General features: G+C 41.6%; 4 protein-coding genes across 5 annotated transcripts; 2 read left to right on the top strand and 2 right to left on the bottom strand.

The window, feature by feature from the left end:
- The first annotated feature begins 1,694 nt into the window (after positions 1-1,694).
- Positions 1,695-4,885, top strand: apof (apolipoprotein F). The gene is made up of 2 exons (XM_062400317.1): positions 1,695-1,804; positions 2,428-4,885. Exon 2 carries the CDS (start codon positions 2,462-2,464, stop codon positions 3,773-3,775), a length of 1,314 nt encoding a protein of 437 aa, XP_062256301.1. The 5' UTR covers positions 1,695-1,804; positions 2,428-2,461; the 3' UTR covers positions 3,776-4,885.
- An 8,342-nt stretch (positions 4,886-13,227) lies between these two features.
- stat2 (signal transducer and activator of transcription 2) lies at positions 13,228-24,190 on the top strand. The gene is made up of 24 exons (XM_062400316.1): positions 13,228-13,398; positions 13,747-13,878; positions 13,990-14,134; positions 14,918-15,013; positions 15,596-15,688; positions 15,789-15,867; positions 16,023-16,102; positions 16,193-16,344; positions 16,536-16,694; positions 16,778-16,867; positions 17,206-17,265; positions 17,374-17,394; positions 17,513-17,606; positions 18,745-18,792; positions 18,886-18,969; positions 19,079-19,177; positions 19,300-19,435; positions 20,193-20,245; positions 20,721-20,806; positions 20,913-21,049; positions 21,181-21,369; positions 21,575-21,629; positions 22,013-22,104; positions 23,449-24,190. Exons 2-24 carry the CDS (start codon positions 13,748-13,750, stop codon positions 23,646-23,648), a joined length of 2,379 nt encoding a protein of 792 aa, XP_062256300.1. The 5' UTR covers positions 13,228-13,398; position 13,747; the 3' UTR covers positions 23,649-24,190.
- On the bottom strand, positions 24,186-26,860 carry gpr84 (G protein-coupled receptor 84). Its single transcript, XM_062400318.1, has 2 exons — positions 26,800-26,860; positions 24,186-26,371 (listed from the first exon to the last, which is right to left on the bottom strand). The coding sequence occupies exon 2, from the start codon at positions 26,361-26,363 to the stop codon at positions 25,134-25,136; it is 1,230 nt and encodes a 409-aa protein (XP_062256302.1). The 5' UTR covers positions 26,364-26,371; positions 26,800-26,860; the 3' UTR covers positions 24,186-25,133.
- Positions 26,861-30,836: 3,976 nt separating this feature from the next.
- Positions 30,837-58,612, bottom strand: LOC133965655 (zinc finger protein 385A-like). 2 transcript variants are annotated; one of them, XM_062400313.1, is made up of 8 exons: positions 58,205-58,612; positions 42,949-43,094; positions 39,800-39,910; positions 34,566-34,740; positions 33,807-34,127; positions 33,022-33,209; positions 32,838-32,924; positions 30,837-31,761 (listed from the first exon to the last, which is right to left on the bottom strand). In XM_062400313.1, the coding sequence occupies exons 1-8, from the start codon at positions 58,215-58,217 to the stop codon at positions 31,540-31,542; spliced, it is 1,263 nt and encodes a 420-aa protein (XP_062256297.1). In that variant the 5' UTR covers positions 58,218-58,612; the 3' UTR covers positions 30,837-31,539. The 2 variants fall into 2 exon arrangements, with proteins under 2 accessions (XP_062256297.1, XP_062256299.1); XM_062400315.1 differs by lacking the exon at positions 58,205-58,612 and adding an exon at positions 53,329-53,758.
- Positions 58,613-60,994: the final 2,382 nt, after the last annotated feature.

Here is a 60,994-nt window from a genome sequence, read left to right as displayed (position 1 = left end):
TTGTAGCTGAGGCCCTCTAGCTATCAGTCAGACCTCCTTTCCTCAATGATCTGACTGCTCCGTCTCCAGCAGGGGACAGTGAAAGAGCAGCTTCTCCTTCTGAAGAGCAAGGTCAGGGTTTGTGCCTCCTTAAAAAAATGTTTCTGTCCCTCCCTTATCAACTTGAAGGAAGCAATGATAGAAGAGAGGACAGTGGATGAGAGCAGGCAGAGATGAACAAACAGTTGTTGACTAAATGATGAATCAAAAACCCTCTCTTGTCTCTTATCTTAAAAGAATGGATTTATTTATGGATTCGAGATTCCACACGAGAGTGGCATCATATAGTATGTGCTCAACTAGGGCTGGAAATTAAAAAACGACACCAATCACTATCGCAATATAATTGTCATCAATAGAAATATAACTAAAAGTTCAATACATATTGATATATTGCTTATGCATATTACAGTGAGGAGGTATGCAACATAATTGCTTTAACTCAGATTCAAAAAATGTTTTATGAAGTGTTTGTCATTCTTTGCTAAAGGAAGAAAATCTGTATTTAAACTTAACAGAAATAATAATGTGACATTTACCCTGATAATTATCAATATCTACTGATTTGAAATGACATTTTTGGCCATATTGTCCAATCCAACAATAGTTCAACTATTCTTTCCTCCTCCAGCCTCTTAATCAATGACGTTACTTTCTGTTGTCAAAGGTTAAAGTGACCCTTTAAAAAATATTAACAAAAGATTGATCAAGATGTAATCAAAAAAATATCCAGCATTCTGCCCCCCACTGTAACAATATTGATTATTGTCATTTAAGAATAATGAATAAGAACAAATAAGTTGCTTGATCTAAACTTGAGAGAATCGTATGTTAAATCCTTAGAAGGGGAAAAAAACTCAAAGGCCTGCAAGACTTTGATTCTAATCATGTTTTTGTGCCACTATCATGAATCTTCAATGCCTTCTTTGCCTCTGTGGGGCTTTTGTTCATTAATGAGCCTTGTCCTTCCAGTTTAAAGAGAGGGGGAGTAAAGAAACTCTGGAGTACTCTCCTGGAATAAAACGTTTTTTGTGTCAGGGTTTGTGTAAAACAGACTGTGAGTGGAAGGAAATGAAAGGGAGGGTGCTGTAGTAGAAGTGGGAGGACGCTGAACTGCCTTATCTTCATGTTATCTATCTGAATACAATTTAAAAACTACAAATTTAGTAGCACTTAAATGGCACTTACTGATAGCACTTTGTAGTTTTGCTTTTTTGAAGAAATTGTACTTTCTAGTTATTGAAAAAGTATTCCCTATCTGCTCATTTAACTCAGATAGCCCCCTTGTGTCTTTCCCTTCACTTCTTAGCTATACGAGAGAAAGATTTGCTCGCGGCATGAGGGGAGATTTATTTCAAGTATTTGGGTCAAAGACAAAACCTACCGACTGCAGAGAGAGTGAGTGTATTAGTGTGTGTGTGTGTGTGTGTGTGTGTGATGGGGGGGGGAGGGTTGGATAGCAGGACAGGACAAACAAATGGGCCTTAGAACGCATGGACTTTCCCCACGTGAATCAATATTCAGGCCCTGATCTCTGTGTTGAGCAACGAGGCCAAAGAGAGGACGCTGCTGAGAGGGGGGGATAATCATGTGTAGAGAAGGAGACTCTCATTGGAGGCGAAGAGAAAGAAGATCGTTATGCATGTTTTTTGGGTAAAGGGGGGGGGGGGGGGGGGGCTAGGAGAAGAAACCAAAAGCATCCTACACACCGAAGCCATCTTGGTTGCACCGCTGCTCTCTGGACTGCAGGACTCGTTTCATTAAGGTGGGTGCAGGACAAAGATTCAGTTAAATTATGAAGTTGTGGGCGGGAGAACATTTCTATTTGTTTTACTTGTAGTCTTTGAGGGAAATGAGGACATGCACAAATTTTTTCTTTGGAATACAAGTTTTATTTGTTTGTTTGCTGCTTCTCCGCTTCTATCATCAAACTACTCGAGTGCTTTTTCACTCAATAGGGACGGACGATTCATTTTTTAATGCTCTTGATTAAGATTTTATGATATGGAAATCTGGTACAAAGATATTTTTATTATAAGCTTGTAGATTTGAAGCAGATAATTTCCAAATTCTTCAGTTAAAAATCAGCCTATAGACGAATAAGGTATTGTGATACTGCAGAGTAATGGCACATAAAAACATAAAAGCTCCTGACTCCAAAGTCACTGTTTATTCAATACATAGGTATTTTGCCGTCTAAATTCATTTTGCACACTATTATTATTGTTTTTGTTGTTATTATTGTTATTACCACTTTTGATTAAATGTTTCTTTTTGTTTATTATTGAAACCTCGTCTCCTACATAAGCTGCTTTCGGACATGCACTGCACTCCTACAGTGGCTCATTTTGTAATGCCGTTGGTGCGTTGATTTTCTTTATATTTCAGTGACTGGTGACGTGGCTCCAAGAACAGTGGAATTATGTTCTCCAAGTCGAAGTGGCTGATCGTGATCCAGCTCCTGCTAAATGAACACGCTCTCTGTAGAGTCCCACCGCCTCTGACTCAGAGGAACACACTGCTCTCAGAAAGTGACCCCCGTGAAGCGGTGGAGGAAACCGGCAAACAGGAGCATCCGTATCACCTGGGATCCCATCGCCAGCTTAGTCTCTCATCCGCTGAAAAGACTGATCCTGTACCAGTGGTTGTGCATGAAGAGGAGCGAGTCCAGTCTGCCAAACATATGATATCAGGTCTCAGGGCGAAGCTTCAGGCACAGGTTCAAGATCATCTGCAGGCTCAAGGGAACATCAGCTGTGATGAGCTTATGTCTGCCAGCACCGTGAACGACCCTCTGTCCTCCATGTTCCCCCAGGAGCTTCTGGGTCTCTCTCTGGTTCCTGTGCTGGTGGTGTCAGGATGCCCCAAGGAGGCACAGGCCCTGGTGCTGAAGCTGTATGACTTGCTGGGTGTGGCAGATACAGAGGAGCTCCTGACTGAGGTGCAAGATCTGATAGAGAGGAGGTTGAGCAAGTCAGCATCGACACCAGCTGCTGCATCTGCAAAGTCGTTTTCAGAGAAAGATCAAGCAGGGCGCCGCATAGACGCTGTGATGTTCAACATCGGGCAGCTGGCGATGGCGGGAGCGGAAACCACTGAGCAGGAGGGAAATTGTGAAGACTGGACCAGGGTGAACGGAACAAAGCTGGTGGGGACAGCTGTGGAGGGAGCCACAGGCGGACTGGAGGAGGCTGTGAACAGCTGTGAGCGACTGGGCGCCCTGTGTGCAGGCGTGACCAGTAGTGGAATGCTTGCACCAGGCACCTACAAGGCCGTGCTGAAGAAAAGCAGTCGTATCCTGCCATCGGACTCTGCAGGGTCTGAGTGTTGGATCCGTCGGTGCAGTGAAGAGGAGCGTGCTTCTAACCCTGGGCCGCGGATGAGACGCAGCCCCCAGAGAAGCTGCACCAACAAACGTGAGGAGCGTGTGTACAACGTGGTGGAGTGGATCCCTGCAGTCAGCACCCTCTACAACCTGGGCACCGCGGTGTATTATGCCTCAGTGAACTGCTCCGAGACAGCGAAGGAGAGAGCCATCCTGAGTGCTGTCGACCTGGGCACAGACGCTCTCATGGTCGCCACAGGGGGCACTGCTGGGGTTGCAGGTTACGCTCTGGGTGCAGGGGTGAAGACCGGAGTGAAAGCTGGAGTCAGGTACCTGCTCAACTCCATGAGGCAGGAGGACGACTTGCTGGTTAACCAGTTCAGCTGGGAGGAGGGCGTCACATTCCAGTAGAGTGAGGGATCGGTGACTCAGCCTGTTAAGCAGGTATTAGTTTATAAGGATACGTGTTTGTTAGTTGACTTGATGAAGAGTAACTCAATCAGTTTTCCCAGATCCAATATAATCTAGATTATATGTGAAACAAGATCACACTATATTGTATAACTCAGTGGATTATCAGCATCACATATTCAAAGGGGAAAAAAGCTTTTTTTTGTATGTGTGAGTGTGTGCATAAACCTCACTCTGACACAAGAACTCTTTATTGAAGTTAATGACAGCAACTTTCACTAAGTCTGTGTTTTAATTAAATTACTAGTTTTAAGACTATCTAACCTACAAAATGAAATTGGGTAAAAAGTGGACTACCTTTTGCATTACAGCAGTTGTAATGAATCTTAGTTATCTAACCCCTGAAAGTGTTAACTTTAAACTGTTGGCAATATATCTCCCTACAGTAACAATTTATCACATTAAGCAGAAGCATTTAAAGAACAGGAACATTTAAAGAGCTGGAAGCTAAACCCTTAAACATTTTGACTCTGGCCTATGAAATATAGTGTATCCTTCCAGTATCTAGTCCGTAACAGTGTATTGGTGCAATTGCAGGTAAAATAAATAAATACAATATAGAGCTGGGTGGCTTGGCTAATAATATTATCAAATTTTAAAAATCACATTAATAGATTAATATTTATTTTAAATTTAAAAACGTGGTGATTTTTCACCACGTTTGTGCAATGCATAAGAATTATATCAATATCTATATCATAATTTGTGTATAGGCTACTGCTACTGATGGCATTTATATTATGAGTGTTCCATTTTGGTGTTATCACCCAGCCCCAGGTCGGAATGATAAAAATGTAATTATGATTCTTTTCTCCGGATATTATCAGTTTCATTTTCAGGTTATTTTATTAATGGCCCCATTACAAAGTCACACTAACTGGCCATCACACTGGACTCTGTTATCTGGCCTTCCTCATTGCCGCTGTGGTCTTCCTCCCATCAAAACCAGGCAATAGTCACATTCTGGTTTAATTGCAAGGACAGAAGTCTGGTTACTAAACTTTATTACTTTATATGTTTTCTTTAAATGACAATAAATTGGATATTCAATGTTTGTGTATCTTTAGTTTGGAAGAAAACTCTGAATAGACTTGTTAATGTTCAATCAATCAAATTGTATTTGTAAAGCCCATATTGACAAATCAAAGTTTGACTCACAGGGCGTGTTCTAACAATGATGTTGCAAATGGGTCTATTATTTTAATTGCAGGATGCCTCTCAGTTGAAGGCAATTCCTGAAGGTGAGATATTCCATTCACAAGGCAAAAAAATTGTTTTTTGAGAGGTGACAGCGGCCTTGATCTTCGACCACTAAAATCGAATCATATTGTTCATAACTGAACTTGGATATAATTTCAAAGAAATTCCTTCAAGGTGTTCTTGAGATATCTTGGTCGAAAGAAGAGAGTAAATGGGAAAGATGGAAAACTAGAAACCATAATGTCTCCGGCCACCGCCTGCACAGATGCATAATGAAATTCAATAATCTACAGAATTTGATGTGCTAAACAAGGTGATGTAGGAATGGGAGTAAGATTTTGATCAAATAAATTATAAATTATAGGGGATCTTAACACAAAAAATTGTGTCGTATTGTGTCATAATATTGGACAGTATCATTATTTTCCTGAGAGGCATCAATACTGACATTATTTTACCGTTTTAATAAAAAAATGGTACATTACTGTACAAAATTGGCTGTACTTTAACAGCGATTTGGTAGCCTGGATGCCAGACGAACTTAGCCCCGCCCACAACATTTTTGGTCGGGCAGTTCGGTCTGGAGTCGCTCCATTGGGAAAAATTATGCCCCGACCGGGCCAATCAGATTGTCAGGGCGGGCTTTATACGATGATTGACAGATGATCAACGGTAACGTAATCAACCACGTCATCAAAGTGCCCTTGGGTTGAATTCGTTAAACATGCCTGCCGCTGGCGAGCTGAGATGTGTAGATGCTGCCATTGTTTTAGAAGACATCGACAGCGCATTCATTTTGAAAGAGGAACAGAGAACGTGGAGGCGACGCCAAAGCACAGCGCTAATCCCTATCGCCCCGGCGCTTGGCTGTTCACAACGGACACAGAAGCGACGCTGAACCGCCGGGCAGCGCTAATAATATCACCCGTTGATCCAGTAGATCGCTGCACGGCTTTGTGCCGGTCACACCGGAGGCTGAAGCACCGCGCTGCGCCAAGGCTGCCTCGCGGTGCTTCAGCCTCCGGTGTGACCGGCACAAAGTTTTAACATGGGAGTGGATGGGAGCCAGCTGTTATTTAAGGCTTGGCGCTGCGCTGAAGGGTCCGGTGTGAACCCGGCGTTAGTAAATAACTCACAATGCGTTGCTAAGCATACGTCACATACTACGTTGCTCTGATTGGTTGTAGGTCTATCCAATTGAGCGAAGAGGAATTTTACTTCCTGGTCAGTTGACACACGCCCCATAATCACAGCCCAATGGAGCGGTCTCAGACTCACATTCTGACTAGAGTGAGTCTATTGTGAGTCTGACAACGTCAGGCTAGCGATTTGTAACAATATGGCTGGAAATCAGTTTGGTAATATATTGTATTAAAAACAAATGGGTGTGGTTATTTACTGTAATAGGTATGGAATAATGCTTTACAAAGCTAGAGTGGAAAAGGTTTGTTTGTATATATTTATTTTGACCACCACACTATACAACTGATAAGTTACTCGCCAGCGATAACTTTGGGCTAATCTTTTGGATGAGCAATAGTTGAGAATTTCTTGTCTTCACTTTGTTTTATTGGGGGGCGGCAACCAAAGTAAAGGTGCATAACGGCCCTGTACTTGGTCTGCTTGCTTTCCTTCTTCCCCTCTAGCTGAGAAATGAACACAAAATCAAACTTCTTCTTCTTTGATCGGTTTTACTGGCGTGGGTGGATGGAGCAAGCCCCTATACATTCTCACTGTTCCCCAAAACAGTTTTATTTTGTCTAAATAATAAAACAACCAACATCATTGTGCAAATGTTTGTTTTAAAATGCACTTGTTGGTCACTATTTTTTGCCATTATACCATTACATTATTTAGAGACAAGGGCAAATTCCTTTGATGATGCCAAAGACCATACAGGTGCTGCAGGGTTAGATTTCAAAGGAGAAAAAAATGCTTGTTCTTTTTTCGGTAGGTTGCCATCCGCCATAGACCAAAGACGAAGGAAAATCAATCAAGGTAATTGTATAAAGGAAATAACAGATACAGAAGACTCTATCTGTCAAAAAACTGAAACAAGAAGAAGAAGAAGTAAAGAGGTTACAGTAAACAGAAAAGACTTTGAAATCCCAAAACTAATTTATAAGATGTTAATTTGAAAAGAATAAGACAGAGAAAAAGAAAATGACAGATGAGGATACATTTTTGGCCCAGCCAGAAGATGAAAATTTCAAACTGTCAGACGATGTGGCTGAATATCTCACAGAAGAAGATGGTAAGGGAAGAGTAATACCTCAGCTTCATTATACGTTCGATGATGAAAACCATATCAGAAACGAAATACATAAGATTAAGAAAACCTTACATCAAACAGTGGACATTGCTCAAACCTGGAAGACAGTGCAGGGAAATGTTTATAATTTTGACCTCGAACTGATCGAGATGTGTAGAAGAGGCTCGCTGAAAGAGCCATCTCACAGAGCCAAGTGCTCACAGTTGAAAGAGAAGAGCAAGGAACTGGAAGTGTCGCTGGTAGAGCAGTTTGCTATCCTGCGGGAAAGAATCGATGTCATCGCGTCAGAGGTGAATAAACTCCACACGGAGAGAAGAGCTTTGCTCACACAAAAGAGAATTTGTGAGACCGAACATCTGAAAATGCTAAACACAAAGGAAAGCTACCATCTTCCAAGGACAACAAAGACACAGAATAGGCAAGCTCTGCACGTTGACTGCATACCATACCCAGAGAACCGGTTCCGTACGTTGTTCAGTCAACAACTGCAAATGAAAAACCAACAATTGAGGGACAGCCTCAGGCGCTTGGAGAGGAAGGATGAGTTAATAGATGAAAAGGAGAGGCAGTATGCGGAGCTGAAGCACAGTATGTCACAGCTGGTTCCTGCAGAGCGCATAGCAGAGCTTCCAGAGAGCAAGTTGATAATCAGGGAGCAAAGCAAAAAAATCCAGGAATTAACAGCGCGTGTTGCTTTGTACCGACAAAAAGCTGAAGACCACAAGAACGAGAACCAGAAGTTGATTCGACAGTTTGAAGCCACCAAGGAGTTGTACCTGAAAGAAAAAAAGAAGAGCTTTCACGCGTCATATAGTGCGTTTGTCCCACCTATCGCCTGTAAATGTAAACCTTTGGCTGAAGCTATTCCCAAACCGATTGTGCCTTCACCATTACCACCGGTATTGTGCTTCAATCTAAAAGATAGATCAGCACTATATCAAAGTTGAATTACTAAAGGCAATTCAACGCATTTTTTCTCCCAACCATCTCCTGTATACTGCACAGAAGGTGGGCTGGAGCTAAACCCATGATCCCCATGGCTCTACCTGTCACCAGAAGGATTCTGCCTTAGTCTAGAGATCAATCAGCCCCAACAATTCCAAACAAAAAGACCCTCACTCAAATGTTTTGGCCAGACAATGATGCATTTGTGGCTTGTGTGTACAACTAATCCCATGTTATCCAGGGTATTAGAATCAATCCAGATTAATCAGAAAGATCCGGTTCTCTCAATCATCTCTAGTAAATAGATGACCGCAGAAAATAGGGGCAACATGATTTCTGACAGAGAGACTTCTGCCCATATGGCCTCTCAGCAACAACACACCAACACAGCAGACATTGGGTTTTCACCAGGTCCTCTGGCTTCCCCACCTTAAATTCTGATTTATGCTATGCTTCTTATTTAGTTAGTCATAAAAAATACAATTTAATAAAAATACAAATAAATACAATAAATTAAAATGTCAAAGTTGTATCCTGTGTATTGTCAAATGTATGTCAAATATATTATAGAGGAAAGTAACAGTAGAGGAGTTTAAATGCGCCAAAACAAGGCTGGAGATGAGCGTCTCAGAGCCCAGAGACTCAGAGATGCAAAAAATTTGATATTTTTTAAAGATAATTAAGTTTCCATTGATTTACTCCCACTCAGTACAAATTGGGTTTGGCTTAAAAGCTAAACAATGGTTTATGTCCAAAATATGAAAAAACGATTTGATATAATCAATAGGGGGTCCAGATTTGTTATACAGCAGGTAAAATATGTATATTGAACACGTCAGAATTTTCTCAGTAAATATATTTCCAAATGTGCTATTGATAATCTATTTTATACTATTTCTCTTATTTTATTGTATAGTGTGTAATTACTTGAGCATTGTTAGAAGAGAGCCTGAGACTCAAGCATTTCACTGCCAGCGACTGCTTAATGTTATTGTTGTGCATTTGACAAATAAAAATCTTGATCTGGACATTCAAAGAAAACCACACAAATAAGATCAGAAATAAAGTTACGTGTAATAAAATGGAATGACAAAGGGAAAAGTATTAACACGCTTACGGACATTATTTAATACTTTGTACAAAAGCCTTTGTTGGTAATGACAGCTTCAAGACGGCTCCTGTATGGAGAACCCAGTCGCATGCATTGCTCAGGTCTTATTTTGACCCATTCTTCCACACAAACAGCCTTTAAATCTTGAAGGTTTGGTGGGCCTCTTCTGTGAACTTTGATTTTGAGTCCTTTCCATAGATTTTCTATTGGATTCAAGTCAGGTGATTGGATGGGCCATTCTAGCAGCTTTATTTTCTTTCTCTGACACCAATTGAGAGTTTCACCAAGATGTTCCCACCTCCAAACTTCACTGTTGGTATGGTGTTTTGGGGGGGATCTGCAGTGCCATTTTTTACCTCCAAACATTGTGTGTATTGTGGCATCCAAAGAGTTCAATTTTGGTCTCAGCTTAACAGACTATATTCTCCCAGTATTTCACAGGCTTTTTTAGATGTTGTGCAGCATCAACATGCTTTTTCTGCAGCAATGGAGTCTTGCATGGTGAGCGTTTATACAGGCCACAGCGGTTGAGTGCATTACTTATTGATTTCTTTGAAACAATTGTACCTGCTAATTCCAGGTCTTTCTGAAGCTCTCCACAAGTGGTCCTTGGCTCTTGGACAACTCTTCTGATAATTATTTTCACTTCTCTGTCAGAAATTGTGCGAGGAACACCCGGTGAAATTATGTTCTGTCCACTTCTGGATTATGGCCCCAACAGTGCTCACTGGAACATTTAGAATTTTAGAAATCCTTCTGTGACCAATGCCATCAGTATGTTTTGCAGCAATACGGTTGCGAAGGTCTTGAGAGAGCTCTTTGCTGTTATCCATCGTTTCTTGTGTGACACCTTGGTAATGAGACACCTTTTTAGACGCCATTTATAGGCAAACCAGCTGATATCAATTTGCACTGACAAGGTGCTTCATGTGTTCAATACTTTTCCCCTGTGACATTCCTTTTTATTACACATAAGTTGATTTCTGAACTTATTTGTTTGGTTTTCTTTGTATGTATGGATTACTTGGGTTGTTACCGGCATCTGGTGAAAATTTCATATCAATAGCACATTTAGAAATATATTTACTAAGACATATATATACAGTATATATATGTACATAATATATGTATATATGTACATAATTGTTTTGATGCTAGACATTTGTTTACCAAAAGTCTTTGGTGGAATACATGTAAAGATGCAACTATCTCTATATGATCTTATGTGAATCTTCTGGAACTGGTTCATATGATTGAAAAGTTTTTTGAGGGGCTTGTTTCTAATGGTAAGGTCGTTTCAGTGACTCAGTATGTTAGAACCTGAATCCCTGCAGAACACTCAGTGTGGGGTGCTTAGTTCCATAATGAGTCACTGTATGATATCACAAACCCACAGAGAGAGAAATAATAAGAGATTATCAAATTTCACCATTTGACCCACATCCTCCAAGTCACCACCAGGGAACTTTTCAGTTTCTAAGTCTAACAAATTACTTTCTTAAGTAATTTTTACTGCCATACAATCATTCTAGGAAGCCTTAAAAATTTGAAAAATATTAAATAAAGCAAGTTAATTTATATTGCTATCTGCCGCCATCTATTGGAAAAAAAGTGAATATGTGAATGCCAAAGATGGTTCTTCCTCTTGCTCTATGTACTATAGTCTATATACCAGAGGTGGGACCAAGTCATTTTTTTGCAAGTCCCAAGTAAGTCTCAAGTCTTTGCCCTCAAGTCCCGAGTCAAGTCCCAAGTCAAGACAGGCAAGTCCCGAGTCAAGTCCAAAGTCAAGACTGACAAGTCTCAAGTCAAGTCCAAGTCCTGCAGTTTGAGTTTCGAGTCTTTTCAGGTCCTTTTGATCACTGAGTAATAATATATTTACACAGATCATGTGTGCTTTTAAAATCTGTATTTATTTATTAAAACAAGTGCAATTGAAATTACAGAAAAAAATTTTTGGTTAATATTGCACTATTAACCAGTCATTTTTAACATTTAAATCATATTTTGCAAGAATATTCTTCATTTTAAACCACTCCTACAGAATTAACACATTTGAAAAAACAAGTGCGACTGTAATTATTTGTACAAAAGTGCTAACAACATTGTCCTGTCCTGTGTTTATCTCACGTCATATTGTCTGTGTGTGTGTGTGTGTACATGTGAGAAACATAACAAATACTTGAACATAACAATGAACAGGGTTGTGCTTTTTATATGTCAGGGCCCTATGCTGCATTGCATTTGCAAAAGACCACATTGGCCAAAAGTCTGTCAGTCATTTGTGCACGATGGGGACGTAGTATGATTCCACCAAGTGGCGCTGCGAGCCATTTTGGTGCCCTAAGCATAACTCCTCTATGATTACATTAAATAATCAACAATAAGCACAAACAAGAATAGTCAATCTTCTTTAACTTTTTTTGAGCAATTTAATATATCTCTTGTTCTGCCTTTTTTGTGATATACATGTCTAAAAGGTACCTAATATTTCTATACTGAAATAATATCGGCATTATAATTGTAAGCTAATTTATTTAATGACGTTATTGTTGTTGTTGGTAGTGACTCTTATTTTGAAAGGGGGTTTTGAAGGAAGTGGGTGCTGTGATGAGTGAAGTTGTAAAATGAACGGAGAATAAACGGGTGTGCTGTCCCGAGCGCATGACCTGCTCTCGTGTCCTTTGTCGGCTGAAGCCGGACTTACGATACAACCAAACGCTCGGCTTCATAATTATTATAACTCTGATGATTTTTCAGTTGCTTTTTTTTTGGTGCCCCCTCAGGACTTGGTGCCCAACGCACAGCGCGTAGTGCGCGTTTTGGGAGCGGCGGCGCTGCACACACACGATAAAAGATACAGAGCGCTCCTTAATAACATACTTTTTAATCTTTGTGTTTTGGGGAAAGGAGCAAGTCTTATCAAGTCAAACGGCTCAAGTCCAAGTGAAGTCACGAGTCATTGATGTTGAAGTCCAAGTCGAGTTCCAAGTCTCTTTGCAGTTTTTCAAGTCGACTCTAAAGTCATCAAATTCATGACTCGAGTCTGACTCGAACTTTTTTTTCGAAGTTCAAACTTTTCAATGTTGTTCCAAATACACATTATTTTAATTGATCCAAAGTAGGTACAAAGTTGGCTTCCACAGACATAAGAAATGTATAAAACTTCTATGACGATTACCAACTTTGGAACATAAAGTCACCTCTCCTACAACTCTTTCATTGCCCTCTTGATTGAGTGCCAGACAAGAACGTCTGATGTGTTCAACCATGGAGAGGAGAGAGTTTCTTTGAAGAACAAAGATAAATTATCATATCAAAAGAGAAAGAGAGTTGATGATCACAGTATTATTATTAATAATAATAATCGTAATCATAATCATCATAATAATCAAAAGAAACAAAAGAACCAAAAGATTCAAATTGATAACAGAAATACAGCTAATCAAGCCATTAGACTGTCTGTCTGTCTGTCTGTCTTTCGTTGTGGTTTATTGTTTTGTTCCGGTGTCCATACAGACACACACACACACACAAACACACAACATATCAAAGGCTAGCCTAACCACTTTCCCTACGTCATTTCTGGGAAATGTTCACAGCGACTCTTCAGTAAGTTTCTATTCTCCTACCACGCCCCTTATCTGTTGATTGACGTGGGGGCTAAGCAATAACGCGTGTCAGCTTGGGTCCGGTTCGACCAATCAGCTATTGGCCCCGAGCGCGTATAGAAACTGTATACACATAAGTGGCCATTACGGCTCGTTGAGCGTCTGTACCTCTTCACATCAGAGCCGAAATGGCTTCACGTGTTCGCGTGTGAAAGGCGACCGGGGCGGGATAAGAAGATAACCAATGAAACAGATCAAACAGAGGAAATAACACTCACACGGGTGCTTGTTGTTTTGCTTCAGCTTCATTCTTCAGCGGCTACAGACAGGAGCACGGTCAGAAACTTCAAGTAGCCATGCTTCTGTTTTAAATGAGCGGTTAGCTGCTGAGGCACTTCTGACTGGACCAACATCGTAAAGCAAGGTGAGCAAATATAAGTGTTAATATGAGTAAATGTTGGTAAATGACTGTCATCATATACACTGGGCCTCAACTTTCAGGAGTGTGTCACATACATAACGGCAGCATATGCAGCTATTACATATTATACAGTAAGTAATAGTGAGCAGCCAGTGGTCATAACCATAGACTGTGTGGTCATGACTTGTCTAGTAGTCTGCACCTTGCTCCCTCAGCTGTTGATTACAGACGTTGTTGAATCAGTAGGTGTGCCTGTGATATTCTTAGATGACACTCGCACAACACACAGTGTGATTTACCTTTGTTGTTGCAGTGTTGTTATTTGTGTGTTGTGTCCCTGATTGACCTCAGGATGGCTCAGTGGGACAGACTGACGCAGCTGCCTGCTGCTCTCCAACAGCAGCTACTGGAGCTCTATGACAAGGAGGCCTTACCTATGGATGTCCGGCACTACCTGGCTGCTTGGATAGAGAATCAGGAGTGGTGAGGCAGCTCTGTGTCTTTATGTTGCAGCTCGATGTGATCTGCACACATCATTTGTTTACAATCAAGAGTCGTGAAAGGAGAATATTCATGTTGTTATTTTTTCTACAGGCAGCGAGCCGCGACGGACTACAACTTGGCGGTGGTGCTGTTACAGGTTCTGCTGGATAATCTGGATATCCAACACAGCCGCTTTGTCCAGGAGGAGTCATTCTTACTGCAGCACAACATCAGACGCTACAAACAGAACTTTCAGGTTTGTATGAATGAGACATATTGGGTCAGTTTGCAATACAAGAAATCCTGAATAAGTTACATCTTTGTTTTGAAATGTGAGAACATCCGATGTAGCAGCAGAACATGAGGACATTTTAATCATTCTTGTCATATTTTACATTGGTCTAATGACTATTTAAATGTTTTGTGATTCAAGGTAAATGTTCTTGGAGAGAGAAATGAAATAAGAATTATCTGATCCAACTGTATTTTGTGAATTTATTGAAGTAGGAAATACAACAGAGAATATAATAAAAAATAACAAAAGAGTATAATTGAGAATCTATCAGAATACATCAGAGTCTACATTCAGCTGAATAGGACAGAGCCCTTAACATTACAGTGTGATGCAGGAATCTGACGAGGTTCACTCCTTTGTATATTTATGATGTGCTAGTCATACCACTATCGCCAGAAAAGGAAAATACACCTTTCAACCATGGTCCCTCCACCAGCTCCCACACTACACAATCAGCACTGAATCAGCGCCAGTATTTATGGGCGCAGATATCTTTCTTCTTACAAGGTTAAGGGGAGGTTCATGCACAAAAGGCTAAATACAGTTCATGCAGTAGAAAAACATTACATACAAAGTATTGCAGACAATTCAAATTTCCAATACAGTTAAAAAATTATATAATGTCAGTGTCTGTTTCTGTCTTTTAGGTCGTTCAATTAATAAAACTGGACCATGTATTACATTTAGTTTGTCTAAATCACAGATTTTAACTCTGATATCTATGTTACGTCCCTCCCCTGACAGAAGTATCTCAAAGACCCGTGTGACTTGGCGAGCACCATCCTGTGGTTTTTGCAAAAAGAGAAGGAAATCCTGCAGAGTGCTGATCTGATCAAACAGGTAGCGTACAGATGAGACACACCCTGCTACACATGAGCAATAACACATGTATTATTGCATGTGTTATTGTGATTTTAACATGCAAACATTTTATCAATTGGCCATTTAGTACAGGAGTGGTGGAGGCAAATTGTTTCCATATAATGAGTGGTCAGTTCTCTGGTGTGTGTGGACAGATACCTTACCGAATGAGGACATTTTAGATAAGTGAGGACATTTTGGCTGCGTCTCAGGCCCTGACCGACTTTCAATGGGCTGTTAGGTTCAGTGTAAGGGTTGGGCATGTATCTAATGGTTAACGCTGAGGTAAAGGGGTAGGGAATGCATTATGCCAATAATTGTCCTCACTAAGATAGAAGTGCAGGGTTGCATTTGGGTGTTTGTGGTCATATGAAACACTGATTCTCAGTTATTAAGAAAGGACCACATGCAGTGAAAAACAATCTAAAGGAATCAGTGTGTGGGCTAAATAGTGAACATTTTCCACCAGGCAGTGACATTGCTTTTAACTCCCACTTTGAATCAAAGTCATTCTTTGCTCTGTAACATTTTTAAACACCCTTGTCATTTCCTCTGTTTCAGGTCCAGCTTTTGCAAGTGGAGCCAGAAATCATGGAGATTAGCAGCCAACAGGACCTTGAACGTAAAATGGCAGGCCTAAGGAATGAACTGCAGGTCCAGATCATGTTGTTTATGTTATTATCCTGTCCTTTAATTAAAGTTATTAAAGTTAATATCTTTTTTTCTTTCCGTTCTCTGTTCTTTTTGGATATAGTGCATGGAACATACAATAGTATGTCTGGAGGAGCAGCAGGATGAGTTTGATTTTAAATATCAAACCCACAAAATGGAAGGTAAGTGGATAAAAAAGTTCAGATTCTATCTGTGTGCTCTCATGATGTGAAGTAATACAATGGCCTGAATCACAGTTTCACAGTTTCACATCCTCTTTTGTGTTCGTTGCTCTTATATGGAAACTCTGAACTCCCCTGTGGAAACTATTAAACAGCTGTCGCAAATGAAGCCGTGAAGAATGCTCAAATCAAAAATCTTCAGTCGCTTGTCAATAAACTAGACGAGTGTAGAAAGGTAACAAGTTCTTAAGTACCACTTTTATTTCTTTGCTCCAATTATTTCTCTACTTTTTAAAAACATTTTTTCATGCAATTTCCTCATTAGAGCACACTGTCCGACCTAAATAAGATCCTGGACAGAGCTGAAGACCTGATCGACATACTGGTGAAAAAGGAGCTGGTGGAGTGGCAGAGGAGGCAGCAGAAAGCCTGCATTGGTGCACCAGACGATGTTTGCCTGGATCAGCTGGAGAAGTGGTAGGTTCACCCCAACCTGCTCCACATCAGTTTTAATCGTTGATGTTTACTGTAAATGAATTGCTAGGATGGAGACAAACCTGCATTAAATAAAACAAATTAAGTCACGTTCTCCATTTGTTGTTGTTTCAACAATAATTTTTGCCACGACGCTTGTGAACATTGTCCATTTTGCTCTCTTGGGTTTGCAGGTTCACCTGTGTGGCAGTGTGTTTGTTCCAGGTGCGGGAGTTTCTTAGTAAGCTGGAGGAGCTCGTGGGCAAAGTGTCCTACGAAAATGACCCTGTGAAGGCCCAGAAACCTGCACTGCAGTTGAGAGCAGATACTCTCCTAAACAACTTACTCAAAAGGTCTCTCTTCAGTTCGTCACTCTCTCTTGTTCTTCAGTGTTTTCATGTACCATTTGCTGATTTTAGTTTTGTGTTTCTGATAGTTCCTTTGTGGTTGAGACGCAGCCATCCATGCCTCAGGGTAAAGGACCTCTGGTTCTTCGCACAAATGTCCAGTTCTCTGCCAAGACCAGGTCAGGGTGCCGCTCCGGTCAATCTGTATGTTTAATCTTAGACAGTATAAGTATCAACCCACCAAAATTATATTCATTTGGCTGTAGTGTATTGTGACATTAACATTAGAGTAGTCACATTAGGTCTATAAGGGTGCTGTTGCCATGTCACTGCAGTGCTTTGAATTAATTCAAATTTGTCCTGCCACAGTTTCATATTATGACATTAACCTCTCAAAGTAATTTTGGTTCAAGCTCTAACCTTTTTTTATACATATTCATTTTTTAATTGTAAAGTTTTCCAGTTGTTTTTTTTCTCCAGTTTTTCCAGTCCTAAAACCTCAAACATGACTTTTCAGACTTCTGGTTAAGTTTCCCGAGCTGAACCACTCCATGAAAGTAAATGTTTCCAAGGAGAGGTGAGATGCCTCTATTAACTTCACTTCACACAAGCAATGCATTTGAATTAATGGCGTGAGATGGTTTGTTGCTCTCCTTTGCTCACTGCTTTTTTTTCTCCCTCTTAGGGAATCTCCCCAAATCAAAGGGTGAGTGTTTCAATATATAACTTAACTACAAGATCAAACCGTGTTTACAGATTAACTGTAATGAACTTTCACATTTGATGTGAATCTGTTCTCATGAAACCTAAACCTAATGTCATAGATACCGTCGTTTCAATGTCCTGGGGACCAAAACCAAGGCGTTGAACATGATAGAGAGCCAGAGTGGAGGCATGGTGGCTGACTTCAGACATCTGGTGAGTAATGACTAGATAACAAAAATTAAAGGACAACTGAGAAATAATTGTACAAAGTACAAATCCTGTACAGAATTTTTCCCCACTTCATTTGCTTTTAGTTCTTTTCTTTAGTCTTTATTGCTTTTATACAGATGAAACTATAATATATAAAGGCTTGTTTACATTGTGTTACTGTTTGAAGTGTAACTCATCTTCATCAGGATTTTTATCCAATAGTGTTTTTTGTCAACAGTTCTGAGATGTCTTTATCTCTGACCCTAAACAGTTTTCTCATCTCCCATTAAACTCACAAAAATGTCCCCACAAATGTCAGTTTCAAGTCACCTTCGTGTGATGGCCTCATCTGGCTGTGAGTATAATTTCGACCAGATACTTATCTTCCTCCAGTACCACATGAGATAAATTGCCAAAGTATGAATTTAAATAAATTCTATATCACTTATAATAATTACAAATAACAGCACAAAACAGTGTTAGCAACATAGTAGAAACAGTGCTTGGAAGATACATTCAGAGCATTCTTACAGCCTTATTTTGTCTTTGATGTTGCCAATTTATTGTCTCGTACACTAATATCCTCTTTTCCCCCCTTCTGTCTAATTGTGGTCTTTGTAGTCTGAATATATGAGTCATTTTTCCATTTAGATTTCTTCATTGATTCTCAGTCATTAGTAATGTGTTGGTGTCTCTGCTCTTTCACAGTTTCTTGTAATAGATATTTTATAAGCTAACAATAGTATTTTAATTAAATATCTGTCAAATTCTGCTAAACTCCAGTTAAGTTAAATTACACAGATAAAGTACTGTGCATCTCCAGGGATGAGAAAATCTGTTGTAACACTACACAAACTATTTCCCAATTCAGACAAGTCACCTACATTGAATGAGCAAGGCTCTCGTCTCGCCAACAGTTGTGTTGTGGATCAGGCTGGTTGAGGGAAAGGGCTCGATTAAAAATTGGCATATTGAGCTGGTGATAAGCAGCATCCTTCATTGATCTTTACAGCCAAATTGTATTACTCTGGCTCAGGGGTCTTTATATAAGCTATTAAATGTACTATAGTCACTCCTTAGTCTCACGGGGCATTATTGTTATTTTAGACTAATTCTGTGTGTTGTTATTATTTGTCTGTAGACTTTGAAGGAGCAGAAGTCTGGGGGCAGCGGCAAAGGAGTCAGTGATGTGAGTGGCCTCCCTGATGATACCGTCTGTGTTTAATTCATAATTCATGAATATGTGAACAACTGAATCACTTGTGTGTGTATTTTGGTGCAGATTCCTCTCTCTGTCACAGAAGAGCTGCACGTCATCTACTTTGACACTGTCTTCGAGCTGAAAGGCTTGTCAGTTCCGTTGCAGGTGAATTTTCTTGTTTCTTCTCTTGTGATGTGGCTTGTTTCATAAAAGAAAATCGTTAACCGACATGTTTACAGTAGAAACACTGTTTTTATCTATATACACAACGTAGGCCTCCTCCCTCCCGGTTGTCATCATCTCCAACTCCAGCCAGCAGCAGAGTGCCTGGGCTTCTGTCCTCTGGTTCAACATGCTCAGTCAGGACCCCAAGGTGAGAGATTGTCAACATTAACACACACAAAAGTAGTATCTTACAGTCCAATTCTCCTTTATTACTGTGAGATGGCAATCAGAAGTACAGTATACATTTTTAATGTGCTCTTGTTTATCCAGGACATCAAGTTCTTTGCCAACTGTCCTGCAGCCACATGGCCACAGTTTGGAGAGATGCTGAGCTGGCAGTTTCTCTCTGCTACTAAACTTGGTCTGAATGATACTCAGCTGGAAATGATTGCTTACAAAATCTTTGGTAAATCCTGTCTAGTCTTTGGTTTGTTGTTTTGATTATTTTTGTGGTTGAGCTGAATTCACTCGACTGTATGTGAAATATGAAATCAGAAAACATTGAGTGCAGATTTGTGTCATATGTTGTTAAAATGCATTTTGAATGTTAGGAATTATTTGCGTTATAATTTTAAGATAAAAAAAGACTTCAGCAATCAGCCTCAGCAGCACTTTCAATATCTAACATGGTGAGAAATGTTATCTCTGTCATGCATCTTGGACCTTTTGATACTTGAAAAGAATATATTCTGTCACTGATTACGCTTAAGAACAGAGAATCGAAATTGTGCCCCAATTATTTTGGAAGGTGGTAAATTGATATTCTTTTACCATTTTCTACCCCCATTTTTTGCCTGACCACAATAGCAAGGCTTCCCTTAGAACCGTCAGAGTCTGGGACCTTGTCCTGAAGTTCCACCACAGACTGGCCGGACAAGTTTTTCTGTTTTACAATAGTGTGTAAATACAGTGTTGTATCATAGTGACCACCGAATAGGGTCAGGGTTTGGCAGCATTCAGGTTTCGTATGACTGTTTGTCATTGACATGAGGAACCTGAAGCGTCTGCCAGAGAACAGCAGGACACCCGGCATGAGGTGTTACCAGATCACATTGATATTCAGATTAGGATTTGGATTGTACGATGTAATTCAGCTTCCTTTTTATTTGATTGTAGATTTGATCCAAAATTGAAATGTACAATAATTGTTTTTGTCAATGCAGGAAAGCAGCTGAATTATGACAACTGCAAAGTTGGTTGGTCAAAATTCAGCAAGGTAAGAATATTGAACTTTTGAAAATATTTTTTAAGTATGCCTCAAGTGATTAACCACGGAACTCAAAACATCCCCTGAATTTCCCCCTTAAACTACACCATAAAGCTGACAAGTTGAATTGTTACCTTGCCTAACACACTTACCAAATTACAGATCTAATGATATGACCGTCATACTAATGTTCAGCCACTTAAATATGGCAAACAATACCTGCTAAACACCAGCATGTTAATGTGGACATTGTGACCATGGTAGCTCAGAGACACCTCCATGAGCCACAGCCATTTTGCACTATGAATGAACAGGATGAGAATTCCACCATCAATCCTACGGTTCGGTTTTCTGTTTAATGACCATTAGACCCAGAGCCTCTTAGCATCACTGGAAGAACTCTAGATTCTTAGTTGCTATGTATTGTTAATGAATACATTTTCATGGTGTGTATCAATGATCCTTTCTTCCCTCTTTGAAACAGGAGAATGCTCCAGACACTTTCTGGATATGGTATGATGGCATCTTGGTGATGGTGAAAACATTCCTCGAGGACCTGTGGAGGGATGGGTATGTAAATTCTGGGATCATAACTGCCTTTTAGCGCGTGCACATAATTCCGTGGCAATGGGAGATGTTTGTAGTTTGAACAAGATTTTACTTAATTGTGCTGTAGACTCATCATGGGTTTTGTGAGCAAGGGCAAAGAGAATTCGCTCCTGAAGAAAAAACAGAGAGGCACGTTCTTGTTGCGCTTTAGTGACAGTGTCATTGGAGGAATCACTTTCTCCTGGGTGGAAATCACTGGAACTGGTGAGATAGCTTTCTTTGTTCCAAATTATTCCCCAAAATGTGTTTTTAAGAAAATACGACAAACAACCCAGCTTTCTGCTAAGTCAAACCCTCTTTATATTTTACTTTATATGATCCTGTGTCTATTCTAGGTGAGCCTTACGTGAAGACAGTCCAACCCTTCACCAAAGATGACCTCAAACAGATCCCCTTCCAAGAGATCATCAGGAATTTTCAGATCTTAGAGGCTGATAACATCCCAGAAAATCCTCTTCTCTATCTGTATCCAAACATCCCTAAAGAAAAGGCCTTTGGAAAATACTACTCTGAGAAGAGTGGAGGTAAGGGCACCACATTTGTTTGGAGATTCTTTTTTCAAGCTACTATTTTCATTAAATAAAACTGCCAAAAAAGCACAATTTACAATTTGTGGCTCATCTGCATTGAATGGCCTGTTTGTTCGCAGTAGTAATGGGTAAATGTATTTCTTCAGCGCTGGGGATGAAGATGACACATTACATCACATACAATCTCATTCTCTTACAGATAATAGTCCTTACATCAAGTACATCAAAACCAAGCTGATGTTTGTGTCAAAGGAGTAAGTATAGGGTTCATTTAAAGTGTCTTGTTTGTTTGAAACTAAACTGTTCTGTTTGTGTTTTTTTCATCTTCCTCCAATTTTGGTTATTGTGAGTCAGTTTGTAATGAGAGATAAACAATGCAGCACCAGACAGTGTCTGCACATATGCTCGACTCCAGCATGAGACCCCTGCAGTGTGCTGTATACATGTTCTAGGACCCGGCTAAATGGACACTCACAAATAAAGTTAGTTAGTCTACCCCAACTCCCCTTTCCATCAGAAGATTTTTCTTTAATTTATACCCTGCAAGGTGTCAACAAACAACAGATGCACTCATTTCATCCAAGAAGCAGCATACCCAGCCACTGGTTGTAATGACTGTTTGTGATTGGTCACGTAGGAACACACTGGAGACTAGGCCACCCATGTCCTCTGACATGGCACAGGGTGAAGGCTTGGAGGCAATGAATGGCATGTCTGGAGAGGCAGCTGGTGAGTCATGGCTCTGCTGTCCCACCCAGCTAAAAACCACGTCAAACAGACAAAGCTCTCTTTCACCACAGAGCTTTGTTACTATTACTGTCTCAGCCAATGACTGTATATGAAAATGGACGATGCGACAGTTTCGTAGAAGTGAATCTCGTTTGCCAGCTAGCAGCTGGCTGGCTGGAATATATAACAAGTGCCCTCTCCATGTTAGTGGATGGGACATGGGTCAAAATCCCAGTACAGTTAAAATATTTAATATGATGCATGTTGAAGTGTTTTCAGGAATGTTCTGAGCGGCTGAGATTGACTTTTGTTTGGTCAGACAACAGCTGCATCTGAAGTACAGTGGGAGGAGGTGGAAACATGTCATCCATCTTAATATACGGTCATTGGTTTTTGGTCAGTGGGAAACATGCTGTCACCATAGAAGTCAGCAGACAGCTATGCAATTGTTGAACTAATTAACCCACTGTGGGACTAATAATGCATTATCCTAATCTCATGTTCTGGGTTTGTTGAATGATTCTGCTGCATGCACTACATGTACTTTAGACTGTTTTCCTGAACTGAAAATCTAACGGGTGTGGAAGTGATGCGTTCTGCATACTCTTCTTCTTCTACTTTGTTTTACCCTCTGTTGCTTGGTGCATCCACTGCATATCACTATAAAACTGTGTAAACCTAACCACTACTAAATGCTCAATCATAGATAAAGATATTTTGATCTAATATTTACAAATTTTGTGGTAATAAAATGACAACCTCTTTATTTCTCATGACTTGAAAAGCAAATATATGGAAATAGTTTAATTTATTATTTTAATTATAACTTTTTTGTATTTTGTTAAATACATATAAAAATGAAAGATTGTTCCCATGGTTCTGTGCTGTATTATTTCTGGTCACGACCAGTGAGTTCTGAAGTCTACTGTCTCCTCACAACTGCTCAGAACCAAAAAACCTCAAAACATGTTTGTTAAAGAGTTTTAGACGAATTGGTCAGCAGATTTTCCTTTCAACAGAGCCCGGCTGCATGTTTACACTGTTTGTGATATGCTAAACTAACCAGTGTCTCACTGCAACCCGTGAAAGTAATCTGCATGTATTTCTCTTGTTTTAAAATTGAAATTAAAATGAATGTATTAATGACCTTCATTTAATCTAACACTGCATGCAATTCAAAATCAAGTCCTGGTGTTCTGTACACTCATACAGAAGCAGACTGTGTATTTTTAGCTGCTGAGCCTGACAGATTTTTGTCACTCTCATTTCCTCAGTAAAAACACGAGCAGAAATAATGTATCTTCTTCTTCTTGTCCCCTTTTGTCCCCTGTCTTTTTCTCTCAGAACAAGACGTGAATCTTCATCCTCTTGATTCGACCATGGAAACCCAACAGTCTGATCCCATGATGTCTGACTTGGTCCCGCAGGAGGATTTGCTGCAGTATCTCAACAACCCCAACCTCTTCCCTGAATCAAGCATCTTTGAATACGAGCCGGGGATGCCAGATTTCACACTTCAAGAATTGAATTGCCTGTCCCCATAATCAGGCAATTGGTATCATTTTCCAAAACGCACCTGTTATCTGTATTTAACCAAACCATCACTCATCGTCTGATTTACTCTCAACTACTTTCGTCACAACATCCATGTCACAGAAATGCAGTCGACATAACAAATCCACAGTTAAAAACTAGTTCACTTTAGATGCTGTTTTTATTTGAAATACAACTTTTCATAATCCTGACAGTCAATGTTTAGAGTAGCTTTTTTAGAATCAAATATTTATAATTTATTTTATCATGTTTATTGTTGTTGGAAGCTATTGTAAGGCCACAGAGGATATCATTTAGTTAACTCACTGCATTAGTCTATCAGGCACTTGCACTAGACCCTCCAACTTACGGAAAAATGTTGGATTCAGGGTCCCTCTTTATTTTAAGACAGCTGAAGAATGCTAGAAAAGTGAAGGTTTGATTGTTTTAAGTCCCTCTGTGTTTTTTAATGTTGCAGAATCGTTATAAAACTGCTTTTATGTCAACCTGCTCATTTAAGTCAAAATAAAGGTTACTGGCCATACTACATAAATGGATGTTTGTATATTCTGTCATTAATTGTTTATGAACACACGTGCCAAGTTGCAAAAAATATGCACTGATTATTTTTCATCATGTGACCAGAAACACAACTTTGAATGTTGCTCTGTTCTGCAAGTTGGCAACTCGACATCCGTCGCATTCACTTTTTATCAGTATATATTACATAACCCAAGACTGATTATTAGACTGATTTGGTTTATGGTTGGTATGTCGAACTCCATTTGCTTCCCGTGTGAGATATTTTAAATTGACCATAATGTGGGGGACAGCATACCCCTTCCCCTGCTGCCCCCCTCAGGCCAGACCTCACACTTTTGAACAAATATGCAGCCTGATGAGGTAGAGCAGGTCTACGTCACCAACATGAAGTAGGAGGCACTTGCCTACCAACGTCCTATTCACAAATTTACCTAATTTTAAGGTGCAATACTGAACTCAGAAAATATCACTTTGGAAATAGCACTTATTTTTTTCTATTTGCATGTGTTTCCTTAACATGCCGTGCGTTGAGCTCTCTTGGCCACCATGAGTCATACACTGGGAGCATGTTAACACTCATTGAGAGATGAGTCACTGGTAAGAGTCATAAGTTCCTGTGTTATCGAAATGAGGCATGTTGTGTTAGACGGGGATATCCAGTGCTGATTTTGTAACAGCAGTCATTTTTTTTTTTTTGTAACAGACACCATGGAAACTAAATCATGTCCAGGCTCGTTGCACCAATTTCTGACAGCGACATTGCAACTTGACAACTAAATTCAAACTTTTGTTCATTATATGAAAACTAAGACCCTGTCTTACTCTTTTCATTCATTCTTTCTACTAAATAAATCTCACAACTTCACACAACTCTTCAGACGAGTAAAAGTCTTGTATTCCACTAGAATGATATCATCCTGGGTTTTTATCAGGCAGGTTAACGTTAGAGGAGGTCAGGATCTCAGAGGCCGTGAGCGGGTCCAGAGGCTGGTGAAGGGCACAGCGGCCCTGGTGAGCAGCAGATGGTAGGCCTGGCGAAACTGTCGGTTCATGACGGCATAAAGAACGGGGTTGATGCAGCTGTTGAGCCACGTGAGGTTTGCGCAGAACATGTGCAGTACCTGTGGGGCGCGGTTCTGTTTGTCGGCTATGTTGAGCAGCATGAAGGGCACGAAGCAGCACACGAAACACAGGAAAACGATGAAGCACATGCGGGTCACTCGCTTGAATTCGCCATCATCTCCTGAAGAAGCTGAGGGGGAAGTTGATGCTGCAGCTGTGGAGGAGGTGGGTGCAGGGGTGAGATCAGAAGGTCTGTTGACTGCTGATGGATTTGAGGATGTGGCAGAGCTCTGGGTAGATTGGTTGACCATTTTGTCGGGTGTAACATTGCTTTGTGTCAGATCTGCCTGGCTACTTATCTCACAGCTACATGTGTTGGCCATGCCACTCTCTACTCCACTGTCATCAGTCCCTTGCACTGAGGAAGCTGGTTTCCTCCTGGACGACCTGCGGCTGGGCCTGTAGCGAAGCAGGGCCTGCGAGGCAATCTGGACACGTTTGTAGATGAGTAGGTAGAATACACCGACGCAGGTCAGACCAAAAAAAAAGTAGAAAAAGAGCAGGATGGTGGTGTAGGGGCGACCCCTGGTACGATGGAAGCTGCATGTGCACACCTGTGGCACGAACACGTAGACAGACCAGAGCGGGCCGAAGCTGGCCAGGCCGAGAGCCCATGCCGAGGCCAGGAGTAACATCAGACCACGGTCAGAGAAGACACGATCAAACACAGTCCGCCTTGCAACCAGGAGATATCTGCTCACTGCCACCAGGCAAAGGGTGATGATGGAGACAGAGTTGGAGAGGAAGAGCAGCAGGCCGAAGAGGGTGCACCAGAGCTCACCACTGCGCCATCTGAGGTGTAGGTAGGAGTCGACAGAGATAGGCTGCAGTATGGTGCAGTAAAGGAGATCAGCTACGGCCAGGTTGACGATCAGCACATTGAATCGAGTCCTCAGACGTGGGTCTAAGGCGAAGGCCAAAATGGTCATCAGGTTCCCGACTGTTCCAGTGATGGTCACAGCACATCCCCACAGCACAGCGAAGTACCGGTAGCCCACGACGGAGGGACTGTAGCAGGAGAAGAGGTCGTCCTCCGTTTGGTTTGTGTGGTTCATCAGCATTCTGTCAACTGACAGGAATGAAATATGAGTTAACTTCCCTATAATGATCTCATGGACAGTTTAAATTAAAAAGAAAGCCTTTCCTTCATGTCCCCACTCTCCGACGAGGAAGTTACTGAAGGGTGAGGTTTCCACTTCCTCTTGTACAAACTCTGACAAATGTCCACAAACCAGAACTAATTTCTAAACGTCAGGCTTCATACCTTAAGGAATGAATGAAAGAAAAAAATTTAAACTTTTTCATCAAAACAAGTTTTGTCTTAAACTATAAGGTTGATTCCGCTGAAGGTTTATGACTCTCAGTTAGTGAAACATTGCATAAAGCAAAGTTAGAGAAGCAGGGAAAACACGATTTAAAGACTAAATGTATCTTTCTATTCATTCTATGTAAAGCCAAATGAAAGTTATAAAATAAATCCGATCATTATTGTCTCACCTTCCTGTCTTTCTATTCGTCGATGTGCATCGTTGTTCTCTTCACTGATCTCAAACTCTGACTGTCGTACTCCCCTGCTGGTGTTACATTTGTTGCGCATCCCCCAGGTTGCTCAAATATCCTCTTCATAATCAGATGGTAATAAGACGGGTTTTTCCATTTCATGTCTAAATTTAGGAAGAGAACCTCCTTTCCTTCAAAAAGTATTTATTTATATTTCAAATTGAGCAAAATGTATTCTGTCGGAGAAATGAGTTTTGTTTTTTTAATTATGTACTTGGTACTGAGTTTGGAATTTTCAACAGAATTCAAGTTTTTTGTAGGAAACCGTGAATGCCGTGCCGGTATTTACTCCTTCACATTTAAATAATATAATTTCTCTTAAAGCTGCCGTATTATAATACAGTACTTTTTAGAGTTTTTATTACTTCTACATTTTACTCTTTTCATCAAATTATACTTTTTGTACTTGAGATTTTAATCATTGCTACGGGTTTTGCTGTCAATTGTAGGGAAGCGTATTGCCTTCAATTGAAAAAAAAAAGTTCTGTTATTGTGAGATAATTATCACGGAAAATCCGAGATATTTCTGTTAGAAAAACTGAACCTCCCTCAAAGATAAATTGAGCAAAATGTATTCTTACATTATTACATTTCAATATTACATTCACTCCTTAAAACACACTATCTATCTTTGAGCTCCAGTGAAAATGAGTCTAATCCTTCATTAATGATATCAAAATGAGTATATAAATCATTATTGATCTCAATCCAAATGAAAAAGAATTAAGTCCAACCAAACATTGGAAACATAAAAAGACTGAAGTTGTTAAAATGCAAAAAAAGGGTTTTCCTGTGATGGTTGAAAAAGATTAAGAGAGCACTCAACCCATTTCTCACCACTGAGTGGCAGTAATGTACCCTCTTATTTTCTCAAAGCGCAAAAGTACAATACGCAGTAGAAATAATTTCAACAGCCACCGTGTGGTTCTGTGTTGAGGGATGTTCAGGACCCAAAATACAGACTCGGGATAAAGGCTGGTGGATGGAGGGAAGCGTTTTTAATAAGGATATAAAGTCTCTGGCATAGACAGGCAAATAGAAAGTCAAAATTGACAAAAAAAACTGAGCTGAAGCACAAGGTAAACCTGAAGAGACAGACAGACAAAGTGACAGAGTGACGTGTTGACGCAGAGAATGAAAAGACAGGTAGACAGGGCTGAGACACATCAGAGCAGAGAAACCGAGAGAGCACTGAAAAAGAGACAGGAGGCAAAAACAACCAACACCAGGTCAAGGGCTGCCACGTGAATTCACTCAGAAACAATGGGTGGAAGTGGAACAAACATGACTGTGAGTAGACCTGAAACCGAGCTCCGGGAGTGTCAATCAACCTGGAGCCGCGTAGTTTGTCACAAGGGGCCCGAAATCCAAATGGATCTTTTGAGTGCATGAGAGAGAGAGAGTGTGTTTTACTCATATTTAGGGAGTCTGTAAAGATTTTCAACACACATATAGATTTAAAAAACCATGACAAAGTGTATTTTGCTTGATATGGCCCCTTTAAAACGGAAAACAGGAAATAATGAAGGCTCAAAGAGTCACTGTAGATGTCCACACGTGTCAGGATAGGCTGCGTTTCTGAAATTTTAATAATTTCACACTGGAGTCACATTCAACTCAATTATTCTGTATTGATTGTCTTAGTTGTGCACACTTCAATGTATGTGACAGGCTAACATCTACATTTTGATGGTTTATTTCGATTTAATTCATCTCTAAATCTTGATTGTTTGATTTTTTTTCTGTGCCAGCTGTTATGGCGTGGTGTTCCTCTCATGCACATGCTGATAGTACTACACACAGTTTTTTTTTGCTATGGATTTAAATCCCCAGTTTGCTTGACTTGTATAGCACTCAACTGCTCTGTCCCAGTTCCCTTCCTCCTCCCATCTTCCCAAGTCTCACCTTTAGAGCCTCAACAGTTTCCTCATTTGTAGAATCCTCAAACAAATGTGCCACAACATCTCATTCGAAGCAGTGATCGACTTGTCCAGGTTTTCACGAACAAAGGCTCACTTGACCACAATGCCGTAAATAACTCTGCTCGTTTCATTTTCAACTTCTGTTGTTGCTCACTTCCTTTGTGGTTATGTTTCCGTTTTGTGGTGTTTGTAGTTGTGTCGTCCCTTTTGTACTATAACTCCCATATGTGAACCCGCTAACATGTGAACCTAAGTTGACTAAAGTGCCAGAAATCACCCATACTAAAGCGTGTTAATATTTTCACTTTCTGTGCTGTTCATGAAAAGGTAGAGCACACAATACAGCTGTTGAGCCAGCTGAGGTTTGCACCAGAACACGAACAGAATCCACAGAAAACCACACCAACCATCTGACTATCTGACAATTGAAAAGAAAACATAGATGTTCATTAAAAAAAGTGTGCAGTGTTGAGTTTCTCACCTTAAAAAGTGAAGCTATGTGCCCGTCTTCATCATTAGTTCATAATCTATTATTTCCACAATTTGTTTTATTCCTGTGATCATCAAGCTTCCTGTTTTTTTTATATGGATCCTCTTTTTGAAGTTGTCTGCAGACACTGTTGTAGCAGTAAGGAGAGAGAATGAGGGGCAAGGGAGATGATAAGTTGGACACACCTGCTAGCCAAAAAGGAGGGAAAATCTGGCGAAGGCAGCATGGAATGAGATAATGAGATAAATGATAAGATGAAACAGTTTCTGAACATTTTTGCTAATTGAGGAGGAAAAATCTAAGTTGGACAAAGAGACAAATGAGAGGTTCCCTGGAGCCTGATGACGTGGACTAAAACAAATCTGTTTGACCTTCCAGAAATGGGCCTTGATCTGCCTTGTCCCGGTCGAACCACAAAAGCTTAGTCGGTCCACGTACTGAAACTCTCCTGGCTTCCCGATTCCCTTTTCCTCTGGATAATTCACCCTCTCGTCTTCCACTCTCTCTGGAGATTAAGGACCCCCCCCCCCCCCAAACACGCACACATTATCCCCATTTTCCACTCTCCTCTTTAAAAATGTTTTTTCCTGAACACACACATAATCTCACACTACACAAAGATCACCAATTAAGTGGAGTCCATTTTTCCAGAGACACAACTGTGTGTGTGTGTGTGTGTGTGTGTGTGTGTGTGTGTGTGTGTGTGTGTGTGCGTGTGCGTATGCTCATACATATAATTATAAGATAAATTAATTCATCAATCAACATTAGTTACGACCATAAACTCGGTTTAATTATTTCATTTTAACTGAACAATTAGGAAGCCCCAACATATACCTTTAATCATTTTAATCTACATTTACAGTAATGTTTCAATACACGTCTCGTAAATAACAATTAATACATTTGTAGACATTTCTCTTTATTGCAGTGAACACGAAAAGTTAGCAGGAGTGCTCAAAGTATTGCTACGGTTTCCATTTCCTAAAGTTTCCCTCTGATGTGTCACAAGCCATTATGACAGTCTTCACTGGTAGAGTCAGGATCATGTAGGGTCGGAGTACACAAGGTAGAGCAGACACACTAAACATATTCTACTCCACTACAGGCCTATAATACTATCAAAAATCATGTGTTTTGCTGCTGTTGTGTTTTTTTAAGTACTCATCTGTGTATGTGGTCCATTTCTGTTTCTTCTCTATCATGATGCTGGTGTCTTTCCCACTGTTTCCACACTCCTCAAGTGTGATTGTGGTGAAACTGTGATTTGTATCATCAAATGTGCACAAAATGCAAATGTACCTGCTACTTAAGTCGTAAATGAACTATTGCCCTGCTCTTCTCACAGTGTTAGAAACTCTTCCATTAAGACAACAAAGCCATTCTGTTTTGTGCAGTGTGCTGCGGATGGAAGAAAAATAATTATAATTTTTCAAATGTATTTACCCCTTTTAAACATGGACGTCTCACCTCTAACTTTTAATAACCTTGCATGGGTTTTGGTCTCTTGTTCTTTTCTGTTCTTAATTCCTCCAACATTTCTCTATTGTGGATTGTGAGAGTGAACACTTCATCACATCCGCTCCAAACCACTAAAGTTGATGATGAGTGCATCAGCAGTTTTAAGACGTCATGTCATTTTAACACACTTGTCATTGCACTGAGGTTAATATAGACCTAGTGTGCACATACTGTACAATGTTTGCCGATTACTGCAGGAACATTAAATTGCCGGAACTGTTTTCTCTTTATAGGCCACAAAAAACAGAACTGTACAGTGATGCAATCCACTATTCTGTGACGACTACAGTGTGATAAGCTAAGATCAGAGGGAACTACTATATCTAACCCAGCGCATGTATTTGTTAACATGGATGCTTTGAATAAGTAATGAGATGAACATTAAAAACATAAGAGAGGTAGGGTTTTGAGGCAGATTCAGTGGATCACATGGTAGATGGACATATTTACGTTGCTGAAGCTCAAAGAGTCCCATGCCTGATTGAGACGTGTTCAAGTTCCTCGTGAAACTATCTGCGGAGTCAGTCGGATAATTGGCAGACAGTTAAGCATGAAGGGAAACTGGGGATGATGGAAACATATAGAGTCTGAATTATTTGCGATTTGTCGGTGGTCTGCAACTACAGTACGCGCCAAGACGAGTAATATTTATGTCCACTGAGCCAAAGCAGCTGATCTGGCTCTTGATGGCACATGGTTGCAGGCCTCCTCTTCACAGTGTGCTTCATCCTTGTTCCCCTGCCATTAGTAAGGGCTGAAGAGGATCGGGCCATGTGTGGTACGGATGGGCCCTGGGGCCGGCCTCAGCAGGCTGAGGGCTGTTCCCTGCAGGAGGTGGTGATGATGGTGGGAGGCCGGCCCAGCAGGTCGTAGAGCCAGCTGATTGGAGGTTGCTGCGGCTGCCATCGCTGCAGCGACAGCCAGGTGATTTGGTATAAGTCCGCCCCCCAGAGTTTTTGAAAGTTCCTGTCCGAAAGTCAAAGAGGTTCATGTTTAAATATGGCAAATATTAAGCTACTGGTAAAAAGGGTTTTCTTTGAACTTAAATGATATGGTTTGTATAATGGGAAGATGGAGTCCCAACTCGAGCCCAAAAAATCTACAGATTGATTTAATTCGGGCTCAGGCTCTGTCATGTCTGCCAAACAATAGGCACAGAACTATTTATCTGGGGTTTGTTTATGTGGGACAATGCAACACATGGATATTTAAGGTGATAAATATTCATGGGCTACCATTTTAGCTTGAGATTTATGGTCGGCAACTGCAAACCACAACTGCTGTTAGTATTTATCCCAGGAGTGCAACTAAATGCTCAAGGAAACGCAGACTGCATAATGTGTGTTAAAACAATCAACCTATAGCACAAGTAAAGAAGAGACTGTATGTACAGTTGGACCACACATATTCACCACCTCCCATTGTCCAGAAATGAGAGCAAAATACTCTTGAGACAAATGTTGCCATCTTGCTACAAAGACATAATTTGGAGTCAGTATATCTGCTTCAGCAATGATGGGATGGAGCAGCCAATACATGTGCTCGACCAATCATGAGTCAGTATCGGCTGTCAATCATGTCATCGCCCGATTTTATAGCAACAAATAAGAAATTAAAAACAACGTAAAATAGTCAGTTGACAAGCATCACTGCATGAGAATTACTGTAAATGACAGAAACCATCTTATTGAAAAATGTTATTGATCCATGTACTACTAACCGCAGGCCACTAGGGGGCAATCTCGATGATTTGGCTTCACTTTTTTGAGAGGTGTTATTTTATCCATCTTTATACACAGCCCATGAAGTGAAGCAATGACTGTTGAAGGTCGTTTAAAAGGTCCCCACACATCTGTATTCAGGCTAAAGAAAAGCTTCGGCCATAGTAACAACAACTGCGTTACATCTTTTGAGGCTCGAGTTGGGAACCTGTCATGTTTTGGTTTTACTCAGTGACTATTCACCTTGACTCAGGATATATAAGCTTCATCTTATGGGAGAGAATTAATAATCATGGAATATGAGACAAATCGAAGCCTCACCATAAAGTCTGTGCGCTTCTTGTGCCGACTGAGAAGAGGATTGGGTTTCCCTGCAACTCCATCTCGATGCCTTCGGCTAGATATATGCTGCAACAGAAAATGAAAAGGGTATAGAAATTGGATATTTTGATTGTTTGGGAAATAATTCTCGCACGCACCGCAGGTCTTTGTGCAAGTCTCTCACCTGTTTAAGCTGCAGCTCAGAGTTGACTCTGACATTGCAGATCTCACAGTGGAAGGTGCGTTCCTGAGTGTCGGGGTCTGAGGACAGCTCCCCTCCCTGCTCCGGGCTGGGTTTCGGACCCAAGCGAGGGTAGGCTTTAATAGGTCCCAGTCCACTCCGAGCCTCCAGAATGGTTTTGTGCTTGGTACCTGGAAACAATAAAAAGGAAAGTTCATTGTATGTGAGTAATTAAGGCTGTCAAAGTGAAGCACATATACTAAATACTACAAATGCTAAATTTATTGACCTAATGGATACATTATTTGTAAGTTCAAGACGTAATTCTGAACCTCAGTTTTTAAGCCAACATGGGTGGAGTCCATGAAAAAAGGACAAAAAAGAGGAAATTCTAGCATCTTCCATTTTCAACTCTGTGAAAATCATATGATATAATTGAAAACTCCAGCTACTATTGATTGAATTGATAATTTTCAGTTATTTCATGTAGTGATGGAGACAGAGGATAGTTTGAGTTTTTATCCCAAGTTTTCTGCATGCAGTCAAATCCCTCTTTTTTTAAGCTGCTATTATAACTACTAAACGACAGTAATGTGCTGGCTTAAGTTCTTCAAACTTAAAATGCAGAATATGCAGAATATCCTCTAAAGAGCCTCACTTAATCTAAGACAGCAGATGGCACAACGCTGTTGTTTGTAGAAGTGTATTTCTTTCAAGCCTGTGCACAGCCTGCATTGTGATGTACTTAAGAAAATATGCTTCCTCTGACAAAGCTGCTTTTGAGTTACCTTTGTTATGTGCCTCGAGTTGTGAGAGGGAATTAACAGCCACTTTACACAGGGAGCAATAGAGAAGCTTCTTGGCTTTCTCTTCCTCTGACTCTCCTGAAGACGGGCTGGGCACCGGAGACAGGGAGTCAATAAGAGCCGCCACTGCAGGGTCTATTGAGGGGGTACTGAGCGTGGTGTTTGGGGAGGGAGAGGACGTCAAAGGCGAGCTGGCCGAAGGTACGAGGGGAAACTCTGCCTCTGCCAAGCTCAGTGTGGGTGATGGGAGGCTGCTAGGGGTCAAAGGTGACTCGTTAGAGCTGGGACAGGTTGGGGTGACATCTGTAAATGGCACAAAGTTTTGACGTTAGTAAATGATTTGCACGCTTTGACCTGGATGGTCCTGATACAAAAGTGTGACAACATGATGCCGATCTTTCACGGTTTAAAACTGTCTAACATCTGGACCTGACGACAGCTCATTTTACAAGGTTATTTCAACATCAACTCTAATCTTACTCTAACAATGTCTCCAATCTCTGGAGTCTGTAATGTTGAGAAAGTTTTAATAAATCACATTAACACTAACTTGGTGTAGAAATACTTTAATAATCACCGGCTCACTGAAACCTCTCCGGTTAGTTTCCATTACTTCATGCAGCAGCTGTGTGAAACAGCTGTGCCACTTGGAGACAGATACCTGTATGCGTGTGCGTGTGTGTGTGTGTGTGTGTGTGTGTGTGTGTGTGTATGTAACCTCACATCTGAGTTGATGCTCACCCTGCTTATTAGGATCAGGCACAGGGCTGGATGGCGAGGGGCCTGGTGGGGAGGGGGTAGCAGTCGGGGGAGGGGGCTGTTTGTCCCCATCTTGGAGACGAGCTGTCTTGGACGTCTCGATCCCCTTCACCCTTCGAGCGTGCCGATTCCCCTTATAGTGGGCCTCTGCCTGGCTCTGGCAGAAGCATAAGACACATACGAGATTTACATGAGAGGCATTCACTTTGGATCATTATGCATGTGCAGGGGTGGATGCTCATTTCCCCCTTATATTCCATTTGTCTTGATAACACCCATATAATCTGAAGTCAGAAAAACTGTGGTTATGCTTTTCAGTTTCTGATATGAACTTGTCACATTGTTGCATGAGTGACCTGCTGACGTTTCAAACCATATTGGCTTCAATAAGTGTTCAGCTAAACAACCTACATCATTTAGCATCCTGTGTTTTCGGTGCGTTACAGAATATAAAAGCTGCAGCGCAGATGTGATGTGCTGCAGAGGTTGTCAGGGACGAGTGTAGCATCCAGACTATTCTCATCTTCCTTCACTACTGGTTTAATCACTGAACTGGCTTGCTGAGCTGATGATGATTATTGAGTGGTGGGATTATCTCAAATGGACTGGCGGGGCCGCTGGCTGCAAGTGACAGTTGACAGTCAGCTAGAGAGAGAGAGAGAGAGAGAGAGAGAGAGAGAGAGAGAGAGAGAGAGAGAGAGAGAGAGAGAGAGAAGGATCAAATCAAGAAAAGATTGTATCCGTGTGTGCGTGTGCATTCGCGTGTGTGTGCTTTTGTACAGCTTTCTTTGAGAGGATCATTGAATGTACAATCAACGGAGTGGGGACATTTTGTGAAAGTGAGGACATTTTGGCCAGTTCTCATTTTGTAACTCCACTTTAATGGACTGTTTGGGGTTATAATTTATTTTTTGGGATTAGGGTTAGAACTCCATGCTCTTACTCCCCCACCTGGCTGCACCATGGGCACACTGCTTCCTGCACCAGCACTAATCGTTCTCATCAGATCTAAATCACGAGGTGCGGAATCGTCCAATATGCAAATTCTTCCTCGAGACACTGGGCGGGTGCAAAGAGAGCCTCCCAAGTCCGGATATGCATGTGCATGTCAGCATCGGATGAAATTAAAGTAAGGCAGTGAAGTGTTAGAGCACAAATATAGTTTCTCTAAGCCTCATCACTAATACAGTAATACAAGACCGGGTGTGCATGTGTGTGACTGTATGAACATGCGTATGCACAAGCAGCGATCTGCTGAGATTAGACAGGTTTCCGTTATGTCAATAACAAGGCCGTGGGGCCCTTCACAGAGGCGAAGGGACCACGGGGACGTGTCAGGGAGGCCTCTGTAAGCCTCAGGTATTAGCTGTCAATGATAGTTACCCATATAGCCCTCCTCCTGATTGGTGATGACAGAAAGGCAGATATAGCTCTGCCGGTGTAACCCAACTCCTCTGGCTGCTGCCTCCCAAAGCCCCGCAATTAGACAAGGAGATGAAGACCCCCAAGTGGACGAGCGAATGACAGCAGAGAGCCTGAAAGTGAGAGATACTCAATTCTCCTTCTGCTCGTTGCAGGCCACACTATGTGCTGCTGTCCTTCTAATTCTCTTCTCCCTTTCTGCAACCACCAATTGTTTCTTTTTTCACACTTGAGCATTGATACTTTCACTCCCTGTGACCTTCAGTGTCAGGACTTAAAAAATCGATGAAGGTCTGCCATCAACTCAAGCATAAAAGGCCTGGCAGCCTCGGAGGTGGGGGTTGACGCAGCAAAGACAATCGGATGTAAATGAGATCACGCAACCTGATCACTGGTGTCGGGGGGAAATGTGAACAACGCGAAAATATAAACGACGTTTGGAATAGTCGGTGAACTGAACTGAGAGAGACTGTGACAGAGCCTGTGAAAAGAGGGATTAAGACGAATGAGGAAGCAGAGATGGGATTTAAGGGGGAGAAAATGAGAGCAAGTGAATGTCCCTGAAATCCTCTATGTCTATAAGCAGGAAGAGCTTTGATGTTTTATCTATAAAGTGACAATGGCACAGAAAGCAGAGAGATGGTCGCGCAGCCAGATCTACTGTACGGGGGGGGGGGGGGGGGGGGTACGGGGTTAAGGCAGCAGTTACAGGGGGAGGGGGTGGGAAGAAGCTGGTGAGGTGGAGAGAGAGGGCCTGGGGACAGATGATTACTACTGTACTGTACTCCCCCTGCACTGAGGGAGAAGCAGAAAACACGAAAACTGACGAAAACCGCCTACAGTGGACAGTAGACATGAATGAAACATGAGTTGAAGAAGAGGCGGATTGATCAGAGCGAGAAGGAGAGAGGTGTCCGGCATGGTACCGCAGTGGTGACGGTGGCTAATGCAGCATGGCGTGACGTCAGCCTTGCAGCAGAGCTGGGCTGAACACTGGCAGGCTAATCTGTCCTCTGTGGCCTGAAATGAATTGCAATGTTGCAATTACAACATGGGGAGCTAGCAGTGTAGCAGCAGTGAGAGGCACCTGCTTCTCAATGGCCTTTATCTACCAATCAATCTGCCCCTTTCATGGGAGTACCTGAGAATTCCCTTTAAACCCCCCCCCCCCCCCCCCCCCAAACACACATACATATATGAAGTAAAATATTGGTATCATTCTGTATAATTTGACGGATCGCGACCCGACGAAGACTCTGTGAGAAATAATGTGTTTTTCTGCCTCTGAGCCCCGGCGCAGCCTGGACAGCAGGAGTAATCCAAACTGTAAGCAGAGTATTCCTTCATTATTAAAGAATGTCCTGCGTGCTCTAAGCCCCCAGTCTCTCAGGTTACTGTGGACAGTGGTGTAGAGCTGCAGCGGAGCAGATGCACACCGCGACTCACCAGCAAAACAGCAAGCTGGACAAACAGGTGGCTCCGTATATAAAACCTCTCACAGCATAGCGCGGCTGTGACCCGAGCCTGAGAAACTCTCCCTAAACATTTCCCGACATTCGCATCCAGTGAAATCCCATGCAATATGTAGATATAGACACGCTGGGGCAAATTGAATCACTCCACGCGCATGTACACCATGTGAGAACATGCAGGACTGAGCAGGGGGAGATATAATTAGATATAAATAAGTGGCCCCTCAGAGAGAGAAAAGGGCAGTGTTACACAAGTTTCATATGACTCCCTCCCTGGATGTGTCCTTCACACACCACTGCTTTTAGAATGCAAGTATTTAGCGCTTCATCACAGGAGCGCGTTCATATTTTTAGACTTGCGTATCAGGCTTTTGTTTGATTTCTACTCATGTTGAGGTTTGAGGTTACACTGGTAGGTCGTCTGGGGGGATTTCTCTTTCTGTAAAATCCATTTTAATATTCATGAATATATATCACTCAACTTCACACTAGATGTTAAATTGTACTACATAACAAATTCAGCTCAAAAATGTGCCCTTTTGACTCCAGAGATTATGATGTAGAGCTGTTTTACTGTGGGGGTGGTCACACACTTTTCTGAGGCTGGTAAATCAGAAATGTGAATCATGTTGTGGAAATGTGTAATCTAAAATTCTCCATGCTCTCTATATATGTGTAATGTTTATATTAATAATAATCTCCTTGGTGGAGGTAATAAAGACATCAGTCAATCATGTTATCCAGTAGCTGAGTCTTGGATATCCACTTTATTATTTGTTTTTCAACTTCAGTTAACACTACAGCCTCTTTAACAGGGACACTCAAATCATTCCTCTAAAGTTTCATCACTTCTGGTCTCTTCTATATCAGTCCCCTCTTCCCCAATGTTGGCACTGCACCATCTGTCACAAATGAAATGCAGAAAATGTGCCCCATCAGCTTTAATGTGGCTCTGGGGACGAGTTTGTGTTAGTTAGACTTCATCCGGCTGCTTCTTCCTCAAACATTTCAAAACCCTCGATTCAAATCTCATCCGAGGCTGGGACCCCCCCCCCCCCTAAAAAGCGCTCATGCAATACCTGAAGGTTTGCTATCAACACCAGACATTTGTTTTGCAATCCAGGCACCACAATTTCTGTCAGCTTCTATTCGGACACCCTGACGTTCCTTCAGAACTTGGATATAAGAGAGCCAGAATGATACCGTGAGCTGTTTGTATACAAGCCGGATTTTCCTCCGTCTTCCACCCCCCGATCTCGTTTCTGGAGATGCTAAAATTGGAGCTGAGAAACTGTGAACCACATTTTCACCTGCTCCAGCTGTACAGTCAATCACCAGCTAACCTCAGGTCCAGCTAGCTAACATTTTAGGTCATGATTTAATGTGTGTGGATTGTGCGTGCAGGGCTCTTGCCCCGAGGAAATATCAAAGGATGTTTTGAAGGCAAAGGTTGTCTTCAATCGATCTGTTTATTAAGCTCTGCCCTCCCCTTGGCTATTGTTGCTGTGCCTGTGGAGCCTTCACTTGATAGCAAGTGGAATAACACAGTTAAGTTGTTGGAAGTGGATTGAACACATTCATTCTTTCTTAACTCTGATTGTCTGGTATTTCTATTAGAATTTCTCTTACATTTGGATGGATACTTCACTAATGAGTCTGAGATTTCAGACAGAGGTGGACAAAAGCATTTACCAGTTTTTTTTTTCCAGGTTGGAATGGCACCTGTCTTTGTGTTGTGGTGTATAGTAGTCTTAATATTAGTTTTAATACTTAAGGATAAATGTAAATCTGTTCTATGCTATCATGACCCTTTTTGCTTTTTAACCTATACTACTTTGCTTTAAATGAGGTGTTATCACTTTTAACATTGTAAGAAAGTACGATTTTAAATGAGGTCTGTGTTGGGGAAATGTTATCTCGGATAACGAGCAGAGGCTGCTTGAGAGTAGCCTGAGCTCTTATGCATCCAGCATGTGAATGAGGCTTTTAAGACATCACCTGTAACCCCACATACTTAAGCTGGTAGGATTTTCCTCTACAAAAATCTGCACATCTGTGAATGTGATGCATGGAAGGCCACACAGCTAAAAGCCATCTTGGTACACTAATGTGTGCCGGGCAGACCTGCAAGTACTTTAGTTGGTTCAACTTTGGTTGGGAGCCTCAATGTAATGTTAAACATGGTAGACATACAGGTATCAAAGACGCAGCCACAGAAATGTTCCCACATTCCCTCTACAAGCTTGTTGAACTGTCCTCAGACCGCTGTTGTTGGGTGTTGTTGGTTGGATATTGTGTGTAACACGTTTTAGGCATTCTTACCTCTGAGTTGAAGCGTATTTGGCAGACGTTGCATGAGATGATTGGTCGTTTAGTCCTCACCATAGGTGGCCCAAAGGTATGCGTCATGATAGCCTTCTGGACAGGGTCCATCTGAGGAGGGAACACCCAGAGGTCACATCAAAGACTCAACGCCACTGGAGAAACTAGGAGGGTAGTGTTTCAGTGTTTGTGCTGACTGCACTGCACCAATGGTAGGACATAATGAATGTGGATGAGAGAGGAAGGTGATGTAGAAAAAGTGCAGGTGAGTGACAGGGGGAGCCGTTAAAGCAAGAGGAGGGTGGTAGATAAAAAATAAAAAAAAGAGTGGGAAAGAGGGAATTGAAGAGGAAGCAGTGATTGATGTGGACAGGAGGGAGTGTGTTTTCTCAGCAGCAGCTGGTGCCGCTGTCTGTGCCTGAGTTCTTGGGTGCCGTTCAAACGCTTTAATTCATGCTGGGGTTAGAGGGGCCTAATTACAGGCTCGCCACACATTTGTACTTTGCTTGGCTCCTACTAAACCTGATCTACCCGACTGTACAGGGAGATTCTAATTGCAGGAAACAAATTAAAATAGATACATATTAATAATCATTATTATTATTATTATAATGATGATATTTAAAAATATAATAATGACTAATGACAATAATGAATGTTGTTGGTAACTGAAAACAACAACACATTTTTATTCTTTAAAAAGTGTGATGACACACTTACTGAAGCACCTTTGCTCAGTCAGCCTTTTCTTATCAAGCAGCACCAGGAACACCACATCTCAAGAGCTAAGGAACATTATAACTTTAAAATCCTTCGCTTATTTAAAAAAACTATTCTTATTGGTCATCATCTGGAATAGTGGTTTTAATATTCATTTATTATTTTTATTACTAAATGTTGCATTTTGCTTGATACACCTGTGTTTTTTATATTGTATATTTTTAATTCATATGTACTTCCGCTTGATATGTCATTGATTCATTTATGTTGTTTAAGATTAGTGTTCATATATTATTGAATGCTTTACATGTTGGAATTAAGTACACATGTTAATTAATGCTTAATAAATAAATACAAATATATATTTAAACTGAAAAAATTAAACCCTAACCCTAACCCTAACCCTAACCCAATACAAATATTTTTTTAAATTATGAATGTTCTGAATAATATTTTAAAAATATATCAATCAAAACCAAACACATATTTTTAGAATGGAAGAAAAAGACATGAGCCTGCAACCTTTTCTGACAAATACCAACCAAGACATTGTGAGTTCTTCTCAGATCAGGCACATCAGATGTGTACAACATCATATCATAAAATGTTCACTCCTTTATATTGAGATGATTTGAGTCGACTCTCTGACCCACCGTTGGAGTTCCACAACCCAGACGCCGGGTGTTTCCCTCATTAAGCAGCCAAAAGTGCACTGCGGTTTATCGCAGCCTCTCATCCTCTGCTCAGACTCTGAACGAGAGCTGCCAAACAAGAGACTGTTTGCACTCTCAAGCTCCAGGCACCAGGGGAAACCCTGTAATTGGTCTGAAAACTTAAACTCAGCTTGAATCCATTGTTAGAAATATTTATAGGCCTTACCCTACATTTTTAAGCTGCCTATTATTTCCAACTCGTGTCCAGCTCACCTAATGTGCAGTGTTTTCCACATTGAAACCTTCACCGGTTTCTGTGCCAACAGTGTGCGGACGTAGACATGACTGTATGAGTGTGTGTGTTTGTGTGTGTAGATTCAGAGTAAGGATTTGAGTGCATTAACTCCAATGGAATATATAGGTCTGGTTCAGTTCTGTTTAAATTTATATTTTATCCACCACTAAGAAATCCCAAACACTTCGTGATGAGTTTTCTCTATACCTCGATCAAGGACGTTTTATTTTCGTGTGCGTTTGTTTGATTGACAGAGCAGGATTTTTCAAAAACTTAGATTTCCATCAAATTTTGTGAAAAGGTTTGGTTTGACCCCGGGAATGACCCATTGAATTTCGATGTGGATCCAGATCACGGGGCAGATCCAGGATTTTGATAAACAATGCAAGATTTTTCATTCAAACATTTAAGTACTGATTTTTCTGACTGTGTACAATTTGGTGCAGATCAAAATAAAATTTGGGATGCAGTGAATGCAAACAGGGTTTGGCGGACGTGTACATGCTACCGTTCATTGCCTTTGAATGCACTTAAACTGAGAATCATTGGTGTCAAGTTGATTTAATACAGATGACTAAAGAGGAAACTTGATTTCTTGATCTTTTCGAGTGAATAGGTTTAGTGTCATGCTAACTGATCGCTGTTTCTCTGGAGAGCAGATTTCTCATAGTCAGGATAAAAAATGGCCACGTTGTCTTTCCAGCCAGAAAAATGGTGACAGAAATGGAGACACAACACCGGTGAAAAGATCAATGCAGCTGCACAGGTTTTTGTAAGTCCACATTATTCAGTGGACATTAAGCAGCAGCTGCCACAGCTCATTGAGAGTTTGTGTCAGATTGCCCTTCTCTGTGTCCGTTCCATGTGCTGGCTGATCTCAATCTTAGCTTTCCATCACAAACAGCAGTGTTTTAGACGTTTTCAAATTTGACTGTGCAGTCAGAGATAAATTTGAATATTGGTGCACACATAGTGGCTCACTCAACGTCATCAAGAGAGTAGGATGAATCATAAAATTGCAGAAGGGCCATTGTGTTTATGTGTACGCAGATAAGCTGATTGTGTGTGTGTGTGTATTGTGTGTTGTGTGTGTCCCTGCTTGTCGTCACACTGACCTTCCCATGAAACCCAATCTGGAAATGAGAAGGAGTGGCAGAAAACGCTGACTGTCGAGAATACAGCCTGTGCCTCTCATACAATTGATTAGCTGTAACTCATTTTATTGCAGTAAAACACTTGCCCCCGCATTTTCTCAATTATCCTGAAACTCACTTTACGGAATAAAAAGTAAACAGCTGTCACCTTATCAGTTTGGATTATACAAAATAAATCATGAGCACTTTATCACTGGTCTGCCCCAAAGCCACACATGAATTCCAGCTCTGTCTTCTGTTCAGAAGATAACAAATCCCAGACGCTGCATGTTAACACTTGTGTATTTGTGCATGTGTGCAGGTGCTACAACGCCTGGGAGCACTCACTGTGTTAAAGTTGTGGAAGAGGCCGATGCTGGCCGGGTGAGGCGATTCCATGGGGAACTGGAGGAAGGGCTTCATGTCCAGCGGGGATGGCATGACAGCCGGGCTCCTGAGGAAGGCAGGGACCGGCCCCGGTCGGTTTACACTTCCTGTGGCAAAGACACACACAGGGAAACAATTATTAAAAAGCCTGAAAGATAATACAAACTTCAAGTGGAAAACAAAGACTGTTTCAACAAAGGGTTAGTAAAAAGAGAATGAATACAATATCACAATTGAAATAAACTGTATTTACCTCCACTGAAGAGTTTATGAGTTCAACCCTGTCCCTTTTTACTTGTTGGTTAGTTTGTTTGATGGCTAGCAAGATTACACTTAAACTACTAGATGTGTTAGCGTGAAACTTGGAAGGATGTGGAATAGGTCAAGGAAGAACCCATTGCTGCAGATCCAGATCATGGGGCAAATACCAGCCGTTTTTTCCCCTTTTTTTTTCTATATTGTCACCATTTCCCAGGGAATGATTCATGGATCTTACTGAAAATCAGGCACATGTAGGGAACTGATATCTATGAGTGTGTGAAGCTCGGTGCTGCTTGATTGGATTTAAGGAGGCTGCTTGGCCTAGGCGGAGGTTTGAGCTTTACTAAGTGCTATTGAATGTTTCTGTTACATTTGGAAAGCCTTTTTTACTTCCTTGCCAAGACTGATACTGTTCTCATATCAAATAATAATTATCTCTGTATAAGTAGTTAGTTAAGCTATAGGCACAGAGGCTGGAAACAGCTTGTGTTTACCATGTAGAGGGAGGTTATTTGCTAAACTTTATTCTTGGTAAATTACTTTGTGTAATTTCCTGTTAGTGAGTCAGCATTAATAATACAGGTAGGTGGATTTTCTTACAACTGGATACAGCTAGTCTATCAATTCCTCCATTTCCAGTCTCTATGCTAATTTAAGATAAGCTAACCAGCTGCTGACTGCAGCTTATAGTTGAAGGGCTGTAATTGTACAAACACTGTGTACAGGTGCAAGGCTGTTGATAAGAAGACATCGAAAAATGACTTGAAGAAGAACTGACTCGGATCAGAACGTTTGTCTTATACATTTTAGTCAGTGTGCAGGCATTATATTATTCATTGAATCATTTTATATTCACTCCACAGACTAGGGAATTTTCTTACACAACACAGCATGAAACTGAAAAAGCACATTTCCCAAAGTGCTGAACTCTTTCTTTAAAGCTCAGCATCATATCAGAACAGGTGTCATGAAAGTAATAGGTTAATAAATCGAATAGTCCGTTTGTCCTCCTGCGTCATTTTCCCTTGTAGAGCACCACCCACACTTCTCTGTCTCTGCCCCTCACCGACTTTCCTCACGAGTTGCTCAGCAGCAGTGAATGCCTGCTCTTGAGGAGTCTTGTGTGATGGGCAGGGGGGAGCTAAGCTCCTTAAGCATCTGCAGCTGGGGCGCTGCAGATATCCGCCTTTTCTACATTTCTCCCTCTGTCTCTCTCACTAAGCATCGTTTTCTAACCCCATTTCATGGTGCCTTACTCTGTCTGCCTGCTTCTGTATCCCTCATCTGTACTTCTCCTCTCTCCAGCTCCGGTCCTTCTTGCTGTTTTGTTCCTCCTTCTCCTCATCCTCCTTCTCTTTCGCTCTCTCCATCCTCCACTTCTGCTTCCCAAAGTTATTCTCCTCTTGAGCATAAAACCGGCAGGGTGCTTCAGGCCCAATCTGACTCTGCAGGGAGAATTTCTATAATCTTTTCTCGTGACAGTATATGCAATCGTCGATCTTTATTGCCTCCACTTTGTGATGACTTCTTAACAGTTTTGTTACATTTGAAAAGAAAAAATGGTCACTTGTCAAAACTGGAAAAAGAAAGGCTATTTTGGTGACAGCAGTGGAGGCTCCTTTCACTGACAGCAGGATGTAAAGAATGTGCTGTCAGATTAAGAAAGAGATGGAGGGGAAAGTCTCTCCTGGCATTTCTCAGTCTCACTGTTTCAGACCTGAGGTTGTGGCAGCTCAAGCTGAGCTGTATCTGTGTCGGTTTGCTTTTGAATGTGCTGCATGAGAAGGAATGAGTTAAGAGGGGAGGAGGAGAAATCAGATAAAAGTGCCTGTTATCTGATTTATAAAATTCATAATTATGGATCAGGTGGCAAAAGAGAGAAGGTTGTTGGTTTGAATCTCTGTTGCAGCCGGTGTCTTTCTGATTGCATGCACCCCGTGTCTGTGAGGGTTTTACTCCGGCTTCCACTCACAGTTACAAGACATGCAGATTGGGGTTAGGTTAATAGGAGACTTCTAATGATCACTTGGTTTGAGCTTGAATGGTTTTCTCTTTATGTCGGCCCTGTGATACACTGTCAACCTGTCTAGTACCTCGCTCCTCATCCAATGTTAACTGGGATCGGCTCCATACCTCTTACGACCCTAAAAAGAGAAAGGGTATAGATAATGGATGGATGGTTTCCTTATCCACAATCACCTGGAACCAAGAATTGGAATGAGCTCTTTATAGCTACATCCGGCCCGTACGCCATGTTTCTATAGAACGGACAAACCTGACACTAGCTCTACTAAGGGCCTTTTGCTTTTTTGTGGAAAACTAAAGGCCACCATAGTTTCTCCTACACATTTGGATGGGGAGAGGGTAATTGCTTGGTTGCTCACCAGCAGATGTCATTAAATCCTAAACACAGAACCTCTAATAAAAAAAGACTATTATTTCCTAAAACTGTAGTTTGTATCAAACGTGAGTAAAACAGGAGTAAAAGGTGATTTTACTGGGGCCTACTTTCAGTCGAGGATTAATACAAGGCTGCATGTATTCATGGAGGTTTGACTGTGTTTGTCAGGGTTGCACAAAATAAACTTTAGTACCCATGATCATCATAAGAAGGTAACATCCAGTGTTAGGGTTCAGGGACGTGTTTTTAATGGAGATAAGAGGAATAGAGCTTATTATGCAATACTTGTTAAAATTATGAATTCACAGTTGAATTGGGTCTTTTCACAGCATTTGTTGACAATAATAAATATACAGCCTCACCGGACTTAATGTTCGACCTTCTTCAAAATTCAAGGTTACCATTTAGGTTCTGTGGAGTATCTGTTTGATTTGGTTTAATCAGAACACAAAATATTTCTTGGATGCAATTAAACACAAGGTTAACAGGGAAAATTATGGGACAATAAAGTATCAGTAGAATAAAAGGGATGAGAGGTGTAATTATTGTTTCCTCTTTGGTTAGTGAAGCGTAGTGGTGCTACGCCTCTGTTAAAACCGCAGCTCGTTTTACGCCACATTACAATGTAAAGGTCAAAGCATGTTTATTCTAAATCTGCATTTGCCGCGCACACACTCACAACCGAGTGATGTATGTGAAGTTGGCACACAAGGTTTTCAGTGTCATATTCTGCGCCATCCTACAGCTGTGCAGCGCAGATGCAGTGTGAGCGCAGCAGCAGGATCCCCCGACCTCTCCTCCTCCTGAGTGATTTACAATGACATCAGATAAGTGAACGCCATGGCTCTTCAACAGCGACCACGCAGGAAGGGAGATCATTGATTGGACACATTCTCAGGAGTGTTAAAGTGTTAAAGTGCTGCCAAACTCTATAAATCCAGGGCTCGCCGTCCATTGCTCCGTCTCCTCTCTAAAATGAACCGACAGCGCTGTCTCACCCAACCCCCTCATGTAACTGGCCGTTTTTTTCTGATGCAAATGTTTGGCTGAGAAAAAGATCAATGTCTGAGTAATAGCTTATTGAATTTGTGTGTAGATTGTGAGAGAGAGAGAGGTAGTTGGACAAAAACGAAGAGACGCAGAAGGGAGGGGGGAAAAACTGAGAAAAAACAGACAACGGAGACAGAATCTTATCATCACAGTCGATTTCACAAACCCCTGTGTGGGTGCACACGGGCGTGCACGCTCCAATATGCTGTGAGTATGGCCTCCTAAATTGGCAATTCATTTAGCCAATTTAGGTGTAATGATCACAAAGGTAATGTCAATGTCAGTGGCGCCGCTGAAGCATTCTCTCAGCATTCCTTGCCTGTGCCTCCATCTTTGTGCTCCATGATGGGACCAGGGGGGGAAGGGGACAGGACACTGACTGGGGGACATGCTGTCTAACAGAATGTCGTCTGATGAGCGACAGAGACACATCAGGGGCCCTCGAAAGAGAAAAAAGGGACAATTTAAGAAAAAGAAATGCAGCCATGTTTAGTTGCAATCCCCTCAGCTCCACACTTGGCGCATGATGTCAGCCGCCTCACATCTGCATCTAAATGGGCTGCTGTTCACAGATGACTCTGAAATGAGCTCTTGTGGTGGATTAGCCCCCACCCACCCCCACCCCCACCCGCTGTCTCTCTAAGGGACAGGCTGCATCTATACCATGCGTTTTCATTTCAAAATGAAAACTAAAAGGATCTCTATCCACACAAGCATTTTGTGCCCTTATCAGTTTTAATCCCCATCCATACCAGCACGCCGGGAAACACATATTACTTGACCAGTCACGTACACTGTTTTTTTGTGCCAGCTCAAACAGGAATTGTATCATTGTAAAATACAAAATATAACTGCAATACAGCTGTTAGCAAGGACAACCGGACATTGATAATGCACTTTGCGTGCTACTCTGGTAGCTGAAGCTTGTTTTCTTCCAGAAGGGGGGGGACGAGTTAAGAGCCTGACGAATCAGTAAAGACCACGTCATGTCTACGTCATTGTCTCCAAACATCTCTGTCTCTGCTCGGCCACACTGCACCGTTGGCAGCATGGATGTAGCCGCAGATTACAGTGGCAGCAGAAACCAATGGATCTACTGTGTTTTTCTTTCTCCAAACTTTCGGTACACAACACTTTGAAAGAGGAAGTAGTCACACAATGGCCCAACATTTGGTGGCAGATGACACTTGAGGTGTGTCCTAGATCATCATTAGTGTAAATGATTTATCCCTCCTGTTTGTTGTGTTGCTGCAGGAATGCTGAGCTGTCGTCTGCCACCTTTTAGCATCGTCAACACAAAGTGATGTCGCACAATTTAGTTGAGTTCTCCCCCGTGTGGCTTGTGTTTGAGGGTCTAACCTTTAAAGAGCCATACACACAAACTTTGTGGTAATTGCAGGTGGGGAGATAGCTGTGTCTTAGTGTCGCATGCTGCTACTGTGAAGGACTGAGCATGAAATCCAATTTACTGCAGCTCAGCTTACCCTCAAGTCACAGGCAGCTAGTTCAACCTAAGCAGGGACAGACGACAATGCACACACACACACACACACACACACACACACACACACACACACACACACACACACACATTCACACACAGCCCTTTGTAGCCTGAATATAAAATGCTCTGAAAGGAGCAACTTAAAGGCTCGATGCTGATTAAGGCTGTGTTGGATAGTGGGAGATGTGGACAGTGAGGAGAGGACACAGTTGAAGACCAGAGCTGAGGATCAGTGAAGGAGAACACACTTGATTTCAGTCTGCACTTTGTTTTAATGATAGATGCTCTGTGCCCCAGTGGTCAGGCTCAAATGCTTCCTCCCCTCTCAGAAGTCCTCTTTCCCTGGAAACTCTGTGTACGTGTGTGTGTGTTTACGCAGTGCTCTTGAGATCAGCCAGTCTTGCTGCACCCCCACACTCAGATTTGATGCTTTATTTTTAATAATTCGCTCTGCTCCAATTAACATTTAAGTCATTATGTAATGATGGTAGTACATAGCTTTGTATGTATTTTTTTCCTCCACATTTCCCACGAAATATTCTGTCTGTCTCTCCGTATCAACTGATTAAGAAACATCATTATTATCGAGAGGTTAAAACAAAAGCCATGATTGTCAGACGACGCGAGAGGAGCCGGGTGAAAAAATAATGGCATCGGGGTTGAGTGAGTCCAATTGATTGAGTGAGGAAAGGGGGTCTGAATGAGGAAGGGGAGACGGGGTGTAGGAAATCACCGGAGGAGGGGGAGGAAGCCGCATGTTTTGAGGTGAGTCCAAGGTGACTCAGAGGAGGTAAAGAGCCATGTTAACCTGCAGGTTAATTTACAGGGGAAGGCGGTTGTACTCCACACAACTGAAACGGCTCCTGCTGTGGTGAAAGCAGGCCAGTCAGTACAGCAGCATGTGAGGCTCAACCTTTGGCTGTCAGATGCAAAATGTCACACATGCATGAACAAAATTTTGGTTATTTTGCCGGTTGTTGCCGAGCCACATGCAATTGGTACATGGGTCTGCTATGTTACATTTCTGATGTGCAGGATATTGTGTTGTTTTAATTTTGTCAGTACAAACTAAACGTCATGTAACAAACTATGTCTTTGTGTTGCATCAGTGTTTCTCTGTTGGGGATCTCATGAGGCAAAATGGGATGGATTTTCTGCATTGAGGCAATTTGTCGGCTTAGCATCTTGGAATATTTCAGTTTGTTTTTGGTTTCTTCAGACAGACATTGCACATGACAGCTTTGCAGATGTTGGCTGCAGCTATAGCCGGTGATGTACGCATTTGGTTTGTGTTCAGCTCTTTTTTTCACAGACCTCTGTATATTTTGTAAGTGGAATCTGGAAGTGCACATTTTTTGTTCAGAATAAAAGAAAAATTCAAATACAGATGTGTCTTTGCCTCTGTTTAAACCAAGAGCTGGTTTCATTGGATTTGTATGTTATCATTGCTAAATTTTGCTTCATGGTTTTAACACACAAACTGCTTTCAGACACACACTAAAGTCCTGAAATGATCCGGAGGGGCTGTATGTGAGAACACCGATGTTAGAGTCTGTTGCTCTGGACATTTTGGGGACCTTTTTCCTGCCAGCTCCCTGGTGGAATGAGTGAGCCCATGTGAGCTGGAAAATTGACAGCGAAAAAAGGGGGGCGTGTTGCGGACGTGTCTAACATACAGCAGACGAGAAAATGGAAAAAAACAAACACAAAAAGAATACAAATATCTGTGGATGAAAACGTTTTAAGAAACACGTAGAAGACAGCGAAAAAGATTTAAAATTGGATCAGGACATACAAACAAGAATACAAGATTGAGTAAGATCTGAAAGTGAAGGTTGGATTTGAACAGCTCTCAGGCTTCAGATCTTTAGGGACTTGTTGGCAGATTCCTGAACCTGGTGATAACTTTCTCTTCCAATAGGATTATGTATATATGTAGCGCAGTTTGAGTCAAGCAGAGAGCTTTCTGGAACAAAAACCACACAGGGTGAGGAGCGTCAGGAGATCCAGCGTGTCAACATTACCCCGGCCCTGCCTATGAGTCTATTTGTAAAACATTTTACACACCTGCTGGGAACTGGAAGAACACTGTGCTGCACATACAGACCCACAGAAACCTGAGCATGAAAGTACACAACGAAGCACGCAAACAGACAAAAGCACACTCTTAAAAAAAATTGTGCACACGCACACAACAATGGCATCCAACATACAGGAGCCAGGTGCATCTCCCTGTCATTTGTTGACAATAGTGTACAAACTACGTCAATAAATACTTGATCCTCAACAAACAAATTATAATGGACCTATGCAGCCGTACTACCAATATCATATTGCTGTGTCCACAGAAGAGGAAATTACAGGCTATATTTCTGGACTGGTTTGGAGCTTGAGGGACAAAGTGTGGTTTAATGCTATAGCGTGGAAGTCATGAAAGGACATGCAAGGGCTATACTGGGTAAGAGTCATGTGGTTGGCTTGACTGTGGTCTGAGGCACTTCTGGACAGTAAACAGGAAACAACAAAGAGACTCTGCAGACTGCCTAGCCTGTGCAGGCTCTTCTGGCTATTCTTGGCATCTTTAAAACCGGTAAATGATAGATGTAAATGTTTTGTGCTATAAGTTTCAAGGCTCAAGGTTTCAACACTGGTGCTTTTTAAGGTGTTTTAGGTTCAGACCACATTTTGGCTAATCTCTATCAGTGACCTGCATGTGGTTGCAAATGTATTAAAAAGCCGATAGCTAATATGTTGCAGTCAACGTGTTCCGCCTCTTTGAGAGCATCAATCATATTAGCTCAGGTTCATCAGACAGTTATCTTGTAGACTGATGTCATGTTGAGGTTATGAATTAACCCTAATTGAAACTTCACCAGCTTTGTTTTCCCAAAAATCTATTTTTGTTGGCATTAAAACAAACAGCATTATTTTTCTGTTGAGGGCTTTCTGGCTATCTGGTTTACATACTGAGACTATCGTCCATTGGATTTAATACAACCTTCTGCTCTTTGTGTTCCTGTCCTGGTTTTGTTGTGTGCATTAGGTTCAGGCTTCACAGACGTATGAGATATGTGTCAGTCTGTCAAACTCACAGACGGACACGCACGTTACATCATTTTAAATGTCAATACTTTTCATCCATCACCGCAAAGCCTCGATTTAAAGGTCACATTGCTTTTCAGCAACAATATGGATCCGTAATTTTTCAAGTAAGGGTGAGGAGATTTTTACTGTTTACGTGCGGAGGCACACACACACACACACACACACACACACACACACACACACACACACACACACACATTTGTAGATACGTATATATATATATATATATATATATATATATATATATATATATATATATATATGAAAAAGAGCGAGAGAGAGAGAGAGAGAGGGACGGAGATATACTGGCTGAGTGAACAGTGATGCAAGCCATTAAGTTTTTTTTATAGTGCAGAGTGAGGTCTTTGCATCAGAGGAAGCCTTGGCCCATTTTTAAATAAATAAAGACCTCAAACCTTTGGGTCTGAAATATTCATAATAAAAATCACACAAGAGTTACTAAACTGCGTTCCACTCTGCTCTGTATCAAGGGAGATGGGCCAGCTTTAGCACATTTCTTTCATTCGCCACCACTGATTGTGTCGACGTATTTACATTTTTCCTTCTGTTAAAAGACACAAATATTGCATTTAGACGACAGTGGCAGCGGCTGGAGATGCAGAGAGGAAAGGTTGTTGTTGGCTACGGATGGCGAGATCCCTCCTTCTTTGCCTAACTCTGTCACTGTTGTAGCTTTTCATGGACATTATTCCTGTCTGTGGATCTACACCCTATGTTACTGAGGGGAAAATTAATACATTGAATAAAACCCCATCACCCCAAGTTGTTGTGATTATGTGTCAGTGTGTTTAGCTTCTGCACCGGTAAGGGTTCATACCACAGGCCAAGTTTTAACTCAGATCACAGGAAGAATCGACCATAGGTGAGAGGAAGCAACACAAATAAAGTGGTCAATATTTAGTCGTTGCGGTAAATCTGATTTACTGTAAAACTAGAAGTAAGCATCATAATCTGTAAATTAACCGGAGGTAAAGAGGTTGATTGTGTCACATAGAGAAAAAGCTTGTATTTTAATCTTTTAACCAAAATCCAATACAGGACATGCATCTTATTCTCCTGAATCAACAACAAACCTCCCGTTCTAAACTCTACAAGATAATAAAACTGATTAAAAAGATTTTCACAAAATAACATTTAAATATAATTTGCACATAAATATTTGTATACTGTAAACTCTAACCTATCCCCACTTTCCAGTTGTTTCCATTTACTAATGGCTTTCAATACGTTCTGGTACCGTATGTGTCTCACTTGGTTCAGTAGATAATAGTAAGTTGTTTTAAACCTTGAACATATTGAAGAATTTAACTTTAATGAAGCCTTTTTAATGAAGCACAGGATTAAACTGAGATGACGGATATTATTGACTCAACTCTCAAGAACTACGTAGGTTAGGGTCAGGTTACTGCGCTTGAAAGGAAATATGACCACCTCTGATCATATTTTCATATAGTTTAATAGATATTTAATTATCATATAATGTTGGCATACTAAATTAAGAGACTGAATAATTGAATGCAGTGAGTTTTAGGTTGAAAAAATGATGAGCTCCCTTTAACAGCAAAAAGACAAGACCTAATCTCTCTCCGCCTTTGGACATTTTCTGTGCTTTTGTCCTCAAGCGTGTGTGTGTGTGTGTGTCTGTGCGTTTATGTCTGTGTGTGTTTGTGTGTTGCTCAGTTAGTCATTTTTAAGCCATGCTATCTGTGGGATGGTCTTGTCTTCTCCTGTATTTCCATATTATTATTTCCTACTCAAAATTTTAAACATGCGTAATTGGATCCAATAATAAATAAAAACAAATTCAGAGGGCAACCCTTTATTCCATACCGTGTCACAGTTAAGTGATCTAGGATATATTGAAGTTGGACACATGCAGCACATGCAGCCAAAAGTGTTTGCCAGACATGAGAAATCGCCTCAACAGTAGAAGGTAATTTTAAAACAAAAAACTTAATTGATCAGTTGGAGCAAACAAAGCCATCCAGCGCTGTCTTACCCAAGATCATCCTGTATCCTTCCACTGTCAACTTCTCCTCCCCACGTTGTTATCTTCACGCCCGACTCTTCTCCTCCTGGATAAGCTACTGAGGTGTCTCAAACCCCAGGTGGCCACCTCTCTGCCTCTCAAAACTCAAAAGTGCAGATGTGGTAACGACTTCCAACACCACCCCCCTCACTTTGCATCCCTTTACCCTGTGCCTCTTCTCCTGCTCCCTCCGCCTGCATCCACACGAGATGCTGCTTCTCCTTCAGAGCCTGGCTCGGCCAGCTGGAGCAGAGTAGTAGTACAGCAGCAGCACCAGCAGCCGTGACTGCAACAGAACAGGCACTCAATCCTCTGCAAGGCAGCCTGTGATTTATCCACAGATATGTGTTCTCTCCAGCAGGAGGAACACAAGAGAATACAGCTGAGATGGAGGCTTGCCTCACAGGAGGAATCTCTGCACCACAGCAGAGACACTCTCTCTCTTTTCCCCCTCTCTCTCTCTCTCTCTCTCTCTCTCTCTCGCTCTCTCTCTCTCTCTCTCTCTCTTACTCTATCTCTCTCTGTGTCTCTCTCCCTCTCTCTCTCTTTCATATTTTGGGGTTGGGTATAACTTAAAGGCACCTTGCATTCCTGACCACTGATTGGCTGCAGCCTCGGCCAATGAGAGCGGACGGTGCAGAGCTTTTTCTTGGGGTGTTTGAATAAGGAGGCAGAGTGATAATGCTGCTGTCGATTCTGCTCCCCCCTTCTCTACGTCAGCCTTCTCTGCCGTTTACTATTGATGACCCTTTTTTCTCTCATGTCTCTGCTTGTCTCACTCCATTCTCTGCCTCCTGCTTCACATCGACGGCATCTGAAACAAGACTTGGGTACATTAATGTCTCCCCTTCCAAACACCCCCCCCCCCCCCCCCCCCCAACTCAGGGCTTGGTATCCCCTCTGGTCTGCCTTTCTACCTGAGGTCAGTGGAATACTTAGAATATTTGCTGACAGAGTTTACACTGCGGTTGCCGTCCCAGACAAGGGTGAGAAAAGAACAAAAAGAAAAGCAGACACGTGAGGTCAGATGGAGACTGACAGCTCTAGAGACTCGATGGAGCGTTGGGCGGGAGGGGAGGAGAGATTGAGCTTAACGCAGACTGACTTGAGGATGAAAGTGTGAGGTGAGGAATTGTGGAAGATGTGGGGTAACGACAGGATGAAGGAGGACGCTGACAGCTGTTTTCAGGCAGAGGCAGAGAGCGTTGGATGACCTCAAAAACTCTGCGAACTGCATTCACATCTGTCCTGATATTTACATATTTAAACTTAAACATGTCACCAAACCCTTTCCCACAAGATCAGGCACAGTGTCACATGACACAAGGTTGTTAATTTGACATAATTTAACATCATAACAGAAAATAAATACTCAAGGTGTTCAGACAATGCTCTCTCTGTGTGTGTATGTCTGTGTGTATGTGTGTGTGCGTGTGTGTGTGTGTGTGTGTGTGTGTGTGTGTGTGTGTGTGTGTGTGCGTGTGTGTGTGTGTGCGTGTGCGTGTGTGTGCGTGTTTTAGATAAGGTTTCCTCATTAGTAGACTCGGGCTGAATAATGCAGTAAGCCGTATTGTTGTGGTCAATGGGCCAGGTGCTAATGTGGCTGTCTGAGGTTGCAGGGCAGACACAGCATGACTTTAATGGATGTCACCATGGAAAACTGAAACCGGACCTCTGGACTCAGGTGACACACCATCCTGCATGTGTGTGTCAATCTCTTGAGGGGTAAAGGCAAAACTAAAACTGGTTCTCACAGGTGCAACACTGGGTTGGACTTGAATGGTCATTGCTGGACTTACTGAATATAGTGCATTCAACTGAGGCTGTGGAAGAATGAGCTGTTACTAAATTAGTGAGTGGCCGTCAGGGAAATGTTTTTACTGTAGCAGTGGAGATGTTTGTCTATAAGGTTACAGGGGAATTATGTTTTGGAGTTGTCTTTTCATCCATTATTTTTCCGATATCTCAAGAATTTCTTTAGATGTAGTGCGCACTGTAGTGCAAACAGACACAAGTCAAGGGAAATTGTACTGGGCATTTGGTAGTCAAAGGATTAAAGGTCAAGGTCACTGTGACCTCATGTTCTTGTGAACATCAGTAACACCTGCATTACATCTGGCACAAACCTTCACTAGGACTTGATAATGATTTAATTAGAAATTCAAGGTAAAAAGGTCAAGATCACTGTGACCACACAAAACCCGATAAAAATGGAAGATCACTGTATATCTATAGTCCATATAATGAGATTTGAATTGTTTTGATATGAAGAACCACAATGACCTTGTAGCATAGACCAAATAATCTTGATGTATTTTCCACGAAACCTTTCCTCTTCTCCTCTCTTTTAAAATGTTTTGTTCCAACTACAGAAGGCATATCTTTTAGTGTATGGTTAGAGGTTAAAATATGTTTAAAGGATAAGATTTGATGGAGTGGTTGCCAGGCAATTCTTTATTCGTTACACTTTGACCTGTTCTTGAAACAAAAGACAAAAAAAGAAAAAGATTTCCACAAGAAGGGATTTACTAATGGTATATAATATGAACTTTTACAAAAGAATAACAATCTGGTTTATTAATACATTTCTGATCCATTATAAACTTCTGATAATTCTTTTCTTTAAAATATGAACTCCCTACTGGGTACCAGGAGCTTTTGGATATCTATGTTTTAATGTTTGTGAGTGGTGTAGTTTACATTCTTTTGAACAAAAAGTACCTGAATACAGTTAATGTACAGAAGGAATGGAGGTAGAGTAACAGTCTCAATACAGTCTATACAGTATTAAATACAAATGTAGCGTACCATGTGTGTGTGTGTGCACGCTTGTGTGTGTGATTATTTGCATGTGATCTCTTACCATCCAACACCCTCCAGCGCGGCCCCAGGAGGTCATAATTATGTTGACAGGCTTGTTAAACTCTAATTTAGCAGTGATCATTAGCAGTGAGTGCTGAGGAGTCCTGCCAATCTTGAATGAAGTCTTCATCTGATGTGAAATGACTGTAAGCATGTGTTAATTTTTCCACTTACGTGTTAAAGAGGTCAAACAGACAAATGTGAAGTTGAGAGCTGCTTATGAAAGACTGAGCTTTTCTTTATCCTGCGATATGACTCAGTCAAACTGGATCAAGAACTTCTGGAGAAATCCTGATTATAGCGAATGTTATAACATTTCATCTGTTTCTTGACCAGTTGCATTGTGGTCAGAGGTTTCAGTTGTTCAGAGCTGAAGAGGACTGAGGCCCAAACACACTGACTGAGAAGCAGCCAGCTGTGTTTGCTTGTAAATCACTTTGACACTGCGAGTGCACTGCAGCCAGAGCGCAGGGCGGCTGTGAACTGCACCTCAGAGATTAAAATAGGTGTCGCTAGAATGCGGGAACGACTGTCTGGACATAAATACACTCACACACTGGACTAAACACGTCTCGGTACTGTGAGGACAGAAATTCATATAAAATGGAGTTTTGTTGGGGAATGGGCTCTACTGGTCCTGGATTAGAGCTCCGCTAAAACTGGCAAATTTTTTGAAATTAATTAGATTACCCTCAGTTTATGATCTATCTTTTTATATAAATACTTACTGCTGCCAAGAAGATTATGTTTTCATCAGAATTAGTTGCATGTTAGCATGTTTATGCAAAAACTACTGAACAGATTTCTATGATACTTGGCGAGTGGATGTATTATTTGTCAGGATATAACCCATTAAGTCTTGGTCCAGATCCTGATCATGAGGCCGATACAGGATTTTCTCTTCAATTTCTTAATCATTGCGAGACAGGACTTTTTGTTGATTTCTGCGAGAATAATTAATGGTTCAGAGGAATTTGAATGTGGTTTCATGAGGGGAGTCAACTCCATCTGCTGAGGAAAGCAGGGAGAGTGGTTGAAAGTTCATTGAAACGCTACTAAGTGACGTTGAATCAAGATTTCTTATAAGTTCGTTTGGTCAAACTTTTCAAAATAATTTTCCACGTGAGTCCTTTTACAGGAAGCAATTTAACTAAATTAATCTTTCATGAAAGCCACTAATGACTTAATCATGATGCCTGATGGATTCCTTTGCAAACGTCACATGACCATGTTGTTGCTCAAATGACTTGCTTCTTTATTATAACCAGAAACATTTCAACATATATGACCTAATAAAAATTCCACATGCTGGAGGCAAAGAACCTCAAACCAATTAACTTGCAAAAACAATAAACGTTTGCTATTTTTCAGCAGTCTATGCTGACACTGCATCATTTGAAACCTAAAATGTAAGGACCTGCACAATGAAATCACAGCTCCCTTTACTGTCCTGACAGGTTTTCAAACACCTACTAGTCCTCAGGGAAAGTTTGCTCCTTATTTTGCAGTTTTCTTGTTGTTTTTTTATAATCCAGCAGCAGTCCCACTGAGGTTACGTTCTTGCACTTTTTTTCCCCCTAGCGTTTAAAGAGTACAGACAATGCCCTCCTTATTCAGGCCTAGTATGAATTTCTTTCTCCATTTTCCCCTGTTACCCCTCCCTTCATTCCATCATTCCTTCCCTGCATCAGAGCGATGATGTATGTTAAAGGTCGGGGGTCAGGCCAGGTCTAAATGCAGGGTGTTATCTGACTGACTGAGTGCTGATGTTTGCAGGAGACTGCCCTCACTCTCATCAAAGAGAGAGAAGCCTTCAAAGCCCCATGTTAAGACTGTCACTCGCTCTTTATTTCTGCTCTGAATATTGCAATAATGAGAAGATCAGGGCTTATCCGGCTCCTCGCCTCATTTTAAGGTGATCAAAGGGGGAATGCTCACGGTGGTGGGTGGTTGTGCTGTGCTCAGTGGTCGGTTGTGATCTTACCTGAGCACCACATTGGTCTCCTCGGTTCTCCTCCAGATGATCCAGATGCCCTGTCCAGTAGGCACTCCAGGGGTCAGTGTGTCAGCCAGCGTTGAGTTAAAACGGGCAGATGTCCTCTTTGAACCGAAACCGTACGCTCGCTTTAATGTGGAGCGATGAATGGAGAAGCACAGAGCGACATGAGTGCAGAGCTCAGACCAGTCAGCTGGAGGGTGGAGAGGGAAAGCCTCTGTGCAGGCAGCCACATGTTCACAACAGCAGCTGCATCAAGCATCAGGCGTCTGGATGTTCAGCCTCTTCATCTTCCTCACAATCAGTTCCTCTCTCTCTGTTTTTCCCCCATGCTACCAACTCTTTCCAGGGATCTGAAAGAAACAAGTGCACGAGATTCCATAGGCTAGTTCTGCTTCTGAGGACTCGGGGGACTTAATATGCGAGGACAACTGTGGAAGGAGGGAGATGCAAGCGGAGAGAGAATGTTAGGAGCGGGAGGGGCAGGATGGTGGGGGGGTTGGACACTGTGACGGATCAGAGGGTTGGAGGGTTTGTGCTGTTGAGGAAGAGGAGGAAGTTGTTGAAACTCGAGCGACACGAAGGAAAGGAAGAATATCTTGAAAGTGAAACATGATTGTGGGATGAAACACCGGCCTTATCTTGGTTTGTTTTGAAAATGCGTTCTTATGCCAAACAGCCTTTTGGCTCAGCTGTGTAAAACAAACTGTGTCTCTGATGTGACATGTGTCGAAATCATGAATCTCTGTCCCTGTTGTTTCAACTGCCCTCTACCTTTATCTAAAATAACAGATACTGTGAGACAAGTATCAGAGACTTCATCTGGCTGTACGTTCATCTATTTATTAAATATCTCTGGGTGTTTTTCATTATTTTTGGGAAAGTTGCATATCACTGAGGTCAATACAATTTACCACAACCAAACCTGGAGGCCAGTGTAGCCGAGCATGGATCAGGGACCGCTTTGTTGAGAGAATCAATCAATCAAATTTAATTTGTATAGCCCATATTCACAAATTACAATTCATCTCATAGGGCTTTAACAGGGTGTGACATCCTCTGTCCTTAACCCTCAGCAAGAGTAAGGAAAAACTACTAAAAACCCTTTTAACAGGTTAAAAATATGTAGAAACCTCAGAGAGAGCCACATGTGAGGGATCCCTCTACCAGGACGGACAGAAGTGCAATAGATGCCACGTGCAGGAAAACATCATCAATAATCAAAGTCTCTAGCAGCATTTGATGAGGAATGGGCTGTGATTGGTGAGTGACTGACGAATGAACCAACACAATGCTTCATTACTAGCAAGTCCCTTCATATATATACATACAGCTATTTTACTGTTAATATAAGTCTTTGCATTTTTCTTCTTTCTTTCCTGTTTAGATGTTTCCAGACATCTCTGCAGCTGATCAAATAACAGTTTGGGACCCCCTAAATCTGGTCACTGTGATTTGGTGTCTTCTTTTATCTAATCTCTAGCAGATCTCTGAGGACAACAGCCTCCTCCTGATCCACTGCAAGTCCCAAACACTCAGAGAACCACTGCGTGTTTCAGTTTGTCGTCCAACCAAACGGCCAACATGAGGCCCCGGGGTATCGGGGGTGATGGAGGATAAATGTGAAAGGGTGTGATATGAACACAGTTGCACAAAATTCACAAACATGATACTGTGAGAGCCTCTTGTGTGAACATGTTGATTCCTCCTTCCATTTAAGGCTTTAATTGGGATCGGATATCATAAATGTGCTTGCAAGTGTGGTTTCAGAGCGGTAGGAGAGTATTAGGTGGAGGATCAGGACGAGATGGCCCGAGGTGAGATTGACGCATGGCGCAATGTCGACTAAATGTCAGTCGAATTCTGATGCGCTCTGAAGCCTCAGCCCTACGCCACCTGTGTTACAGAATATGGAGAGCGAATGTAGGGTTAAGTGCAGCCCATCAAAGCGTTATGGACAGTTAACTGACATCCAGTGTGTGAAGAGCTCTCGTGTAAATGAGACATTAAACCAAGTGTTTAATGTGTGCAGTAAAAACCGAGATGGCTCGGTCCCGTCAGGCTTGGCAGGGACCCTCCTGAGGAGGAGATGCCTTTGTAAACTCTCAACCTAGTTTAATGTGAGGCGGACAGCTTCTTGTTCATTTCATTTACATTATATGGACACAGACATAAACACACACACACACACACACACACACACAAATAAACACACACACGCAAACACACGCACACACACACACAAACACACACAAACACACACACACACACACACACACGCACCAAGAGACACAAACACCTTCTGGCAACACACCTCATAGGGGTCAAGTTAAGGGACTGTGGGGAAGGACTGCAAACTGGGGGAGTAAGCACATTTCACCAAGAGCACACAGTTACACACACACACACACACACATACACAACCACACACACACACTCTCAGGGTCGTTCTCTCTCTAAACTATTCTCTCTCTCTCTCTCTCTCTCTCTCTCTCTCTCTCTGCAGTACGATATTTACAAGTCTTCTCACCATTACAATCATAAAGTCTCTCTCTGATCTATATGTGGCTCATCAATGTTTGCATACGTCTCCATTACCCTGGACACGAGGAGCAGGTTCGAACGACAGAACGATTCATTCCAGCAGCAAAGTGAACGCCTGCCGGCCACAAACACGCAGTTACATTTTTCCTGGCGCCCTCCTCACCTCACTGTTTTCCTAAGTTGACATTTGTCGCACTATATATAAACATAACCATACGAACACTGAGGCAGGGA

Source organism: Platichthys flesus, chromosome 2 (genome assembly GCF_949316205.1).
Source record: "Platichthys flesus chromosome 2, fPlaFle2.1, whole genome shotgun sequence".
In the NCBI taxonomy this organism is placed as follows: Eukaryota; Metazoa; Chordata; class Actinopteri; order Pleuronectiformes; family Pleuronectidae; genus Platichthys; species Platichthys flesus.
The sequence above is the reverse complement of the archived record's forward strand: the minus strand, read 5'-3'. Positions and strand labels throughout refer to the sequence as shown.

Coding starts and splice junctions, on each gene's coding strand:
- gpr84 (XM_062400318.1), bottom strand. CDS start 26,363: ATGCTGATGAACCACACAAACCAAACGGAGGACGACCTCTTCTCCTGC.
- stat2 (XM_062400316.1), top strand. CDS start 13,748: ATGGCTCAGTGGGACAGACTGACGCAGCTGCCTGCTGCTCTCCAACAG. Junction 14,135..14,917: donor GCTACAAACAGAACTTTCAG/GTTTGTATGAAT, acceptor CTCCCCTGACAG/AAGTATCTCAAAGACCCGTG. Junction 21,370..21,574: donor CTACTCTGAGAAGAGTGGAG/GTAAGGGCACCA, acceptor ATTCTCTTACAG/ATAATAGTCCTTACATCAAG.
- LOC133965655 (XM_062400313.1), bottom strand. Junction 34,741..39,799: donor AAATACGCTTCAACTCAGAG/GTAAGAATGCCT, acceptor TGCTTCTGCCAG/AGCCAGGCAGAGGCCCACTA. Junction 32,925..33,021: donor CTGAGCTGCAGCTTAAACAG/GTGAGAGACTTG, acceptor TTTCTGTTGCAG/CATATATCTAGCCGAAGGCA.
- apof (XM_062400317.1), top strand. CDS start 2,462: ATGTTCTCCAAGTCGAAGTGGCTGATCGTGATCCAGCTCCTGCTAAAT.